This window comes from Bos grunniens, chromosome 7 (assembly GCF_055505025.1).
Source record: "Bos grunniens cultivar Pamir isolate PY7600 chromosome 7, Bosgru_T2T1.0, whole genome shotgun sequence".
In the NCBI taxonomy this organism is placed as follows: domain Eukaryota; kingdom Metazoa; phylum Chordata; class Mammalia; order Artiodactyla; family Bovidae; genus Bos; species Bos grunniens.
In genome coordinates this window covers 42,462,986-42,531,120 of record NC_141171.1, presented here as the reverse complement: position 1 = coordinate 42,531,120, position 68,135 = coordinate 42,462,986, and the positions used below count along the sequence as shown (strand labels likewise).

The following is a 68,135-nucleotide window of genomic DNA, read 5'->3' as shown; positions in this document are numbered from 1 at the left end:
ATCACAGACAACTAGCCAATCTGATCTCATGGGCCACAGCCTTGTCTAACTCAATGAAACAAAGCCATTCCATGTGGGGCTACCCAAGATGGATGGGTCATGGTGGAGAGGTCTGACAGAATGTGGTCCACTGGAGAAGGGAATGGCAAACCACTTCAGTATTCTTGCCTCGAGAACCCCATGAACAGTGTGAAAAGGCAATAAGATAGGATACTGAAAGAGGAACTCCTCAGGTTGGAAGGTACCCAATGTGCTACAGGATATCAGTGGAGAAATAACTCCAGAAAGAATGAAGGGATGGAGCCAAAGCAAGAACAATATCCAGTTGTGGATGGGACTGGTGATAGAAGCAAGGTCTGATGCTGTAAAGAGCAATATTGCATAGGAACCTGGAATGTCAGGTCCATGAATCAAGGCAAATTGGAAGTGGTCAAATAGGAGATGGCAAGAGTGAACATCGACATTCTAGGAATCAGCGAACTAAGATGGACTGGAATGGGTGAATTTAACTCAGATGACCATTATATCTACTACTGTGGGCAGGAATCCCTTAGAAGAAATGAAGTAGCCATCATAGTCAACAAAAGAGTCCGAAATGCAGTACTTGGATGCAATCTCAAAAATGACAGAATGATGTCTGTTCATTTCCAAGGCAAACCATTCAATATCACGGTAATCCAAGTCTATGCCCTGACCAGTAACGCTGAAGAAGCTGAAGTTGAACAGTTCTATGAAGACCTACAAGACCTTCTAGAACTAACACCCAAAAAAAAATGTCCTTTTCATTATAGGGGACTGGAATGCAAAAGTGGGAAGTCAAGAAACATCTGGAGTAACAGGCAAATTTGTTCTTGGAGTACAGAATGAAGCAGGACAAAGGCTAACAGAGTTCTGCCAAGAAAATGCACTTGTCATAGCAAACACCCTCTTCCAACAACACGAGAGAAGACTCTACACATGGACATCACCAGATGGTCAACACCAAAATCAGATTGATTATATTCTTTGCAGCCAAAGATGGAGTAGCTCTATACAGTCAGCAAAAACAAGACTGGGAGCTGACTGTGGCTCAGATTATGGACTCCTTATTGCCAAATTCAGACTTAAATTGAAGAAAGTGGGGAAAACCACTAGACCATTCAGGTATGACCTAAATCAAATCCCTTATGATTATACAGTGGAAGTGAGAAATAGATTTAAGGGACTTGATCTGGTAGACAGAGTGCCTGATGAACTGGAAAAGGTCAGTTTTCATTCCAATCCCAAAGAAAGGCAATGCCAAAGAATGCTCAAACTACTGCACAATTGCACTCATCTCACACACTAGTAAAGCAATGCTCAAAATTCTCCAAGCTAGGCTTCAACAGTATGTGAACTGTGAACTTCCAGATGTTCAAGCTGGTTTTAGAAAAGGCAGAGGAACCAGAGATCAAATTGCCAACATCTGCTGGATCATGGAAAAAGCAAGAGAGTTCCAGAAAAACATCTATTTCTGCTTTATTGACTATGCCAAAGCCTTTGACTGTGTGGATCACAAGAAACTGTGGAAAATTCTGAAAGAGATGGGAATACCAGAGCACCTGACCTGCCTCTTGAGAAACCTGTATGCAGGTCAGGAAGCAACAGTTAGAACTGGACATGGAACAACAGGCTGGTTCCAAATAGGAAAAGGAGTATGTCAAGGCTGTATATTGTCACCCTGCTTATTTAACTTATATGCAGAGTACCTCATGAGAAACGCTGGGCTGGAAGAAGCAAAAGCTGGAATCAAGATTTCCAGAAGAAATATCAATAACCTCAGATATGCAGATGACACCACCCTTATGGCAGAAAGTGAAAAGGAACTAAAAAGCCTCTTGATGAAACTGAAAGTGGAGAGTGAAAAAGTTGGCTTAGAGCTCGACATTTAGAAAACTAAGATCATGGCATCCGGTCCCATCATTTCATGGCAAATAGATGGGGAAACAGTGGAAACAGAGTCAGACTTTATTTTTTGGTGCTCCAAAATCACTGCAGATGGTGATTGCAGCCGTGAAATTAAAAGACACTTACTCCTTGGAAGGAAAGTTATGACCAACCTAGACAGCATATTAAAAAGCAGAGACATTACTTTGCCAATGAATGGCCGTCTAGTCAAGGCTATGGTTTTTCCTGTGGTCATGTATGGATGTGAGAGTTGGACTGTAAAGAAAGCTGAGTGCCAAAGAGTTGATGCTTTTGAACTGTGGTGTTGGAGAAGACTCTTGAGAGTCCCTTGGACTGCAAGGAGATCCAACAAGTCCATCCTAAAGGAGATCAGTCCTGGGTGTTCATTGGAGGGACTGATGTTGAAGCTGAAACTCCAATACTTTGGCCACCTGATGTGGAGAGCTGACTCATTTGAAAAGACCCGGATACTGGGAAAGATTGAGGGCAGGAGGAGAAGGGGACAACAGAGGATGAGATGGTTGGATGGCATCACTGACACAATATACATGGGTTTGGGTGGACCCTGGGAGTTGTTGATGGACAGGGAGGCCTAGCGTGCTGCGGTTCATGGGGTTGCAAAGAGTCAGACATGACTGAGCGACTGAACTGAACTGAACTGAATCTATTGGTTTTGCTTTGCTGGAGAACCCTGACTGACGTATATACAGGCAGTTTGTTACCTGCTTTTTCTTCAACGCATGGATCATACTTTTCTGTTTCTTCAAGTCTCATATTTCTTTTTGAAATTGCACATTTTAGATAATGTACAGTAGCAACTCTGAGCACTCACCCTCTGATCCCAGGGGTTTGCTATTTTTATTTGCCTGCTTACTTGTGTAGTGACTGGCTGGATTATTTTCATGACTTCTGCTGCCCCTCTTTTTTCCCCACCCCCACAGGGGGAAGCCTCTAAGGATGCTCCTCAGGGAGCATAAAGTATACCCCTTATGCATGGCCATAGTCTCCCTGGGATGATAGTGGTTTTTATGTGACTATCTTTTTTCATGACTATGCCCAGCTATTACACTCTGCAGGCTGATTACTCTATTATCTTGAATAATGTCTTGGGAATACATTGCCTCATGGATTGATCCAACCAAATTCAGGCTCCTTTTGTGAGAGAACAGAGAGTAGAGGTGGAGAGACAAGGGCCAAGATTTAGATACCTTCACTTGCTTAGAGAGGAGCTAGAGGATTTGTCTATGGCTAGTGGAAAGCTGTTTGTTGATTATTGTTGCAGTCAGATATAATTGAAAACCCAGCTAAAATATCAGTGTAACTATGTCAGAGGTAGTAGCAGTGAAAGGACCTACATTCTTATCTATTATAGTAGAAAAATAACCAATTCTAAAATTAATTAAAAATAGTGACTTAACCTAGCCAAAAGATATAGAAGTGACCATGAAAGAATTGAAATCAGAACCAGTTATAAGTGGCTACCTCCAAGGACAAGCCTAAAAGGTGGGAAAGATCTCTAGAGGCCCTCATTTCCTCTTCCTCCCGTCTCCCCCACCACTTCCTCCCTCTGTCCTTATACCCCTCCCTCTCTATCTTTTTAAAAAACTCTCTCTCTCATCAGACTTTCTGTACTATTTTTTTATGTTAAACATGTATATTTATTAGTTTCATTACAATTTAGAATCTTTAAAGATTTGCTAAGCAAATAATAGAAATTAGATTATTCAAGAGAACAAGAGGTTTTTCTCTGTTTTAGAGCACTCAAGGGCCACTCAGCTGTTAAATAATATTCAAGTTACACAGAGTTCTTGTTTATTTAATTAAGGCACGTCCCTATATACTTTAGGATACTCTTAATGTGAGTCATTATAGATCATTGTCCTTAGAAATAACCCTTAGAAATACTAAAATTCTTTGAGATGGTTCATGCCCCTAAAAAACCCAACCCCCCCAAAACATCTCTTCCTCCAAACCAAATTCTGTCTCCTTTGAAGAAACAGTTCTCAAAGTCTCAAATTTATTCTGACTCCAGAAGGGTTCTTCACAGTTTTCTCTTTTCCTGTTCTCTCTGTCAACTAGTGGATCTATAGTTTAACCTGTATCTCCAATGAATACATACATCAGTTGCTTTCCTGTTGCCTTTCGTCACAACCTTCACTGTTTGGAACATACTTAGGTTTAAACATTTCTCACTCTGTTGCAAACAAAGTCACTTCATCAGTTCTTTGGGGAGACGTTTGGAGATATCTGTTCTGTGGTCTGCTTCTTTCTTTGTTCTCTGATATGATTCTCCCCACTGGGAAAAATCTTTGAGCCATGACTCTGGTGCGTGGGATGGGGACAATGTCAAGCTTCTCTCTGAGTGACACTCCTGCATTAGGAGCTGAGCATTCAGTGAAGTGGTAGGCATCAGTCTCAGAACTTCTCAATTTACCCCTCTTGCCATGGAAACCTGCCCGACAAGTTGGGGAAGAAGTGATCAGAGCCCCAGTATTGGAGTATCCTCAAGGTAGGCCTCCATCACAGGAGTGTTGGTTGTGAAGAAGAAGCATCTACTTTTCCGCCACACTCTGCTAGAACTTTGTTGTTGTTCAGTTGCTCAGTAGTGTCTGGTTCTTTGCAACTCCATGGATTGCAGCACTCCAGGCTTCCTTGTCCTTCACTATCTCCTGGAGTTTGCTCAAACTCATTGTCCATTGAGTTGGTGATGTCATCCATCTCATCCTCTGTCACCACTTTCTCTTCCTGCCCTCAATCTTTCCCAGCATCAGGTTCTTTTCCAGTGAGTCAGCTCTTCACATTAGGTGGCCAAAGTATTGGAGCTTCAGCATCAGTCCTTCCAATGAATATTCAGGGTTGATTTCCTTTAGGATTGATTCATGCCATCTCCTTGCAGTCCAAGGGATTCTTAGGAGTCTTCTCCAGCACCACAATTCAAAAGCATCAATTCTTCAATGCTCAGCCAAAAATAGGCCAAGGGAGGATGAGAAATGCTGACTTCTGCCTCCTCCAGGAGGACAGTCCTCTGACTGAAGCAGGGGTGAGAAGGAGCTCTGTGTTCTTGGCTGTAACAGATGAATAAAATTTCCATCTCACTGAGCTGGGAGAGGGGACGAACATGGATTTTGATTCAAAAATGTTTCAACTGGTTTTACTGAATTTTAGTATATTTTCTAGAATAACTGTTTCTGCATTGACTCTATGCCCTTAGGACCATTTGCAGAGGCATTTAAAATTTTCAGTAGTTGACTGGTCTGCAGGGCTTTTTTTTTTTTTTTCACACTGTTGTGTTATTAGTGAAATTCTTACCCACATGCCACTTTAATTTGGTGTCAGGAATACCCAGAGCCTGTTGGACCCAGGGCATGCTGATTACATGTGAGTTCAGAATTAAACCACTATTTCCTGTTTGTGTTTACATATGTGGGAAAGGGTGGTGTAGGGAGAGTCTTCCAAATACTTACCGGACCCAGATACAGAAGGTGACTCAGACACACGTGCAACACATCCTCCTCCCTCCCTCCCGTCTTCCTTCTTCCCACTCACGTATTCACAATGACTCATCCAGCCATACCAACTCATGGCAATCCTACCTTACCCTGTCACCCAATCCATGCTTGTCATCCCAGACATCTGTTCTGTGTTGGCCATAGAGGATGGTCAAGTGTAAGAGGCTCCAGTGAGGAGCCTAACCTTGGACTGCAGGAGAGGCCTCAGTTGGCTGAGCCCCCTCATTCTCCACCCTGAACCTCTCCCACTGTTGGCCGGGTGGAGTTGTGGAAAGGGTTACAGGTCCCAGGGATACTTCTCTGGCTGTGGCCCATTTTACTGGCTGCTACCAGGGCAGAGAGGGACCTGGGTTCCCCATCTCCCAGTGGGGAGACGTATCTGGAGATAAGGATCCTTGAGTGATCAGGAATGGAGCATGTAGTTTCTTTGAACTCAGATATTCTTCTACTCTGGACACTTTAGAGGGTGAGCAGGGACCAAACCTCCTTTATTCATTTCTGTCCAGAGAATCCAGTCTGAGTCTTAGATCATCTGTCAGTACCAGTTGAGAATACTCCCCTTACAGTGCACAGACCCTGAGTCAGGAACACTCTCATCAGAGACTTTTACATCCTGTTCAGCTCTACATATAAACAGCTTTTGTGACAGGGATGTGTCCGGGCTTTATGGTGTGTCAGATAAAGACTGTGTCCAAGGTCAGAAGGTGGAGGGGTAAGCTCCTTCTCCTCAAAAGTGTGTGGTCCTCGACACCAAATAAAGTTACACAATGCCCTCAATGTCTACTCATGTCAACACAAATGCCAGGATTTCCTTCTTTTAATGGCTGAGTAGAATTATATATATATATATACATATAATTACATATTATAATATATATAACATATATATGTTATATAATATGTTATATAAATATATATCAATATATCATATATATTATATGAAAATATATGTTATATTATAACATATAATATGTTATATGATAATATATATAATTATATATCAGTACAGTCAGTTCAGTCGCTCAGTCATGTCCGACTCTTTGTGACCCCATGAATCGCAGCACACCAGGCCTCCCTGTTCATCACCAACTCCTGGAGTTCACCCAAACTCATGTGCATCGAGTCAGTGATGCCATCCAGCCGTCTCATCCTCTGTTGTCCCCTTCTCCTCCTGTCCCCAATCCCTCCCAGCATCAGAGTCTTTTCCAATGAGTCAACTCTTTGCATGAGGTGGCCAAAGTACTGGAGTTTGAGCTTCAGCATCATTCCTTCCAAAGAAATCCCAGGGCTGATCTCCTTCAGAATGGACTGGTTGGATCTCCTTGCAATCCAAGGGACTCTCAAGAGTCTTCTCCAACACCACAGTTCAAAAGCATCAATTCTTCAGTGCTCAGCTTTCTTCACACTCCAACTCTCACATCCATACATGACCACTGGAAAAACCATAGCCTTGACTAGATGGACCTTTGTTGGCAAAGTAATGTCTCTGCTTTTGAATATGCTATCTAGGTTGGTCACAACTTTCCTTCCAAAGAGTAAGCGTCTTTTAATTTCATGGCTGCAATCACCATCTGCAGTCATTTTGGAGCCCCCCAAAATAAAGTCTGACACTGTTTCCACTGTTTCCCCATCTATTTGCCATGAAGTGATGGGACTGGATGCCATGATCTTAATTTTCTGAATGTTGAGCTCTAAGCCAACTTTTTCCCTCTCCTCTTTCACTTTCATCAAGAGGCTTTTTAGTTCCTCTTCACTTTCTGGTATAAGGGTGGTGTCATCTGCATATCTGAGGTTATTGATATTTCTCCTGGCAATCTTGATTCCAGTTTGTGCTTCTTCCAGCCCAGCGTTTCTCATGATGTACTCTGCATATAAGTTAAATAAGCAGGGTGACAATATACAGCCTTGATGTACTCCTTTTCCTATTTGGAACCAGTCTGTTGTTCCATGTCCAGTTCTAACTGTTGCTTCCTGACCTGCATATAGGTTTCTCAAGAGGCAGGTCAGGTGCTCTGGTATTCCCATCTCTTCCAGAATTTTCCACAGTTTACTGTGATCCACACAGTCAAAGGCTTTGGCATAGTCAATAAAGTTTTTCTGGAACTCTCTTGTTTTTTCCATGATCCAGCAGATGTTGGCGATTTTATCTCTGGTTCCTCTGCCTTTTCTAAAACCAGCTTGAACATCTGGAAGTTCACAGTTCACGTTGCTGAAGCCTGGCTTGGAGAATTTTGAGCATCACTTTACTAGCATGTAAGATGAGTGAAATTGTGCAGTAGTTTGAGCATTCTTTGGCATTGCCTTTCTTTGGGATTGGAATGAAAACTGACCTTTTTCAGTCCTGGGGCCACTGCTGAGTTTTCCAAACTTGCTGGCATAGTGAGTGCAGTACTTTCACAGCATCATCTTTGAGGATTTGAAATAGCTCAGCTGGAATTCCATCACCTCCACTAGCTTTGTTCGTAGTGATGCTTTCTAAGGCCCACTTGACTTCACATTCCAGGATGTCTGGCTCTAGGTGAGTGATCACACCATCGTGATTATCTTGGTCATGAAGATCTTTTTTGTACCGTTCTTCTGTGTATTCATGCCACCTCTTCTTAATATCTTCTGCTTCTGTTAGGTCCATACCATTTCTGTCCTTTACTGAGCCCATCTTTGCATGAAATGTTCCCTTGGTATCTAATTTTCTTGAAGAGATCTCTAGTCTTTCCCATTTTGTTGTTTTCCTCTATTTCTTTCCATTGATCGCTGAGGAAGGCTTTCTTATATCTCCTTGCTAGTCTTTGGAACTCTGCATTCAAATGGGAATATCCTTCCTTTCCTCCTTTTGCTTTTGCTTCTCTTCTTTTCACAGCTATTTGTAAGGCTTCCTCAGACAGCCATTTTGCTTTTTTGCATTTCTTTTCCATGGGGATGGTCTTGATCCCTGTCTCCTGTACAATGTCACGAACCTCCGTCCATAGTTCATCAGATACTCTGTCTATCAGATCTAGTCCCTTAAATCTATTTCTCACTTCCACTGTGTAATCATAAGGGATTTGATTTAGGTCATACCTGGATGGTCTAGTGGTTTTCCCTACTTTCTTCAATTTAAGTCTGAATTTGGCAATAAGGAGTTCATAATCTGAGCCACAGTCAGCTCCTGGTCTTGTTTTTGCTGACTGTATAGAGCTTCTCCATCTTTGGCTGCAAAGGATATAATCAATCTGATTTCAGTATTGTCCATCTGGTGATGTCCATGTGTAGTCTTCTCTTATGTTGTTGGAAGAGGGTGTTTGCTATGACCAGTGCGTTCTCTTGGCAAAACTCTATTAGCATTTTCCCTGCTTCTTCTGTACTCCAAGGCCAAATTTGCCTGTTACTCCAGGTGTTTCTTGACTTCCTACTTTTGCATTCCAGTCCCCTATAATGAAAAGGACATCTTTTTTTGGGTGTTAGTTGTAGAAGGTCTTGTAGGTCTTCATAGAACTGTTCAGCTTCTTCAATGTTACTGGTTGGGGCATAGGCTTGAATCACCATGATATTGAATGGTTTGCCTTGGAAACAAACAGAGATCATTCTGTCGTTTTTGAGATTGCATCCAAGTACTGCATTTCGGACTCTTTTGTTGACTATGATGGCTACTCCATTTCTTCTAAGGGATTCCTGCCCACAGTAGTAGATACAATGGTCATTTGAGTTAAATTCACCCATTCCAGCCCATCTTAGTTCGCTGATTCCTAGAATGTCGACATTCACTCTTGCCATCTCCTGTTTGACCACTTCCAATTTGCCTTGATTCATGGACCTGACATTCCAGGTTCCTATGCAATATTGCTCTTTACAGCATCAGACCTTTCTTCTATCACCAGTCCCATCCACAACTGGGTATTGTTCTTGCTTTGGCTCCATCCCTTCTTCACTGATCTCCTGTACCATATTGGGCACCTACCAACCTGGGGAGTTCCTCTTTCAGTATCCTGTCATTTTGCCTTTTCATACTGTTCATGGGGTTCTCAAGGCAAGAATACTGAAGTGGTTTGCCATTCCCTTCTCCAGTGGACCACATTCTGTCAGACCTCTCCACCATGACCCATCCGTCTTGCGTGGCCCCACACAGAATGGCTTTGTTTCAAGGAATTAGACAAGGCTGTGGCCTGTGTGATCAGATTGGCTAGTTGTTTGTGATTATGGTTTCAGTCTGTCTGCCCTCTGATGACCTGTCTCAGCGCCTACCGTCTTACTTGGGTTTCTCTTACCTTGGACGTGGGTTATCTCTTTATGGCTGCTCCAGCAAGGCACAACCGCTGCTCCTTACCTGGGACAATGTCGTCCCTCCTGACCTTGGACTTGGAGTGGCTCCTCTCGGCCCTCCTATGCCCGTGCAGCTGCCACTCCTTGGATGTGGGTCAGCTCTTCTCGGCCAGATAGAGAGAACTGGTTGTTACCAGAGGGGAATTGGGTAGAGATTAGGCAAAATAGGTGAAGGGGATTGAGAGATAAAAGCTTCCAGTTATAAAATAAGTAAGTGATTGATATGTAATGTACAACATAAGGAGCATATTTGATAATACTGTAATAACTTTGTATGGTGAGAGATGGTTATTGGACTAGTGGTGGTGATCATTTCATACCATATTTGATTGCTGGATCACATTATTGTACAACTGAACCTAGCATAACATTGTACATCAACTACACTGCAATAAAATATGTGTCTCTTGATATACAATGTTATAATAAGTTCAGTTGTACAATATTGTGATCCAGCAATCAAATATGGTATGAAATGATCACCACCACTAGTCCAATAACCATCTCTCACCATACAAAATTATTACAGTATTATCAAATATGCTCCTTATGTTGTACTTCACATATCAATCACTTATTTATTTTATAACTGGAATCTTTTATCTCTCAATCCCCTTCACCTATTTTGCCTAATCTCTACCCAATTCCCCTCTGGTAACCACCAGTTTTCTCTCTCTCTTCCTGTTTCTGTTTTGTTTGTTTCATTTTAAGTGTGATCATATAGTATTTGCTTTCTCAATCTTACTCATTTAACTTAGTATACCTTGTAGGTCCAACCATGTTGTTACAAATGGCAAGATTTCATTCTTTTCATCAATAAGTAGTATTCCACTGTATATCTATGCACCACATCTTTTTTATCCATCCATATGTTGATGGAGATTCAAGTTGTTTCATATCTTGGCTATTATAAATAATGCTACTACAAACATTTTGGTGTATGTAGCTTTTAAAATTAGTGTCTTCATTTTTTTTTTGAGTAAATACACAGAAGTGGGATTGCTGGATTATATGGTAGTTTTATTTTTAATTTTTAAAAGAACTTTCATACTATTTTCACAGTGGCTTACTAATTTACATTCCTACCAATGCTACAGTGTTGAGAAGAGGATTCCCCTTTCTCCAGACCCTCATCAACACTTGTTATTTGTTCTTTTTGATGGTAGTCATTCTGACACTGAAGGTATGAAGTTATATCTCATTGTGGTTTCAATTTGCCTTTACCTGATAATGAGAGATACTGATCATCTTTTCATGTGTATGTTGGCCATCTGTAGGTTTTCTTTGCAGAAATGTCTATTCAGTTCCTCTGCCCAATTAAAATTTTTTTTCTTTGACTGTGCTATGTGTCTTATGGGATCACAGTTCCCTGACCAGGGATTGAACCTGGGTCACAGCAGCAAAAACCCAGAATCCCAACCACTGCTGCTGCTGCTGCTGCTAAGTTGCTTCAGTCGTGTCCAACTCTGTGTGACCCTATAGACGGCAGCCCACCAGGCTCTGCCATCCCTGGGATTCTCCAGGCAAGAACACTGGAGTGGGTTGCTATTTCCTTCTCCAGTGCAGGAAAGTGAAAAGTGAAAGTAAAGTCGCTCAGTCGTGTCCAACTCTTCGTGACCCCATGGACTGCAGCCTACCAGGCTCCTCTATCCATGGGATTTTCCAGGCAAGAGTACTGGAGTGGGGTGCCATCGCCTTCTCCTTCCCAACCACTAGCCTCTGCCCATTTTTAAATCAAGTTATTTGGCTTTTTGATATTATGTTGCATGCCTAATCTTCCTTATTCATTCATCCATCCATGGACACTTAGGTTGTTTTCGTGTCTTGGCTATTGTGAATCACGCTCCAGTGAACATGAGAGTGCACATATCTCTTTGAGATACTGATTTCATTTCCTTCACATATATACTCCAAAGTTGAATTGCTGGATCATATGGTAGTTATCTCTTTAATTTTTTTGAGGAGCCTCCATTCTGTTTTTCATAATAGCTCAACCAAGTTATATTCCCAGAGAGAGCACGTTCATACAGGAATGAATGTGTCCCCAGGGGAGCAGTGCTTTCTTCCTGAATCGGCACCAGAAAGGACAGAACTGGAGGAATCTGGGGAAGGGTCCTAGAGCACAGAGTGGAAAACCCAGGAACTTATGCTCCTGTTAAGGGTTGAATTATGCCTTACATGAAAGATATATTGATGTTCTAACCTTTGATACCTCAGAATGTGCTCTCATTTGGAAACAGGCTCATTGCTGATATTACTAGTTTAGCTAAGATGAGGTCATACTGGATTGGGGTGAACCACAATTAAATATGACTAGCATCCTTATAGGAGAAGGCAATGGCAACCCACTCCAGTGCTCTTGCCTGGAGAATCCCATGGATGGAGGAGCCTGGTGGGCTGTAGTCCATGGGGTCGCTAAGAGTTGGGCACGACTGAGCGACTTTACTTTCACTTTTCACTTTCATGCTTTGGAGAAGGAAATGGCAACCCACTCCAGTATTCTTGCCTGGAGAATCCCAGGGACAGAGGAGCCTGGTAGGCTGCTGTCTATGGGGTCGCACAGAGTTGGACACGACTGGAGTGACTTAGCAGCAGCAGCATCTTTATAAGAAGAGGAGAGAGACATACACAGGAAGAACTCCATGTGAAGATGAAGGTAAAGATTGGAGTGAGGCATCTACAAACCAAGGGCCGCTGCAGCCGCTAGATGTCAAGACATGCAGGGACAGACTCTTTCTCAGAGCCTCCAGAAGGAACCAACCCTGTTGATACCATGATTTCAGACTTCTTGTCTCCACAACTATGAGAGAATACATTTTTGTTGTTTAAGCCACAGAGTTGATGGAGCTTTCTTGTGGCAGCCAGAGGAAACCAAGGTGGTTACCTTCATAGTTTGAACCCAACATGCCTTCCTGCTGCCTGCCTTCACGTACCCACCACCTTGCCCAGACTAGTTCACTCCTAGCCCCCACATAGACCTTTTAGTTTTGACATCTAGGCTTACTCCACCATCTGGAAATCTGCATCGCCATCCTAACTCTCTTTCAAGTCACAATTCAAGTCCCCTACCAACCCCTTTCATGTTTATGATAGGAGCCAGAAAGCAGTTTCTGGTTCAGTGAATTAGTGATTGGGGGGAAAGTGCTTGGAAGTCAGTAGTGAGAAGCAGCAAAGGTGACATTTTTTCTCTTTTTTTTCATCTCCTCTCACGTCCCCATGGCAGCTGGGTCCAGAGTCTTAGCTTCCATTGAGGAATAGTCTCAGGGAAACAGCCTGATGTGGGGCACAGACTCCAGCCCGGACCTGCGCTGTAACCTTGACTTCCTTGGGTCTTCTTGCAGGGCTGCTGAGAGTGTTGCAGGATTGGGCACAATGCCCTGCACACCAGGCCCTGCAGCCCTGCTCCTTCCCACCAGATGCTCTGCATACATCCTTGCTTTGACTCACCCACTTCTCAGATGAGCAAGGTGGGCTTTGGGAATGACACCTCACTCTTGGCCCTCAAATTGTGGCTTTTGATGAATTTCCTCTCCACCTTTTGAACTAAACAAAAACGCTGAGACTCAGGGTTGGGATCTTCATGGTTGGCCCATTGGTCCCAGGAAGTGGGACTTCCACAGACAGAGGACCCATGGCCTGGTCTGACTCTCACTTATTCCAAGCCTCAGGCTCAGACTAGTCCTAGGCTCAGACTAGTCCTATGTATCTGTGCTCCTGGCTTAGAACTCCATGGGAAATAATGGTTGAGAGCACTGTGGCAGCAGGTAAAGCCAAACCTTATTCAGGCATAGTCTTGCAGGTGCTGTTCTGGCTGTTTTGAACTCAGGCGCACTGGCTCCAGACTCCAGGTAAGAAAACTGTAAACTTTTATAGTGTCTTTATGCTCAGGTTCTCAGAAAGGGCATAATAAATATTGGTGGGTCCACCAGGGCCCCAAAGATTAAGGGGAGCTGCGTGGTCACCTTAAGGTGGACAGTGCCTATGCTCAGCCTGACTCTTGTCATCTCTGGGCCTTTCCCTGGGTCTTTGAACTTTGACCCATGTCATTTTTCACCCTTGTACCTGCTCAGGAATAATGGGATTTTGATGACTTGGACAACTGCCAGGTATATAAATGGGTGCCATAAAGAGGGATTGAGTGTATTTGTGGAGTTTTATTTCCTCCTCCACCTTCACTTGACACATGTCTGTCCTTGAAAGAAGTACAAGCACCATCTGTCTCTTGTCAACAAGCAGCAGAGGTCTTGAGACCTCTTCTAAGACCCTGTTCTAAGACCCTGTTCTAAGACCTTGTTCTCCTGGGTGGTAGGCTTCCAGGGTTTGTGCAAGTGGTGAATGGTCTCAGGTAAGGAATGGACAAGTTGACATATCACATCTCTTTGCTATGTGTCTAACCACATGTTATCAAGGATAGATAGCAATAAAATCCCTTGCCTGAGATAATAGCCAGTCATTAAGAAACTTGCTTCCCCCTACCCTGGCTTTCCTCCTCCCCACCTTTCTCTTTAGATTGAGAAAATTGGATGTGACTCCCTATGTCAAAAGACTCCCTTCTGAAGAAAATCTGTCCTCAGCAGCCTTCTTTTTGAACATGGCCATGATAGTAAATGTTCTCGTTCAGTTGTATGCATTTGCCCTTGCTTTTCAGCTGTTTCCATTCCTGATCTACCAATCTCAAGATGCAGGGTACAGACCAGTAATGGAAACAGCTGAAAAGTATCTGCTACTTTTGTACAAGGTAGATGCTACGGTATGGAACTTTCATGGTCTTTAGCCAGCAGTGTGGAGAGCAAGTTGGAGATGACAGCGTTTTATACTGTATATCGGTCAGGAGAGGTTAGGTATTACTGGTGTGACAAGCAACCCCAAGGTGCTGGAGGTGTCAAAGACGTATTTCTTGCTCACACCATCTGAGTCAGTTACATTTCTCCTCATGTCATCTTAACCTGGGACACAGGCTGATGAAGAACATCCTATTTGAAGAATTGCTAGTTGTCACGTTGGAGGGAAAAGAGATGGTGATTAATACCACTGGACTGTACAATTAAAAATGGTTAAGATGATATATTTCATCTTATGTGTATTTTACTACAATAAAACATTAGAGAGAGAGAGAATGGAAAACGATTACATGCTAGCAAGTCATATGACCAAGCGTGCCATCAATGAGACAAGGGGGTATAATCTACTCCAGGGAGGGTCAGTGATCTCTGGAAATACTAGTACCTTCTCCCAGGCCCTGCTTGGATGTAAGAGCTAGCTCTTGTCTATTCCCCTCAGTACTGGGTAGGTGGGGCAGCTGCAAGGTAGAGTGAGCCTTCTTTGGCTCTCCTGATGTTGATGGCAATTAGTGGTGAGGACAATGGGCATTAGAGGGAATTAGAAGATCTAGATAGCTCTCTTTCAGATCAGCTAAGTTTTGTATTTTCTCTGAGCCTCAGATTCCTCATCTGAAAAAGAGGAGACAAGTGCTGTAGCTGGTGCCAGCTAGAGCTGATTACAACTATGTGAAGAGCCAAGATGGGCCAGGGAAATGACTCATGGTTTGTCTTGAGATAGCAGAGTACAATATGAAACAACAACAATGTGAAACTCTCCTTCATGCCCTCACTAGCAAATGACCCTAAAGTCTCCACCTGCTTTCATATCTTGGCTTCCCCCATCTTCCTCCAGTTCCCTCTTCTTTATTCTTTGCTTCCTCAAAAATCTATCTGTATTCCTCCTTGGAGAAATTCTACTCTCCCATGGGAGGGAGAGTGTTTCAGTTTTCTGGTTCATGCACTTATGACTTACTTCCCAATTGTCTATAATCTTCTTGAAGGTTACATCTAAGTCTTGTACTTCTTTTCTTTGAGCACCTCCTATTCTGCCTCTTCTCCACCTCCTACCATATCTTTCACAGAGCATGCATGCTCAGTCACTCAGTCGTGTCCGACTCTTTGTGATGCCATGGATTGTAGCCCACCAGGCTTCTCTGTCCATGGAATTTCCCAGGCAAGAAATACTGGAGTGGACTGCCATTTTCCATTCCAGGGGACCCTCCCAACCCGGGGATTGAAGTCGAATTTCCTGTGTCTCCTGCATTGGCAGGTGGATTCTTTACCACTGTGCTATCTATGAAGCCCTGTCTTTTACAGGACTGGATTTAGTTGCAGTTTTTAAAGCACCAACTATGGTTTGCTTCTGTAATTGCATTTGGTTCTCATTACCATAAGAAAGATATTATTTCCCTAGTGATAGCTTCCACCTCATATCTCTTTTGTCAATCCAATAAGATGTAAAATATTTAGTGTCGTGTTTGGTATGTAGTAAATGATCAATAAATAGCAGCTACTGCTATTATTGCCACTGTACTGATGAAAACACTGAGGTTTAGAAAGGCCAAATCATGAGCACCTATTGTATGGATAGTAACTAGGAACTTAGTTTGAATTCAGGTTGTTTTATTTTTAAATATCAAAGCCCAGTGCCTTTATTTCTGCTTATGGCCCTCCTGGGTATAGGTTGGATTGTCCTTTCCCACACTGTGTGCAGTAATATGACCATGATGTTTTCATTGTTAAGAGATGACATTTGTCACACTCTCCTGCCCCTATGAAGCAAGGACATTGCAGTTCTGAGACTCAAAGGAGGCAGCACTAGTGATATTAGTGATGGGCTCACGGCAGGGCTCAAGTAACGTGAACACTGTGATGTCTGTGTGTTTATCATTTCAGGAAGTTTTCCCATACCCTTGACAATAGCAGTATCATTATCACCACAGGGTAGACCATTCATGGCTCTGGTTCTCCACAGTTTACAAAGGACTATGCTGGGCATGCGGTGTCTCTTTTTTCTGCATAAGGGTGTGCTGTTCCCTGCACAGTGTCGCTGGGTGCTGCTGCCTGGCCAGGTGAGCAGTTTGTCTCAGGCTGTGATCAGGGAGTAGGGCCAAGACCAAGCCCGTACCTCTGCTTCTCAGGGCCTGGGCCACCTGCTATGTCCTAGCTGTATTCACCTCATTGAGTATGCTGACCTGGAACAGTCTCTGTTGAAGGCAGGAGAGAGGAGCTCCTCTCTCATAGAAACTTCCAAGGTGGAAGTCCACAGTGATAGGTGAAGCCTCACTTGTGCAAGTCCCTGGGGCTGGGAGGTACTCAGTGGCTCTGATTCAGAGTGGTGTGAATGCATGCTTACCTGGCAGGGGAGATACCATGATCGTAGAGTGGTGTGAATGCAGATCTCAAGTTGCTCCCAAGAACAATTTTGGTGGGAAGAGAGAGGGTAGAGAGCTTCCATGGATGGGTGCTTATGTAGGTGCAGCAAATTGGAAGGACCATATTTGGGTGTTGGCTATGGGAAGCATGAGCTAGAGGCCCTAGAGACAGGTTGTTTGACTCTATGGTGATACCCCTTCTGGTGGAGCCTTCTCTTATGGATGGTGCATGGATTTGCCTTCCTCTGTTAGACTGTAAGAGGTGCTCACTGTGAACATTGCTGGTCTCACCTTAGTCTTCCAGACTGAAAGCCTTGGCAGGTGACACAGGCACCCTCTCCCCAGTGGCGGTGATTTGAGTAACTGGCCAGCATGGAGATTGTCATTATTCAACTAAGCCTGAGCTCATTCAGAAGTGTGAGGCCAAGGAGGAGGTGGAGGGAGTGGGGTGGAGAGTAGAGAGGCCACCACAGGTTGGTTACAGAAGCCAAGGAAAGAACAGGCATGTGCTAACCCCCTTTGGTTCTAGAGAGCTCTTTGATCTTCTTCCCTCATAAAAAAGATAAACCTCAACAAAAATGAAAACTGTGGGCTGGGGAACTAGCTTGGGACTTTGTATGCCCCAGTTAAGAGGCCAGAAAGATTAGCAGGAGATGGAATAATTTAAGACAAATATCTGGTTTCTGGCTTGGCTGACTGGCTGGATTATGGTACCACTGCCTACAGTGGGAGAGGGAACAGGAGAATAAACAGGTTTGAGAAGCCAAATATTGTCAGGGTTGAGCTTAGCTCGAGTGGTAAACTTAGCTGGATGGGACTGGATATCATGATCTTAGCTTTTTGAATGTCCCATTACTTCATAGCAAGTAGAAGGGGAAAAAGTGGAAACAGTGACAGATTTTCTTTTCTTCACTTCCAAAATCATTGCAGATGGTGACAGAAACCATTAAATTAAAAGATACTTGCTCCTTGGAAGAAAAGCTACAGCAAACCTTGACAGTGTATTAAAAGCAGAGATATCACTTTGCCAACAAAGATCCATTTGGTCAAAGCTATGGTTTTTCCAGTAGTCATATACAGATATGAGAATTGGACCATAAGAAGGCTGAGGGCCAAAGAATTGATGCTTTGGAATTGTGGTGCTAGAGAAGATTCTTGAGAGTCCTTTGGATAGCAAGGAGATCAAACCAGTCAATCCTAAAGGAAATCAATCCTGAATATTCATTGGAAGGACTGATTCCAAAGCTACAATACTTTGGCCACCTAATGCAAAGAGCCAACTCATTGGAAAAGACCCTGATGTGGGGAGAGATTGAGGGCAAGAGGAGAAGGGGGAAACAGAGGATGAGATGGTTAGATAGCATTACTGACACAATAGATACGAATTTGAGCAAACTCAGAGAGATAGTGACAGACAGGGAAGCCTGGTATGCTGCAGTACATAGGGCTGCAAAAAGTTAGACATGAATTATTGACTGAACAGCAGCAACAACAAATTATCAAGTATATCACGGTTGCAGGATTCAAGACTACATACAAAATCAGTTTCTTTTCTATATGTTAGCAATGAACAATTGTAATTCGAAATTAAAAATTGATAATATTTACCAACAATCAGTATCCTGCTTGAGAGGAGAGCGAGAGCTCTGGGCCTAAGGAACGGGTGACTTTGAGTCTTGTCAATGAGTGTCTGGGTGGGGATTTTCTTCAGTTGTTATTTATTAATGTTTGCTTTGAACAACACTTGAAGCTCATTGGAAACCTGTGGAAAACACCAGGTTTGAGAGGGAATGCCCAAGGGAAGGCTTAGTTCTCTGGGCTGAATATGTGTGTGTGATGTTAACTTTTTTCCCAGCTTATAGATGTCAAACCTAGCTGAGAGCAACCTTATCTCAAAGAATAGTTGAAAGGATTGGCACTCCCCACACTTCTCACCACTGCCACTGAGGAAGCTGTGTGTCAACCTGGGCTCCATAACCTGATCGCAGGGAGGTTGCCAGGAATTCTCCGGAGATGGTCTTTGTATTCTGGGGCCTATGCTTTTCACAGTAATCCCATCATAAATGTACAGGGAATTGCTATTAATGATTAAACTGCTCCTTTCCTGCCCTTGGATTTTACTGTAGGCAGATGCCACCTACATAGAAATGGTGGCGGGAGGGGATGGAAGGGCTGGTGTACTTCCTGAGATCTCGAGAGTGGCCTGAGATCTATGCTAAGGGTGGATAAAGCATGTGTTGGGACTGTTGTACAATGTTCTGGGGATCGAAGCTGGGTCTGCAAGAAGTGTGCAGGAGTGGGAGGGGTGAAAAGGGTAGCTGTGGTCTAGGGGGTAGTTTGGAGTCAGAAGCCTTGTTGCTGAGTCCTATTTCTGCCCTTTCACAATTGCAGTGGGCTTCAGAGCCCCAAGCTGCTGTATATAGGTAAGATGAGATATGATGCCTTGGATTTGCTACCCTCACTCTGCCGCCTTGCTCTTCAAACTCAGATGGAGCTCTGGGAAGAGTACATCTTTGAAAAGTTGCTGATTGGGCATTAGTGTTAGGGGCAAGGAGGAGAGCCAGTATCTGGGACACGTGAACCTCTCCACACCTGATCTACCTAGAGAGAGAAACAAAAACAAAAACCAGTGTTCAACCCTCTTATCTACCCCAACCCAGGGAAGGATCAATCCTGGTTATCGACTCTCTCTTCCACCCAGTCACATTGGCCATTGCCTGGGTATGGGGCTGAACACAGTTAAACCTTTCATTCTTCCTTTCCCCTCAGCACTCTGGAAACTCCCTTCCACATCTCAGTCTCTACCTTCTCAAGAAGGAAAAAGTAAAGTTGTACGTTACACCTCACACCTCCTGGAATTCATCAGCAGAGAGGATTCTTTACTGCCCGAGGCCCTGCACTTGCCATTTAATACCCATGTCACTGGGAAAGGAGTACCTCAAAGTTGTATATTGTCACCCTGCTTATTTAACTTATATACAGACTGCATCATGTGAAATGCTGGACTGGATGAATCACAAGGTGGAATCAAAATTGCCAGGAGAAATACCAATAACCTCAAATATGCAGGTGATATCACTCTAATGGCAGGAAGTAAAGAGGAACTGAAGAGCCGTCTTGAGGGTGAAAGAGGAGATTGAAAAAGCTGGCTTAAAACACAACATTGAAAAAACTAAGATCATGGCATCCAGTCCCATCACTTCATGGCAAATAGATGGGGAAAAAGTGGAAACAGTGACAGATTTTCTTTTCTTGGGCTCCAAAATCACTGCAGATGGTGACTAAAGCCATGCAATTAAAAGATGCTTACTCCTTGTAGGAAAAGCTATGACACACCTAGACAGCATATTAAAAAGCAGAGATATCACTTTGCTGACAAAAGTCCATAGAAGTCAAAGCTATGTTTTTTCCAGTAGTCATGTACGGATGTGAGAATTAGACCATAAGAAGGCTGAGTGCCAAAGAATTGATGCCTTTGAATTGTGGTGCTGGAGAAGACTTGAGAATCCCTTGGACAGCAAGGAGATCAAACCAGTCAATCCTAGAGAAAATCAACCCTGAGTATTCATTGGAAGGACTGATGCTGAAGCTCCAATACTTGGCCACCTGACGCGAAGAACTGACTCATTGGAAAAGACTCTGATGCCGGAGAAGATAGAGGGTAGTAGGAGAAGGAGAAGACAGAGGATGAGATGGTTAAGTGACATCACCAACTCAATTTACACAAGTTTGAGCAAACTCAGAGAGGTAGTGAAGGACAGGGAAGCCTGCCGTGCTGCAGTTCATGGGGTCACAGAGAGTTGGACACAACTTAGTGACTGAACAACAGCAACAACCCATGTCACTAATATTATGCTATCGATTAGACATTTTTTAAACATAGCAAAGAATCAACAATCATCTAAATATCTGTACTTGAGTTTAACATATTGCATTTCCCCAAATGCATCAACATTAATTGTAAAATTAGCAAAACACCTCTGTGTGTTGAATTAGTCATGGCCTGATATGTCAGCTTCTTATGGAACATTTAAATTCTTTTCAGTGCAGGGGTCTCCCCAAACCCCGGGCCATAGACTGGTACTGGTCCTTACCTGTTAGGGACTGGGCTGCAGAGCAGAAGGTGAGAGAGCAAAGCTTCATCTGTATTTATGGCCACTTCCCATCACTCACATTACCACCTGAGGTTTTCCTCCTGTCAGATTAGCTGCCGCATTATAGTCTCATGGGAACATGAGCCCTACTGTGAACTGAGCATGCGAGGGATCTAGGTTTCACACTCCTTATGAGAATCATCCCCAAACCATCCCCCCAACCTGGCCATGGAAAAACTGTCTTCCATGAAACTGGCCCCTGGTGCCAAAAATGTTGAGGACCATGGATTAAGTGCACTGAGAAGGTTATTCTTGTTCAGTCTCTAAGTTGCATCCCACTCTTTGCAACCCCATGGACTATAGCATGCCAGGATCCTCTGTGCTCCACTATCTCAGAGTTTGCTCAGATTCATGCCCATTGAGTCACTGATGCTGTCTAATCGTCTCGTCCTCTGCTGCCTCCTCCTCCTGTGCTCAATCTTCCCCAGCATCAGGGACTTTCCCAACAAGTCAGTTCTTTGCATCAGGTGGCTGAAGTATTGGAACTTCAGCTTCAGCATTAGTCCTTCCAATGAATATTCAGGGTTGATTTTCTTTAGGATTGACTGGTTTGATCTCCGTGCTACCCAACGGACTCTCAGGAGTCTTTTCCAGCACCACAATTCTGAAACATCAATTCTTTGGCGTATCACTTCCCGATAGAATGTAAAGGCAAAAAGAAGGAACTGAGAAGACACCCACAGCTTTATAGGATTACAGAGGCCACAAGCATGGGGACACCAGCAGCAGTGCTTCTAACTGCTCTAATGCCAGGAATTGATTGATAATCATTTACCTTCTTTTGTTTTCCTTTCCTTTCTTAGGTTTGCTTCCTTCAGGTCTCAGAAATGTTACTATTCTTACTCCTCCCTGTCATGCTGTAATCTTACCAGAACTTTAAAGCAGAAATGACACCCTGCCAGCTATAGTCCTAGGGCTGAGTAACTGAGCAAGTAGCTCTCATTGGGTCCTCACATATATTATGTAGTTCCAGGTGGTTCAAAATTACCTTTCCTTAGGTGATTTCCATTTAAACACATCAGTAAGACTTTAAAATCCACACTGTTCTCATACATATTTTTTCTCTTATCTTGTTTTGTTTTTATAATGTGGTTTTTCTACAGTTGTTTTCTCTTGGTGTTGACTTGGCCAGCACTGTGTATCTAACAGTCTGATCAGTATGATATGGAGACTTGACCTGCTGGCAGGGTTAAACACCCTGGAACCCTCCTCAGATTTTGTTATGTCAGGTTGGTTTATTTCTCTCTCTCTGTTCTTGTCTCATTGTAGCAAAGATTTGGAATGATGGACCACTTAGCTCAAACAGGCAGAGTGTTATTAAGCAGGCAGCAGGCAGGATTCTTAATAATAGACTAGTTTCAGCTCTGTTACATCTCAGTTACAACTTAAACAGGCAGAAGGCAGTAGGCAGTGCACTCTTGAGACTTGAGTGTGGGTTGACCCTTGAAGGAGTGCCCCATCCTCCCTGGCTTCTCTTTTTGTATTTTTTATCACTTCCCCCTGAAGCCTGATTGATTCAGTTCTATGTAAAACAGGGCTTGTGCCCACCACCAAAATGGGCATATGCTCAACGCCAGTTGAGGAAGTGGACGCGTTTTCTTGCTGAAGTTCTCACTCTGGTTCTTGACCTCCTCTTTCATGGGCTTTTGTTTGTTTGTTTGTTTGCTCTCCACATGGTTCTGCTATCTTAGGCTACTTTTTCTATTCTAACAGTTATAATCAGTGGGCCCTGGAGGATCCAATTTCCAGGTGGGGGCGTCAGAGATAAAGAAAGCTAGACACTAGCTAAAGTGATAAGGATAGATTTTAATCAGTAATATACAATTGCAGTAGGGAAAGAGTCCAGCAAGAATTAAGTTCAACTTTGATTTGTAGAGATGTGACAGGATGTTTTAAAGAGAGAATGAGGGACTATGAGGGGAGAATTGAGGAGTATGGGTGTTTGAGCAGAAACAGGGAAGTGAAAAATTACAAAAATAGTGAAGACAGGGTTGGTTCATGTGAAACCTGTATGGGTTTGCTAACTGGTTCTTATAGAAGTTAGGCTCCTACCCGCCTACACAGGTTGGGACACAGGGACCCTGTCTTCAAGCGCTGGCTGGAACAGTCAATTCTTTTGGCAGCCTTGAGCTTTCTCAGGCAGGTATTTTAAGTTTGGGCTATACTATGAATGCGATCTTGAGCTGTTAGAAACTATGTTGGTATTTTGTGCAAGTCTTTATAGGCTGGGGTGAAGTCCAGTGGAGAAAAGGAGTCTGGCTAGAGTTTGGTCAGGGAGAGAATCTTTGTCAGGGCATCGAGTCTAGGTGATGAGGTTTCCTTTAGGAACTTGGCTCCTTCTTCCCTGTGGGACACACTCTTGAAACTCCTCCTTCTGGTTCATCTTGTTTTATCTGCTTATATTTGGTACATTTTGAGTTAGATCCTAATCTTTTCCTCTCCTACTCACACAGAGTGTGATCTCCTACTCACACAAAGATGATCTTATTTGCAAAGTATAATTAGAGACACAGACATAGAGAACATGCATTTACTACATCTGACCTACCAAACATAGCTTAGCCTAATCTACCTTGAAAGTTCTCAGAACACTTTTATTAGCCTAAAGTTAGGTAAAATACATGCTCAGATTTTCCTCAGCTTGCAATGGGGTAAATTTCAATAAACTCACTATAAGCTGAAAATGTCATAAGTAGAACATGCATTTAAAAAATTAAATTTAATTTCTAAAATTAATTTTTATTGGAGTATAGTAGCTTTATCGGAGAAGGCAATGGCACCCCACTCCGGTACTCTTGCCTGGAGAATCCCATGGATGGAGGAGTCTGGTGGGCTACAGTCCATGGGGTCGCTAAGAGTTGGACATGACTGAGCGACTTCACTTTCACTTTTCACTTTCATGCATTGGAGAAGGAAATGGCAACCCACTCCAGTGTTCTTGCCTGGAGAATCCCAGGGGCGGGGGAGCCTGATGGGCTGATGTCTATGGGGTCGCACAGAGTCGGACACGACTGAAGTGACTTAGCAGCAGTAGCTTTATACGTGTGTTAGTTTCTGTTGTATAGCAAAATGAATTAGCCATACATGTACATATATCCTGTCTCTTTTGGATTTACTTTTCATTCAGATCACCACAGAGCATTAAGTAGAGTTCCCTGTGCTGTTCAATATGTTCTCATTAGTTATCTATTTTATACATAGTATCAGTAAGTATATATGTATCAATCCCAATCTCCCAATTCCTTCCACCTCCCTTTCTCCCTTATCCATTTGTGAAGTCATTCATAAAGAGAAAACAAACACATATATGTGGAATCTATAAAAATGGTATAGATGATCTTATTTGCAAAGTATAATTAGAGACACAGACATAGAGAACATGCATTTACTACACCTGACCTACCAAACATAGCTTAGCCTAATCTACCTTGAAAGTTCTCAGAACACTTTTATTAGCCTAGAGTTCAGATCAGATTAGATCAGTCGCTCAGTCGTGTCCGACTCTTTGTGACCCCATGAATTGCAGCACGCCAGGCCTCCCTGTCCATCACCAGCTCCCGGAGTTCACTGAGACTCACGTCCATCGAGTCAGTGATGTCATCCAGCCATCTCATCCTCTGTCGTCCCCTTCTCCTCCTGTCCCCAATCCCTCCCAGCATCAGAGTCTTTTCCAATGAGTCAACTCTTTGCATGAGGTGGCCAGAGTACTGGAGTTTCAGCTTCAGCATCATTCCTTCCAAAGAAATCCCAGGGCTGATCTCCTTCAGAATGGACTGGTTGGATCTCCTTGCAGTCCAAGGGACTCTCAAGAGTCTTCTCCAACACCACAGTTCAAAAGCATCAATTCTTCGGTGCTCAGCCTTCTTCATAGTCCAACTCTCACATGCATACAAGACCACAGGAAAAACCATAGCCTTGACTAGACGGACCTTTGTTGGCAAAGTAATGTCTCTGCTTTTCAATATGCTATCTAGGTTGGTCATAACTTTCCTTCCAAGGAGTAAGCGTCTTTTAATTTCATGGCTGCAGTCATCATCTGTAGTGATTTTTGAGCCCAGAAAAATAAAGTCGGACACTGTTTCCACTGTTTCCCCATCTATTTCCCATGAAGTGGTGGGACCGGATGCCATGATCTTCGTTTTCTGAATGTTGAGCTTTAAGCCAACTTTTTCCCTCTCCTCTTTTACTTTCATCAAGAGGCTTTTGAGTTCCTCTCCACTTTCTGCCATAAGGGTGGTGTCATCTGCATATCTGAGGTTATTGATATTTCTCCCAGCAATCTTGATTCCAGCTTGTGTTTCTTCCAGTCCAGCGTTTCTCATGATGTACTCTGCATATAAGTTAAATAAACAGGGTGACAATATACAGCCTTGACGAACTCCTTTTCCTATTTGGAACCAGTCTGTTGTTCCATGTCCAGTTCTAACTGTTGCTTCCTGACCTGCATACAAATTTCTCAAGAGGGAGATCAGGTGGTGTGGTATTCCCATCTCTTTCAAAATTTTCCACAGTTTATTGTGATCCACACAATCAAAGGCTTTGGCATAGTTAGGTAAAATCAAATAACACAAGACCTATTTTATAATAAAATGTTGAATGTCTCATGTAACTTATTAAATATAGTACTGAAAGTGAAAAACAGAATGATTGTATGGGTACAGAATGATTCTAAGTGTATTCGTTGTTTACCTTCATGACTGCGTGGCTAAGTAGGAGCTGTGGCTTGCTGTACTGCCCAGCAGCAAAAGAGTCTAGAATTGCTAGTTCAGGAAAAGATAAAAATTCGAAGTATGGTTTCTACTGAATGCATATTGCCTTTGCACCATTGTAGTGTCAAAAAATCATGAGTCAAACCATTGTAAGTCTGCACTTAGCAGAAGAAACAAAAACCCATCTCCTATGAACACTTCCTGTATCAGCTTTCTGTGGCTGCTGTAACAAATCACCATACACTTGTGGCTCAAAACAACATAGTTTTTGAAATCAGTTTCAGTGAGCTGAAATCAAAGTGTTGGCAGGGTCATAACCCATCCAGAGGCTCTAGGGGAGACCCAGTCTCTTGCTTCTTTCAGATTCTCTTGGCTGCTGGCATCCCTTGGCTTGTGGCTGCATCCCTCCAGTTTCTGCCTCCATATCACACAAATCTCAACCTGCCTATATCTTTTTAAAAAATTTTATTTATTTCAATTGGAATTACTTTACATTAGTAATTACATTAGTGAGTCTTAGTGAAGTCGCTCAGTCGTGTCTGACTTTTTGTGACCCCATGGACTGTAGCCTACCAGGCTCCTCTGTCCATGGGATTTTCCAGGCAATAGTCCTGGAGTGGATTGCCATTTCCTTCTCCAGGAGATCTTCCCAACCCAGGGATCGAACCTGGGTCTCCCACATTGTAGACAGACACTTTACCATCTGAGCCACCAGGGAAGTCTAGTAATTACATTAGTAATTACTAATTACTTTACAATATTGTAGTGGTTTTTGCCATACATTGACATGAATCAGCCATGGGTGTACATGTGTTCCCCATCCTGAACCCCTCTCCTACCTCCCTCCCCATCCCATCCCTCAGGGTCATCCCAGTGCACCAGCCCTGAACACTCTGTCTCATGCACTGAACCTGGATTGGGGATCTATTTCACACATGATAATATACATGATTCAATGCTATTCTCTCAAATCATCCCACCCTCGCCTTCTCCCACAGAGTCCAAAAGTCTGTTCTTACATCTGTGTCTCTTTTGCTATCTCACATATAGGGTCATCATTACCGTCTTTCTAAATTCCATATATATGTGTTAATATACTGTATTAGTGTTTTTATTTCTGACCTACTTCACTCTGTATAATAAGCTCTAGTTTCATCCACCTCATTAGAACTGATTCAAATGCATTCTTGTTAATAGCTGAGTAATATTCCATTGTGTATATGTATCACAGCTTTATTATCCATTTGTCTGCCGATGGACATCTAGGTTGCTTCCATGTCCTGGCTATTGTAAACTGTGCTGCGATGAACATTGGGGTACATGTGTCTCTTTTAATTCTGGTTTCCTCAGTATGTATGCCCAGCAATGGGATTGCTGGGTTGTATGGCAGTTCTATTTCCAGTTTTTTTTTTTTTTTTTTTTATTCTTCCAATTTTATTTTATTTTTAAACTTTACATAATTGTATTAGTTTTGCCAAATATCAAAATGAATCCGCCACAGGTATACATGTGTTCCCCATCCCGAACCCTCCTCCCTCCTCCCTCCCCATACCATCCCTCTGGGCCGTCCCAGTGCACCAGCCCCAAGCATCCAGCATCATGCATCGAACCTGGACTGGCAACTCGTTTCCTACATGATATTTTACATGTTTCATTGCCATTCTCCCAAATCTTCCCACCCTCTCCCTCTCCCACAGAGTCCATAAGACTGTTCTATACATCAGTGTCTCTTTTGCTGTCTCGTACACCGGGTTATTGTTACCATCTTTCTAAATTCCATATATGTGCGTTAGTATACTGTATTTATGTTTTTCCTTCTGGCTTACTTCACTCTGTATAATAGGCTCCAGTTTCATCCACCTCATTAGAACTGATTCAAATGTATTCTTTTTAATGGCTGAGTAATACTCCATTGTGTATATGTACCACAGCTTTCTTATCCATTCATCTGCTGATGGACATCTAGGTTGCTTCCATGTCTTGGCTATTATAAACAGTGCTTCGATGAACATTGGGGTACACGTGTCTCTTTCCCTTCTGGTTTCCTCAGTGTGTATGCCCAGCAGTGGGGTTGCTGGATCATAAGGCAGTTCTATTTCCAGTTTTTTAAGGAATCTCCACACTGTTCTCCATAGTGGCTGTACTAGTTTGCATTCCCACCAACAGTGTAAGAGGGTTCCATTTTCTACACACCCTTTCCAGCATTTATTGTTTGTAGACTTTTTGATAGCAGCCATTCTGACTGGAGTGAGATGGTACCTCACTGTGGTTCTGATTTGCATTTCTCTGATAATGAGTGATGTTGAGCATCTTTTCATGTGTTTGTTAGCCATCTGTATGTCTTCTTTGGAGAAATGTCTGTTTAGTTCTTTGGCCCATTTTTTGATTGGGTTGTTTATTTTTCTGGAATTGAGCTACAGGAGCTGCTTGTATATTTTTGAGATTAGTTGTTTGTCAGTTGCTTCATTTGCTATTATTTTCTCCCATTCTGAAGGCTGTTTTTTTCACCTTGCTTATAGTTTCCTTTGTTGTGCAAAAGCTTTTAAGTTTAATTAGGTCCCATATGTTTATTTTTGCTTATATTTCCATTACTCTGGGAGGTGGGTCATAGAAGATCTTGCTGTGATTTATGTCAGAGAGTGTTTTGACTATGTTTTCCTCTAGTTGTATAGTTTCTGGTCTTGCATTTAGATCTTTAATCCATTTTGAGTTTATTTTTGTGTATGGGGTTAGAAAATGTTCTAGTTTCATTCTTTTACAAGTGGTTTACCAGTTTTCCCAGCACCACTTGATAAATAGATGTCTTTCCTCTATTGTATATTTTTGCCTCCTTTGTCAAAGATAAGGTGTCCATAGGTGTGTGGATTTATCTCTGGACTTTCTATTTTGTTCCATTGATCTATTTTTCTGTCTTTGTGCCAGTACCATACTGTCCTGATGACTGTAGCTTTGTATTATAGTCTGAAGTCAGGTAGTCAACCAGCCTATATCTTATAAGGACATTCATGATGGCATTTAGGGCCCACCTATGTAACCCAGGATTCCAAAGCAGGATCTTTAACTTGATCACATTTGTAAAGTCTTTGCTATCTAAAGTTACATCCACAGGTTCCAAAGATTAGGAACTAATATCTTTGGGGCCCATTTTCCAGGCTAGTACCCTTTTCTTCTTGGCAAAATTCATAGAAATGGAACATATTACCTTACACTGGCTGAACTGTTTTCTTTGAGGGTCAGAGTGAACTCATGGTCTTTCAGAGCCTTGCTTATGTATTAATATTTGCTGCTCAGGTAGTCATATTGTCAGGTAAGTTTGTATCTTTTCTTCATTTCTTGTCTCATTGTAACAAAGATTTGGAATGATGGACTAATTACAGCTCAAGAAGTCAGGATTTCTTGGCTCGTCTCATTGTAGCAAGGACTTGAAACAAGAGACTAGTTAAAGCTCAAGCAGAGAGATCATTTATTAAAGAGAAAACAGATAGTACACTCCTGAGATGGGGAAGTGGGCCAACCCTGAAGGAAAGGTGATGATCCCTCTTTGCTTCCCTTTTTATACTTCCTGTCTCCTCTTGGTTCCGCCTGTGCAAAATAGGTGCCTGTGCCTGCCACCAATCAAGAAAGGCAATGCAAGTGGGTGTATGCTCAAGGCCAGTCAGGGAAGGGGGCATGTTTTGGGAATGTTTTCCTGCAAGAGGTTCTCCATTCTGGTCCTCAACATCCTCTTTTGTGGACTTCCCCCCACTTCCGTGTAGTTCCACCATTTTGGATTCCTTTTTGTATTTTAACTGCCTAACAGTATCATGGCCAGAGGGCCCTTGTAGGTTAGCTTTTTGACCCTTTGTATGTGACACTGACATTTGTGGAAAAACTGCTTTCTGAACTGTAGAAAGGCCATTAACTTTCCAGACTGACACATGGAATGACTGCCGTCCATGGACCCCTGCTTCCTCTGGATTGAGTCAACAGATTCTAAAGCCTCGGCACTGGGGATGGTGTCTGCATCAGAGGTGTGCCAAGTACTGCTGCTGGGGCCAAGGTAGGTCAATTTCAGGAGTGTTAAAGATGGAAAAGATGTTGACAATAACCCTGTATGCGAGACAGCAAAAGAGACACAGATGTATAGAACAGTCTTTTGGACTCCGTGGGAGAGGGAGAGGGTGGGATGATTTGGGAGAATGGCATTGAAACATGTATAATATCATATATGAAATGAGTCGCCAGTCCAGGTTCGATGCAGGATACAGGATGCTTGGGGCTGGTGCACTGGGATGACCCAGAGGGATGGTATGGGGAGGGAGGTGGGAGGGGGGTTCAAAATGGGGAACACATGTACACCCATGGCAGATTCATGTCAGTGTGTGGCAAAACCAATACAATATTGTAAAGTAATTAGCCTCCAATTAAATAAATTTATATTAAAAAAGATGGAAAAGATGTGACTTTTTAAGGTTCTACATTCCTACCAGTTTGTCTACTGTCAAACACAGTGTCACTAACATCTTACTTTTCTCATTGTGGAAGGCTTCATCAACTGCTGCCTTCTCTGAGCTGATGTCAGCAGTAGTCTTTGGCAGGGGCCCCATAGAATGAGTCTTTGGTCCCTGATGTTAATTCTTTCGTAAACATGGTGAAATTCGCCAGTGAAGCCATCTTTTCCTAGTCATGCTGTCAGGTCAGTTTGTTTCTCTTCTTCAGTCCTTATCTCATTGTAACAAAGATTTGGAATGATGGATTAATTATAGCTCAAGAAGTCAGGATTTCTTGGCTCTTGTCTCATTGTAGCAAGGACTTGAAATAAGAGACTAGTTATAGCTCAAGCAGACAGATCTTTTATTAAACAGACAACAGATAGAACAATCCTAGGACATGGGAGTGGGTTTTTCTTTGATTTTTATTTTTGGAAAATTTTGACTTCTGACTCAATCTCATTACATGTTGTAGGTCTATTCATATTTTCCATATCTTCTTGCATTAATGTTGATAGTTTGTGTGTTTCTAGGAACATATACATTTTATCTTGCTCAACAAATTTGTTATTATACAACTGTTCATAGTAGTCTATCTCTCTTTCTGTGAGAGAAAGAGTTACACAATTGGGTTACATAATTGTGGAGGCTGGTAAGTCCAGTATTGGGTAATCCAGCAGTCTGTAGACCAGGGAAGATTTGATGCTGGCAGCTCAAGTCCAAAGGCTGTTGGTAGAGTTATCTCTTCTTCAGGGGATCAGTCTTTTTCTGTTAGGCCATCAATTAAAATCCACATTGTGGAGGGTAATCTGCTTTACTCAAATTCTGATGATTTAAATGTTAACTTCATCTAAAATATACTTTCACAGAAATATCTAGAATAATATTTAGTGAAATTCTGGTACCATGGCCTACCTAAGTTGACATATGAGAAAATCCACAGCTATTTAGAAGTATATTATTTAAATTCCACACATTTATGAGTGTTCCAAATTTCTTTGTTATTGATTTTTGAATTCATCCATTGTTGTTGGAGAACACACCCTATATTATTTCTAGCATTTAAAATATATTGAGGTTTGTTATGTGGCCTGGCACATGCTCTATCTTGGAGAATGTTCTACATGCACTTAAGCAGAATGTATATCCTGTTGTTGTGGGGTGGAGTGTTCTATAGATGGCTAGTTGGTTTCCAGCATTGTTAAGTCTTCTGCTTCCTTATTGACCTTCTGTCTAGTTTTTCTATCCATTATTGAAAGTGGGGTATTGGGGTTTTGCATTATTATTATTAAATCATTATTTCTCTCTTTACTTTGTCAGTTTTTGCTTCATGTATTTTTTGAAATTATGTTTAAAATTTTTTAAGTTGTTGGAGTAGTTTCATGTAATTTAAAAAGCTTTTTTTTTTTTTTGCTACAGATAACATTTATATGCATTTTGACATCCTGGAAAAAACATTTTTGACCCACTGCTGGGCATATATCCTGAGGAAACCAGAATTGAAAGAGACACATGTACCCCGATATTCACTGCAGCACTATTTACAATAGCTGGGACATGGAAGCCACCTAGATATCCAGCCACAGATGAATGGATAAGGAAGTTGTGTACATATACACAATGGAATATAACTAAGCTATAAGAAGGAATGGATTTGAATCAGTTCTAATGAGGTGGGTGGACCTGAAGCCTATTGTGGAGAGTGAAGTAAGTCAGAAAGAGAAACTCCAATACAGTATGTTAACATATATATATGTAATTTAGCAAGATGGTACTGACAATCCTACATGCAGGGCAGTAAAGGAGAAACAGATGTAAATAACAGACTTTCAGACTCAGTGGGAAAAGGTGAAGGTAGGATGATTTGAGAGAATAACATTGACACATATACATTACCACATGTAAATAGATGACCAGTGTGAATTTGATTCGTGAAGCAGGGCACCCAAAGCTAGTGTTCTGGGACAACCTAGAGGGATAGGGGAGGGAGGGAGGTGGGAGGGGGGCACTGGGTGGGGGGGCACATGTATACCTATGGCTGATTTATGTTGATGTATGGCAAAAATCATCACACTATTGTAAAGTAATTATCCTCCAATTGAAAAAAATGAATTAGTTTAAAAAAATAAAAGGAAGACAGAGAAACCAAAAAAGAATCCAGCTTGCAATGCAAGAGATGTGGGTTCAACCCCGGTCAGGGAACTAAGATCCCACATACTATGGAGCAACTAAGCCCACACACGACAAGTACTTTGGCCTCACTCTGGAGCCCTCATGCTGCGACTTCTGAGCCTGCACACCACAACTAGAGTCTGTGTGCTGCAACAAACAGTCCTGGGTGCTGCAACTAAGACCAGACACAATCAAGTTAAAAGAGAAAAAAAAAAAAAAGATTTGTGTGGATTAGAAGTGTCTCCCACCAAAGTGGGCTTCCTAGTGAGGGACTGACAACTTTGTTAAAATGCCATTTCTCCCTATTATTCCTGGTTGTTTCTGGTCCTTTACTGACCATACCCATCCATTCTCCCTCCATTCCCATGAGGGTAAGAATTGCTCCAGGCTGGATCAGACTCTGATTACTGTAAGACAGGTGAAAGTAAAACAAAAAAGAACAGAGAAAGAGAGTTAGAGGGGAAATTTTCATTACTTCCGAGATCAGTCTTTCATATATCACTTAATGGATCTTTATTTTATTTAGGAATTTAAACCCTAACATTTTAAAATTATCTTCATTATATTTGTTATTTTCACAATATGTGTTGTCTTTAAAAATTTTTAAATTTTCCCTAACAGTTTTTTTCTTTTTTTTAAATTATTTTTTTATTTTATTTTTTAACTTTACAATATTGTATTGGTTTTGCCATATATCAATATAAAATAATGTGCATGCATTTTTGGCCACATTTAGAGTCAGTGCTTATTTTCTGGAGGCTGACTTGGAATATCGGATGATAATGATGTATTTTGTTTTCTTCAGACCATTGGGTACTTGCTGCTTGATGCTGCAACCAAAGATCCCAGGTGGCAACAGGAGAGGCTTTGGATGCCTTCTTTAATGTTTTTGGAGAAGGCAATGGCACCCCACTCCACTACTCTTGCCTGGAGGATCCCGTGGACTGAGGAGCCTGGTGGGCTGCAGTCCATGGGGTCACGAAGAGTCGGACACGACTGAGCGACTTCCCTTTCCCCTTTTGATGTTTTTGCCGATGATAAAGAAGCTGAAAGGGCCTCAATTCAAATTAATCATCTGCTCTGGCAGAATTCCAGATAGTGTTCAAATGAATGTTCTTTTTATTTTTTTACTTTATTTTATTTTTTAACTTTACAATATTGTATTGGTTTTGCCATATATCAACATGAATCCGTCACAGGTATACATGTGTTCCCCATCCTGAACCCTCCTCCCTCCTCCCTCCCTGTACCATCCCTCTGGGTCATCCCAGTGCACCAGCCCCAATCATCCAGTATCGTGCATTGAACCTGGACTGGCTACTCGTTTCATATATGATATTATACATGTTTCAATGCCATTTTCCCAAATCATTCCACCCTCTCCCTCTCCCACAGTGTCTCTTTTGCTGGCTCGTATACAGGGTTATTGTTACCATCTTTCTAAATTCCATATATATGCGTTAGTATACTGTATTGGTGTTTTTCTTTCTGGCTTACTTTACTCTGTATAATAGGCTCCAGTTTCATCCACCTCATTAGAACTGATTCAAATGTATTCTTTTTAATGGCTGAGGAACACTCCATTGTGTATATGTACCACAGCTTTCTTATCTATTCATTGGCTGATGGACATCTAGGTTGCTTCCATGTCCTGGCTATTATAAACAGTGCTGTGATGAACATTGGGGTACACGTGTCTCTTTCCCTTCTGGTTTCCTCAGTGTATATGCCCAGCAGTGGGATTGCTGGGTCATAAGGCAGTTCTATTTCCAGTTTTTTAAGGAATCTCCACACTGTTCTCTATAGTGGCTGTACTAGTTTGCATTCCCACCAACAGTGTAAGAAGGTTCCCTTTTCTCCACACCCTCTCCAGCATTTACTGCTTGTAGAATTTTTGATAGCAGCCATTCTGACTGGCGTGAAATGGTACCTCATAGTGGTTTTGATTTGCATTTCTCTATTAATGAGTGATGTTGAGCATCTTTTCATGTGTTTGTTAGCCATCTGTATGTCTTCTTTGGAGAAATGTCTATTTAGTTCTTTGGCCCATATTTTGATTGGGTCATTTATTTTTCTGGAATTGAGCTGTAGGAGTTGCTTGTATATTTTTGTGATTAGTTGTTTGTCAGTTGCTTCATTTGCTATTATTTTCTCCCATTCTGAAGGCTGTCTTTTCACCTTGCTGATAGTTTCCTTTGTTGTGCAGAAGCTTTTAAGTTTAATTAGGTCACATTTGTTTATTTTTGCTTTTATTTCCAGTATTCTGGGAGGTGGGTCGTAGAGGATCCTGCTATGATGTATGTCGGAGAGTGTTTTGCCTATGTTTGCCTCTAGGAGTTTTATAGTTTTGGGTCTTACACTTAGATCTTTAATCCATTTTGAGTTTATTTTTGTGTATAGTGTTGGAAAGTGTTCTAGTTTCATTCTGTTACAAGTGGTTGACCAGTTTTCCCAGCACCACTTGTTAAAGAGATTGTCTTTAATCCATTGTATATTCTTGCCTCCTTTGTCAAAGATAAGGTGTCCACAGGTGCGTGGATTTATCTCTGGGCTTTCTATTTTGTTCCATTGATCGGCATTTTATTTAGAAATGCTGGAGTCTCAACAGTCCATGGGAGGGGAGTGTATGTGATTTCTTCCATAAAATCTTAATGATTTATATAGCACTTCATCCCCAGTTTTGTGTAAATGCTTGAATCAGTTGCCTGAATCAGAGCTTTCACTCTTTCTGTTGAATCACTGTGACTTGAGCCAAAATGGTGTTGACAAGTTCCTCCTTTTGCAGCAGTTTAGTAATATTGACAGTGCTTATGTGTAAGCACTACAGTTTAGGCTAAAAAGCATTTTCATAGACATATTAAATTTATTTTATATCATGTAATGCATCATAGGCTGATTTCACTGTTATGAATATTTCCCCTTGGTGCTCAAAAAAGGTGCTTAAGCAAACCTCAGGCTGGTCTGTAATGGAAAAGATAGCTATCTTTAATTTTGAGTCAAAAAGTATTTTTCAAAAACTGTTTTGGTGGTTGGAAGAAAACAACCAGAAATTTTAAAAACAGCCTTGAGGGATGGTATGGGGAGGGAGGTGGGAGGGGGGTTCAGGATGGGGAACACATGTACACCCGTGGTGGATTCATGTTGATGTATGGCAAAACCAATACAGTACTGTAAAGTAATTAACCTCCAATTAAAATAAATAAATTTATATTAAAAAAAAACAGCCTTGAATTATATGTCCACAAATCTCTTATCTAAATCCCCATTTCAAGAAACAACAATATACTCTTGAAACTAGACTGAATTCTGGACTTCCCCCCTTTGTATCCCAGTGTCTTTCCTAGGGTACAAATGGGGGAAGGACTTTGGCCAAAATCACACAGCCTATGAAAACCAGAAATATAAACCAGCCCTGTATTCCATACTTCCTTATTGCCACCAACATCAATATAGGCCTTTTACTGTTTCACCTTTTAATAACTCATTTCTTTTTTCTGAAACAGCATGATATTCCCTAAAGGAGTATGTTATTTGCATGAGTCACAGAGGCTTGGAGTTTGTCCCTGTACCAGTAAGCAAATAGACAGAGGCTTGGAAGCAAGATGCAAGAAATAGCCTTGCGTGTTATCTTCAGCCGCCCATGTACTTGTTTTTAATTGCTTTAGTCCTGCCAGTCCTTCTTAGCTCTTCACTGTTCTAGCTTCTGGGTTTAGGACAAACTGAATAAAAGGATGAAGTGTCTGCTGCATGGATTCCCAAACACTATTTGGAGCTGCTATAGGTTTCCTAGATTTTATGTTGAAAAGTAACAAAGAAAAATAACACTGCCATCTGTTATCAGAGTGATGAGAAAGTGGATGTCAATAGCTCTCAGAAGGAGGGCAGGCAGTGTTTCCCACCAGTGGAGGTGCATTCAGTAACAGGTTGGTCAATGGAATAGACTGACATGCCTAGAAGGAGCCTGAGTCAACTCACTTCTGTCTTGGGTCTCACAGAGGTGGCAGAAGGTGGAAAGGATAGTCCTGGATGATTCCTCTTTCTTCTGGGTCTCTTTTCACTCGTCCTCAATTTTCCTCCCTCTGTTTCCTATGAACCCTCAAGTATTGTCTTTGTTCTCTCTTCTTCCCAGGGAAACTCAACTCCACTGCATCCCAAGAGACACAGAATCCCAATCCTTGCTCCCTTCTGGAATCTCACCAATGCTATCACCTTTGGCTCGGCCGGCTGCTAATGGAAGCTGTCCTCTGCCTGGAGCTGCTGGTTCTGAGATGAGGAAGAATGAGCTAGGGGCTAGAGGAGGGAGTTACCTGGGGCCAGTTCAGACTTCTCAACAATGAGAACAGGTTGCCTAACTCATTGCCTAGAAAGGAAAATTGAGTCTTCATATTCTTCTCAAGGCAATGCAATTCAGTCCTATGGACATGAATTTGAGCAAACTCCAGGAGAAAAATGAAGGACAGGGAAGCCTGGTGTACTGCAGTCCATGGGGTTGCAAAGAGTCAGATACAAATTAGTGACTCAAGAAGAAGAACAACAACAACCACAGAGTCTCCCTATCAGCTTTATTTTGCTCCAAATGGACACAATAACTTTGGCATGATCTGTAAGGGATATCACCTACCATGTTCATTAGGAATGATAAAACCAGTGATGAATTAACTATCTCCCATTGTATGTCATAGATGAAGGTAGTCACTATTCATTTTCTCTCAGGTAGGTATTACTAATTTTACCATTTTATCTAAGGAAATTGGGACTCATGGATAAAAGTTAACACCCAGTTACTGAATTACAAAACTAGGTTTTGAACTCTCATTTTCCGTCAATAAGCCTGGTGCTCTTTGCACTCCATCTAAGCTGTTTGGTTGAAGAACCAACATAAAATGTTGAAATGAGCTCAGTAAGGTGTGGATATAACCATGTGGTTCTTCAATACACTGGTGTGCCTTTTTGCTAGTTCCTTCAGCAAGGCATGCTCTTGACTAAGAAACCTTTTTTTTGCTCATGTTTTTTGTCCTGTTCTGGGAACCATCTGACTTCCCTCTTCCCTTGACTGTTTCCTTCTTACCTCTTGGAGATGCCTTCAAACCCCAGCCTTATTCTTTCCTAACTCAGTTACCATTTTGTTTCCATCACAAATCTTCAGTTTGCAATTATCTTTGTCTGTTTATTTAAAAAATGTTTGTTTGTTTGTAGTTGTTGTTATTAGCTTAAATTCTTTGGGATGACAAGGAACTCATCTGTCTCATTAACTTTGTAAATCCACTATCCAGGGTTTGGCACAGAGTAAATGCCCAAACACATATTTATGGAATAAATGAGGGCTTTGAAGGTTCAATTGTCAGAAAAAAGATGAGGGAAAGGCAGCTGCTATTCTTTGTGTGTCAGCAGCCACTATGTGAGTGAGCCTCCAAGAAAATTTATGTCCCTTTGTTTTAATGGAGACACTAAGAATCTTAACCAAGTTTACACAGCTGATAACTGGCATAGGCAGGTGTCAAACCAGGCCTGTCTGCTGTTTTTTGTCCTTTGTCCCCAACCCAGTGGAGGTTCACATTATAGATCAGGCAGACAAACTGTTTTTATAATGTTGGATGCAATAATTCTTCAAATATATTTACAGCCTGGTTTTCTTTTTTCTTTTTTTAGAAATGGTCATATTGAAAATGTCCTGGAATGATTACTTGTTTGGTCCTGGACATGTTGCATGACACAAAGGAAGCCCAGGAAAACTGCCAGTGACTGAACTGATGGTATGTATCATAGCGAAATTTCTTTGAGCTAAATTTATAACACTGTGTGCCCCGTCTAAAGAGTGTTTCCTCTTAATCTTTATGAAAAGTTGGATATTATGGATGTCCCGTTCTCTCAGGCGAGGAAACAGACTTAGAGAACATGGAACTAAATGTCCAAGCCCAATTGGTAGGTGGCAGAAGTGTGCTCTGAGGTTGGGTCCTGCTTTAGCTCCTGCCCTGTGTGACCTGATGTGCCCCCTGGACTGTGGTGTCACTAGTGCAGACCCTAGGAGCAGAGTCTATAATGGGAGGAATGGTTTTCTGGAGGCCCTCAGAACGACTCTTCAGAGGTGAATGGCAATGCTTTTCCCATTTGACAAAAGGAGAACTCAAGAGTCAGAGGATTATCATTTTATCCAGAGCATGGACCATTTGGGAGGCTTATCTCTCAGGGCTCGTACATTTCTCCTGCATGGTGCTGCAGTTAGGGATAATAATTTCATTATTTTACCTGTTCTCACATTTCCAGGCTGGAGGAACAAGCCAGTCAATGAAAGCTCCCTGAAGCAAACCCAGACAGAGAATGGATGAAGCAGGGGACCCTTTTCCTAGTTCTCAGCTTGGACACTGGTTGGAGTTCCTGCTCTGGCCATCCTGTTCCGATCCCAGCCGCCTCTGCATGTTTATTCCCAAACTGAGTGGTCTCCTCAAAGAACTCACTTCCAAGCTTTGATCATTCCTTCTGCTAATGATCAAGGGAAATGGGAGAAATTGAGGGAAATGGGAGAAGCCCATTTCCCACAGTGGTTACAGGTTCACACCCCAGGATGACTCTCCAGGATCCAAGTGAGTCCCAGTTTGTCTCATGGAGAGGTCATAAGGACAGAGCCTTGCCCTGTTCTAAGGGGATAATGGAACCAGCGTGGTTGGGCTATGCCCCCTGTCTTTACTTTAAGACTAAAAGTTGGGCTCTGTATTGAGACCCTGTTTCTCTTGGGTCCCTGGATTTCTTGGTTAGTCAGGAGGGCTTGTTTTGTGGGGGTGATTTCTTATAAAACCTTGGAGCAATCCTGGCAGTTGGATCCTGATAGCCCCACAGTGATGACAGAGACTGGAACAGCGAGATGGGAAAGCTGGGTTGATGTTTTCAGCCCCATGGGCAGAGGCTGGTTCCACATAGGCTGTGTTGGAATGGAAAGGTTGTTGGTCCTGGTGCCTGAAGGCCTGGAGGCAAGTCCTCTCTGTGGCTTAGTCTCTTCATCTTTCAAGGGGTTAATGATACTTCTTGCCCAGGGCCTTGGGAGGGGCAGACCCAGGGCTGCCATGAATGGTTGTGCACAGCCCACTTCAGAGGCTGTTACTGCATCACACTTGATCAAATGCGTTCATGGCATTACAATTAGATGACACTGGCAAAAACACAGTGGAACGGGATAAGAATCACAGGGGGAGGGACTACTCTGGTGGGCCAGTGGGTATGAATCTGCCTTCCAATGCAGAGGATGTGGGTTCAATCTCTGGTCAGGGAACTGAGATCCCACATGTTGGGCCACAGCTAGAGAGCTGTGCCACAACTAAGACCTGACACAGCCAAAAATAAAGAAATAAATGTTAAAAAAAAAAAAAAGAATTCCAGGAGGAAATAATCAGTAGGTGTTTCTTCAGGGTCTGGTGTTCCCCTTTTATGGATGGAGAACTTGGGCCCAGCAAGCCAGGTTAGTACATAATTTAGGGGACATGAGGAGCAAAGTCTAGATTCAGATCCAGACATTCCTGGGTGTCTAGTGCCTTCTAAGAAGAATTAACATTGGCCAGATTGGTTTTCCTGTGTGTCCTCAGCTTGATCCTGGTGGACAACCTGTCCCCCGGCCTCTCCCCCACCCCCTCACCCCCACCCCTGGTTACTGCCCCTCCCTGGGCTATTATCTCAAAGGCAGCATACGGGGCTCTTCAACTCTTCTGTCCTCAGACCCTCTTCCACCCACATCCCATTGGCTGCTCCTGCTCCCACCTCTCCCACTGGGCCCTGGCACAGTCTTCCACTGGGCCCTGCCACGAGGCTGGAATTAGGACTGAGTAGGATCATCGAAGGCAGTGGTAATCCACTCCAGTGCTCTTGCCTGGAAAATCCCATGGGTGGGGGAGCCTCTTAGGCTGCAGTCCATGGGCTTGCGGAGAGTTGGACACTACTGAGCGACTTCACTTTCACTTTTCACTTTCATACATTGGAGAAGGAAATGGCAACCCACTCCAGTGTTCTTGCCTGGAGAATCCCAGGGATGGGGGAGCCTGGTGGGCTGCCGTCTCTGGGGTCGCACAGAGTCGGACACGACTGAAGCGACAGGAGCAGCAGCAGCAGCAGCAGGATCATTGAAAAAGCAAGAGAGTTCCAGAAAAACATCTATTTCTGCTTTACTGACTATGCCAAAGCCTTTGACTGTGTGGATCACAATAAACTGTGGAAAATTCTGAAAGAGATGGGAATACCAGACCACCTGACCTGCCTCTTGAGAAACCTATATGCAGGTCAAGAAGCAACAGTTAGAACTGGACATGGAACAACAGACTGGTTCCAAATAGGAAAAGGAGTACGTCAAGGCTGTATATTGTCACCCTGCTTATTTAACTTCTTTTTTTTTAATTTTATTTTTAAACTTTACAATATTGTATTAGTTTTGCCAAATATCAAAATGAATCCGCCACAGGTATACATGTGTTCCCCATCCTGAACCCTCCTCCCTCCTCTCTCCCCATACCATCCCTCTGGGTCGTCCCAGTGCACCAGCCCCAAGCATCCAGTATCGTGCATCGAACCTGGACTGGCGACTCGTTTTATACATTGCCTTATGATCCAGCAATCCCACTGCTGGGCATACACACTGAGGAAACCAGAAGGGAAAGAGACACGTGTACCCCAATGCTCATCGCAGCACTGTTTATAATAGCCAGGACATGGAAGCAACCTAGATGTCCATCAGCCAATGAATGGATAAGAAAGCTGTGGTACATATACACAATGGAGTGTTCCTCAGCCATTAAAAAGAATACATTTGAATCAGTTCTAATGAGGTGGATGAAACTGGAGCCTATTATACAGAGTGAAGTAAGCCAGAAAGAAAAACACCAATACAGTATACTAACGCATATATATGGAATTTAGAAAGATGGTAACAATAACCCTGTGTATGAGACAGCAAAAGAGACACTGATGTATAGAACAGTCATATGGACTCTGTGGGAGAGGGAGAGGGTGGGAAGATTTGGGAGAATGGCATTGCTTATTTAACTTCTATGCAGAGTACACTGTGAGAAACGCTGGGCTGCAAGCAGCACAAGCTGGAATCAAGATTGTCGGGAGAAATATCAATAACCTCAGATATGCAGATGACACCACCCTTATGGCAGAAAGTGAAGAGGAGCTAAAAAGCCTCTTGATGAAAGTGAAAGTAGAGAGTGAAAAAGTTGGCTTAAAGCTCAACATTCAGAAAACGAAGATCATGGCATCTGGTCCCATTGCTTCATGGCAAATAGATGGGGAAACAGTGGAAGCAGTGGCTGACTTTATTTTTCTGGGCTCCAAAATCACTGCAGATGGTGGCTGCAGCCATGAAATTAAAAGACACTTACTCCTTGGAAGGAAAGTTATGACTAACCTAGATAGCATATTCAAAAGCAGAGACATTACTTTGCCAACAAAGGTCTGTCTAGTCAAGGCTATGGTTTTTCCTGTGGTCATGTATGGATGTGAGAGTTGGACTGTGAAGAAGGCTGAGCGCTGAAGAATTGATGCTTTTGAACTGTGGTGTTGGAGAAGACTCTTGAGAGTCCCTTGGATTGCAAGGAGATCCAACCAGTACATTCTAAAGGAGACCAATCCTGGGTGTTCTTTGGAAGGAATGATGCTAAAGCTGAAACTCCAGTACTTTGGCCACCTCATGCGAAGAGTTGACTCATTGGAAAAGACTCTGATGCTGGGTGGGATTGGGAGAAGGAGGAGAAGGGGATGACAGAGGATGAGATGGCTGGACGGCATCACCGACTCGATGGCTGTGAGTCTGAGTGAACTCCAGGAGTTAGTGATGGACAGGGAGGCCTGGCGTGCTGCAATTCATGGGGTCACAAAGAGTCGGAGATGACTGAGCTCCTGAACTGAACTGAACTGAGGATTCTATCAAGGAGGGAGCTACCTTTGTTTTGGAAAATGCTGTTGTAGTCAGACTGATGGCAGAAGGGTAAGAAAGGAGAAAACAGGAGATGGCCAGAGGATCTGCATATAGAAATAACTCAGATTTTGCCTTCTCCTTGAGACCAATGCCTCTCTATTTAAAATTGAATCATGTGTCCCCTCCCCCAGCACGGTTGATCCCTCACTACTCCTTTTTCGCCAGTGCAGTCACCATATCCTAATCTACCCTGTAATTTGCTTATTTATTACTTTATCTGTGTCATGTCCCTCCCTCTAGACTATACTCCTACAGAAGGCAAAGTCTCTGTTTGCCCAAATACCTCCCAAATTCCTAGAGTGGGCATGGGATGCCCCATTTGTTGATTAAATGCATGAATTTAAGGAAAAGAAGGAGACCTGAGCCACAGTCCAGGCAAAGAGGTCAGCAGATGGACAAGGAGTATATTCAAGAGAGAGAACTCTTAAGATTTAACTGCCCACTGGGAAGTGTTGGTGAGATGCCTACCTGAAACCTCTGTGTGTGTGGTATGTCTGTGTGTGAGAGTGTAAGTGTCTGAAGGGGTAGGAACAGCAGGAGGGAAGGGAACTCAGATCCACAGTCAAAGCCAGAAGCACACACACACCACGATGGGAAGGTGCTGGGAGGAGGCTGGCCTGCCTCTGCTCTCACCAACAGAGGCTGCCCAGACCGTGCTGCCAGACGAAATGCCTAGGGTGTGGGGGGGCAGCAGCAGCAGGGGCTGTGGGCCCCTCACTGAGGTGCATAGTGTATTCTGCAAGCAGGGGCTTCATGGCCCCTCTACCCTGTGAGATTGTACAATGAGTTTATCCTCATCTTGGCTGGAGGACCCTAAGAATTAGTGAAGTTCAGACACTTGCCCAAGGAGACCTGAGCTTCTTCCCTGAGCTGCACAACCCCCATGTGACCTGATTCTGAGTTTTGAGTCTTTCCCAGCTGTGTAATCTTGGGAGAGTCTGTTATCGTTCTCTCTCTTTTAAAACAATCATTTATTTATTTATTTTTTGGCTGTGCTGGGTCTTCATTGCTGTGTGGACTTTTTCTCTAGTTGCAGCAAGCAGGGGCTACTCTAGTTGTGGTGCCCGGGCCCGGGCTTCTCATTGTGATGGCTTTGCGGAGCACCGGCTCCAGGCACACAGGCTTCAGTAGTTTTGGTTCCCAGGCTTAGCTGCTCCGAGGTATGTGGGATCTTCCTGGACCATGGATTGAACCTGTCTCCTGCAGTGGCAGGCAGATTCTTCATCACTGAGCCACCAGGGAAGCCCTATTAGGTTTCTCTTATGTACCTTTGTTTCCTCATCTGTAGATGGGCTAATCAAGGTGACTGCTTTGCGAGGTCAGGATAAGGTGATACTTGTGATCCATCTACTGGTCATGGAATCCATCTGGTGGGTGGTGGCCCACATGAGACAATGCCAGGGACATATCTGGCTCCTTTGTATCTTTTGCCAAAGGCAGGCCCTGACCAAAGTTTTTCTCAATTCCTGGAGGCTTCAGAGACTTGACCAGCATCATAGCTGCCAAGGGTTAAGCCGTGTATGGCTCTGCAGTTGGGCAGGGCCCAGTCTGGCCCAGAAGCCCCTCCCTGTAGGCGGTTGTGCTTTCTGATTGTGCAGCCACCTGCTATATAAGGCCCCTCACACACCTTCTCCAGCCTTCTGCTGGGATCCACCTTCTGCAGGGCAGTCTCTGGGCCAGACAGAGAAGGTAAAGGAGTGGGGCTGAGCTTTGAAGCGGGGCCCAGCCTGGGAGCAGCTGAGAGCAGGGGAAAGGTGTTCAGAGCTGTCTGGGGTCCAGGGCGTTCTCTTGGTTCTCGCTGCTTCAGCAGTGCCCAGGAGGGGAAGGCTGGAGTCAAGAGGTACTGGACTTTGCTCCGTGTGTTCGTGGTGTCCTTCTCGCAGTTTCTGTGAGCTTGTGCTCCTCTGTGTAACACGAGAGCGATTGTGATAGGACCCTCTCAGACTGCTGAAAATGTCCAATGATAAAATGAGGGGGAAGGACTTTGCAAAGGGGTATACAGATGCGCTTGCTCTCATTTTCCCTATGGGGCCCTCTGCCCTGGCCCCCAGCTTGCTGGCCCCTTGGTCTCACCACCTTCAGTCTCTGTCTCTCTGCTGTGTGTTCCTGGGCAGAGTCCTGACCACTCTGGGCCTCCATTATGTCCCTCTGAAAATGAGGCTAATCATCAGGTCGGTACCTGGGCTGAGGTGATTTGTGCACTTAATTGATGTGGCTTCTGTGGCCTCTTTCTCATTTTTCACCCTAGCTCCTCTTCCTTTACACCCACAAGGCTTGAGATGCCCTTCCTAGGAAGCCCAGTCCCTGAACCTCTCTGCACTGGGGTTCTGTGCCTGGAGCGGTGACGGCAGGGGAGGATGTAGGGGACAATGCATAGAACATCTGCCACAGCCTCCAAACCAAACGTACTTTTTCTCCTTGGATCTCTAAATATTGGGGCCATTAGATAATTGATGGGCCATCTGTCTTCCCTGACTGTGACTAGTTTCTCTTTCTTTTCACTGACCCCTAATAAGTTAACTAGGTGATCATAGTGTTGTGCGTGTGTGTGTGTATGTTGGGGGGGTACATGTATGTGTGGTTGGTGAAGTGGGATGCAGGCGGTGGGTTGCAGCGCCCAGTAGAAGGTTTGCTGCTCTTTAATAAGTGGCAGTTTTCATGGTACAACTCGATTTTGGACCTGGAAGGACCCCGAATGGAGTCCCACTTTTGGTCTTACAAGCTGAATGAGTTTGGGCAATTTTCATTATCCCTCCTTCTGCAGGTTTTTCAGCTGGGGAGTAGGCAAAAATCTTTATAGCAGCACTGTGCCCTGGGGCTTGTTTCATACCTGTACTGGCCAGTACAGCAGCCACCAGCCACAGGTGGCCACTGGGCACTGCAATATGGCCAGTCTGAGAAATAATGTTTCTTTTTTATTCCTTCGATGAATCCAAATGTAAGTGGCCACATGTGGCTCCTGCCTCCTGTTCACAGGATAAATGAGCTAATGATAAAGAAGGACTCAGTGCAGAGCCAGACAGTTCCCTTTCATGCTGCTTTGATACATGGGCAAATTTAAATTTTAGGAGCTCTGATTCAGGATATTTATTTATTTAATTTAAAGTATAGCTGATATACAATGTTGTGCTAATCTGCTGTAGGGCAAAGTGACTCAGTTTTACACATATAGGCATTCTTTTTTAAAAAATATTCTTTTACATTATGGATTATCACAAGATATTGAATATAGTCCCTTGTGCTGTACAGTAGGAACTGTCTGTTTATCCATCCTATATATAGTAGTTTACATTTTCTAGTCTCCAGCTCTCAGGATCTTAATAAATACAGCTAAACCTTACTATTAGACAACTTACAGGTTCAGAGAGGTTGATGACGGACCTGTCAGAGGTGCGCTGGGACCTTTGGGTCTGGGGCTTTGGGAGTCATGTCTGTTGGAGGCAGTGTGGAGTGAGGATTAGGGATCTGGGCCAAATCCAGCTTTTATTCCTCTCCGGAGTGTGACCTCGACTTTGAGTGCTTACCTAACTTCTCAGGGGCTTAATTCCCCCCTTTGAAGTAAAGGTGATCCTAATAATAGTACCTGCCTACAGAGATGGAGGAATTACATGAATCAATGCAAGTAAATGTTCAGAACAGAGTAAGTGCTCAGTAGGTATCTGCTTATTGGAGTGGTGATGGCAGAGACAGAGCCCCTAACGGCATTATGTGAAAGTGGCAAGATTCCAACTAGAGGATGGACACTGTGCTCTGGGAGAGCACAGTCCAGCTTTCTTCTTGGACGCCCATCCTCAGTGGAGCTGGCAATCATCTGCCTGCCCATTTTGTATCTGTAGTGGCTCTGTAGGAAATGCCCCAGGCTTTCGTACCTGTGTATGTAGATACCTTTGTAGGCAAAGGGAAAACTCAGATTCTTGTGGGTCTAAAGGCAGGTTTGAATCTGTATCGTGGCTCTGTGCTTCCAGTTGACGATGTTGATTCCTTCCGTCACAAGGTTGGGCTAGGTTTGTTGAAGTGTGATTGCAACCCTAGGGGATATCACGCTCTAGCAATCTTCTGAATCCCCGGACTGTCTTCTTTGTGCCTCTCTCTTCAGGCTTGAGGCTCTGCAGCCACAGTTCTCGTCTTCAGGAGGCATATGTCCAGAACCATGAAGAGCTTCCTCTTTGCTGGTATCGTCGTCGTGCTCACGGTTGCAGCTGTAGGTGAGGGAAACCACGTTGCTCCCTTTTGGAATGAAGACCCCATTTTTCATCTCACCAGACTCTTGTCAGTCTTGGTGCTCTGGAATCCCCTCAAGTGACCTCTTGTCAAGATGTGGGCAGTGAAGACTGTGAGACCCCTTCTTGCACACTGCACCCTGTGATACCACTCTGTGCTGTGGGTCAAGGTTGGGTCTTCCAACCGGAGAATGGTAGACATCTCACAGCTTAAAGTTTGGGGGACCCCAGAGGGAAGGGATGCTATCTTGACTATTCTTTTAACGTGAGGTAAGTGTGGTGCTTTTTCCAAAGCAAACTCTATTAGTGTCTCCTGAATGTTGACGATGCCAAATATTTTGTCTCCCCAGATACACTGCGCTGTATACAGTGTAATTCATTGAAAGACAGCTGTGTTGCAAAAAATGCCACGGAGTGTCCCTCAAATGCCACCACCAGCTGTACAAGTTTCTCAACCAACTTTTATCATGGTGAGCCTCAGGCACTGATCATTCTCATTTCTGGAACTTGCACAGGGCAGGTGCTGGAGGGGTTGGCCAGGAAAAGGAAGGCTAAGGCTGGGCTGTGCACGGAGAGAGGGAGTCATGAAGGCACCTCCCAGGAGAAGCAACATGCAAGTGTCCAGCCAAGCAAGCGGACAAGCCCCTGTGGCTCCTTGGAATTGCTTCCTCTGGCTGAAACCTCATTGTAGGCCCATCCTAATGGACATGAGAAGCAGGGACAGCTCTTAGCTAAAGTATAAGCAGTCAACTCTCTCTAGGTGCTTTCACTTTTCCATTTTCTGCTCCCCTTTCCTTCTTCTCAGTGTTCCTTCCTGTTTCAGATTCAACATACTTTCACTCTGACTTCCTTCCAGGGTATTTTGCTTGTATGATTGTTACAGCTCTCTCAGAGCATTTTGATTTATTTTTAACTTTTTATTATGACCATTTCAAACATACACAAAAGCAGGAAGAGGAGTATAGTGAACTGTGGTCCTGTGTCAACAATTAACATTTTGCTATTTTTTTCCCATAGCATTTTTATTCTTTAAATTTTTACTGAAATATATTTGATTTACAATACTGTGTTAGTTTCAGGTGTACAGCAAAGTGAGTCTCATACACACACACACACACACACACACAAATTCTTTTCCATTTTAGGAAAATGGATTCTTTTCCATTATAGGTTATTACAAGTTATTGAGTATGGTTCCCTGGGCTATTCAGTAGGTCCTTGTTGGTGATTTATTTTATATATAGTGACATGTATATTTTAATCCTTAACTCCTAATTTACTCCCCATAGTATTTTAAAGAAATTTAGATAACATATTATTTCCCTTATAAACACTTCATTGTTCATCTCTGGTAAGAACTCTCCCCTGCTTTTTACATAACTACCATACAAGGATCACACCTAAGAAAATTAGCTATACTTTTAAATTTTAAAATTAAGGTGACCTTAAAAATGTTCACTATATTTCAAAGATATTGAAATATAATTGATGCATTGGAATTTGGACCCAAACAAAATTACATTTTGCTGTTAGGTCTATCGTGCCTAGTTTGTTTAGTAAGATCTTTTCTTTTTTTGCTCAATTCCATTGAATGGTTGGAGAAATAGGGGCATTTGTCCTGTAGCTGTCTCATATTCTGGCTTTGCTTGATTGCTTCTCTGTGATGTCATTTCACTTGTTCCGCTCGTCCTGGTATTTCCTGTAAACTGTACTCATGCTGTTCAGTAGAAGTTTTTTTCAGTGATGTTAATGTGTATATCAATGCTGTCTTATATGTACATTCAGGTATTGATCTCTTGAAATATAAGGAAGTGATTTGTAACTGACCACATAGAGCTTTATAAATGACCACCATATTGCACAGCTTTGGTCTATAAGCTTTGCTAGTTTCAGGTTCAATATCATGTTGTATATAGACCCACCACATCTGCTTGGCTATATTTAGAGATGTTAAGACTGATCATTGGCTTTGGGGGTGTCAGTGTGAACCATCCACTTCACCCATCAGCCTTTCACCTGCACTTTAAGCTGCAAGATCTCCCGTTGAAGCCAGAAACTACTTTTTGGGGAAGGATTTTTTCTTTTTGCAGGAAACTCTCTTCAGTGTCCCCTAAATTGCACTGAGCTGAGAGTGTATTTTCTGTCCTTGCCTAAAGCAGTTGCTCCCTGAATGCTTTGTACCCAGGACTGATAGTCTGTGTTTGCCTTTGTGTAGGAGAACACACCACATGGTATGAGGATCATGCCTGCTCTGAAGAGAACTGCAGTAACACCACGGTTGAGTCTTTCACGGTCTATGTATCTGAAAATGAAACCTTCCACTTTGAAAGCCAGTGTTGCCTAGGAGAGCCATGCAATCAAACCAGTAATACCACCGGTGGGTGCTGGCCAAATCTTCCCTCTGTCCTCCCATATCCATCCCTTCTTTCACGACTTGTGATTGTCAAGCTTAGATGGATACATTAAGCCTAGGCACTTCAGTGCATAGTTGGGTAACATTAACAGCTGACATACAACAATTACTTGAGAAACAAATGAAGAAAACCAGCACTAACATTATGCTTTCCGTTTCTCAGTAAAGACAGAAATCACAGCTCTTCAACCTGTGTGGGAGGGCAGTCGCTGCTAATTAGTAGCTTTCAAATTTTGCGGCCTCACATCCTCTTTCCAGATGCTAAGTCTTGAAAATTATGGAGGGACCCCAAATAATTTCTGTTTCTGTGGACTATATCTATCAATATTTACTGTATTAAAAATAAGGCTAAGAAATTTTAAAAATATTTGTTAGTTACTGCTGCTGCTGCTGCTGCTAAGTCGCTTCAGTCGTGTCCGACTCTGTGCGACCCCATAGACGGCAGCCCACCAGGCTCCCCCGTCCCTGGGATTCTCCAGGCAAGAACACTGGAGTGGGTTGCCATTTCCTTCTCCAAAGCATGAAAGTGAAAAGTGAAAGTGAAGACGCTCAGTCGTATCCAACTCTTAGCGACCCCATGGACTGCAGCCCACCAGGCTCCTCTGTCCATGGGATTTTCCAGGCAAGAGTACTGGAGTGGGTTGCCATTACTAAAAAATAATAAAACCCATTACATGTTAACATTAATAACATTTTTATGTTATTAGAATAGAAATAATTATTTTCCAAAACAAAATATATTTAGTGGAAAGAATGGCATTGTTTCATGTTTTTTCAAAGCACTTTAATTTCTGGTTTAATAGAATACAGCTGGTTCTCAGATTTGCTTGTTCATTTATTCTGTTTCAATCTCACATGTCATGTTGCCACTGGAAAACTCCATTGTATTTCCCTGAAGGAAAGACAAAGAGGCAAAGAACATCTTAGTATCATCATGAAAATAATTTTGACCTAGTGGACTCCCTGGAAGGATCTCAGGGATCCCCAGGAGTTCCTGGACCGTCATTTGAGAACCACTGGCTTAGATCAAAACCTTTGTTTTGAAGAGGAGAAAATGTGGCCATAGTCATAGAGCATGGTTCATTAATAGCAGAGCTGGGTCTCATATAATTTTTAAAAAAATCAAAGTCACGATGATAAATAATTACTTGATTTCATTTGTTCAGAGCAAGATTTAGTAATAGTCACACACTTGTTGGCTAAATCCAGAATAGCTGGCTAATGTTAGTTTTAGCTCAAAATCTTACCTTTCCCTTCTCATCCCAACACACTCATCAACCACAGTTCTTGAAGAGTGGATGGTCTGTATGGGCAGATCTATGAGGTTAAGTGCTGCAAATACTTTGGTGAGACATGGGAACAGGATGACTGGTATTTTTATGGCAGGATCGGAGATTCCTGAGCATGCAGAGAGACCCTGAGAGGTCTCTCTGGCTAGCATCTTTGTCTGCATTTCCCCTTCCACTCCAGGCAATACCATGATCTTTGTGATAACATTGTTCTGAGTTAATGATTCTTACTCTACCCAGCTTCTCCACATCAAGCGGGGTCCAGAAACATGGAGTGCCCTGCGTGTTATGGAAATAATGAAACTTCCTGTAATGAAACCCGGAAATGTTATGGAGAAAGATGTGTCAGTATAATTGCAGAATTTACAAATGGTATGTGAATTCCTTTTTATGGGACTTGAATTTAAAACACAGGTTACACCTTGGATCATAAATTCTGGATTCACAAAAAAGGCCTGGTGGAGATAGGATGAGGAAATACATTTGGCCAGGGTACCTTTGAGACAGTGAGGCTGTTAATGTAGACTTGAGTTGCTTGCTATTTTTGGCTCCTCAGTCCAGTGTCATTCCTCCTGGGCTGTCCATATTTTGAATTCTATTCTCTTTATGACTTGTAATCAAACCAGGCTCATTTAAGGGCATCATGTCACTCCTGGCATTTATTTCTTTACTAGGTTGAGCTGTTCTGTAGGTGTGGGTGGGTTTGACTTTTATTACTTTTCATATGTAACTTCCCTTCTCTACCTGTCACTGAGAGGTGTTGGCTTCTGAAAACCAGAGTTGCCTAGAAGGGAGACTCAAATTGGGCTTTAATACCCAACCAATTGGAAAAAGAAGAAAAACAACATTGAAATTAAAAAGCTATTTTACATTTTAGCTATGATCTATTCCCCTTGGTCATGGTGTAAATCAACACAGTGTTTCCTACTTAAAAAAGTCACTGAATATTTGAAAATGAACAATAATGATGATTTCTCTAAAAAAAATCCAACCAACTGTTCTTTTCTACAGGAGTAATTTGATAGTAACTGTTATGAGATACAAATGAACCATCATACAATATAAAACTAATAAATATTATTCTTTAAATATTCAGACAAATGTTATGCATGATTATTTAAATAATAATACATTTATTAACTATTACTATTAGCCAATTACTAATGCTAATATTACTGATATAACACTATTAGTGTTAGTTAATTACTGTTAAAGGGCAACTTCCATGTCCTATGGCTCAATGCAATATAGTTTATTTCTTGCTCATGGAGCAGTTCATTGCAGAGTCCAGGGCCCTGGATACTTTTCATCTTGAGGCTCCAGCCCCTACTCACTCAGGACTTGGCAGCTCTTTTCTGTATTCTTTGCATCTCACCAGCAGGTGGGGTAAGAGGGGGAGTGGAGGAAGGCAGGAAGGTTATTACAGGCAATGCCTAGAAGCGAGTTCCTCACTCCCTTCCACCTTCTGTTGTCTGGGACTCAGACTGCCCTGGAAGGTGGAAATTTAATCCAGTGGTGACACAGCAGGAAAGGAAGAGGCATAAAACTAAAATGAACAGTCAGTCAGTCTCTGCCACAGTATGCCTTACAATAATAAGAGTTTAAAGAGCACCAATATCCAAGTACAATTTGATTTCAACTTTTGTTAAATGGCAGTTATGGTTTTGGAAATTGATGCATAATTGTAATTGCAGATTTCTTAGTGGGGCCAAACTTCATACTTCTCCTGAACTTCTTTTTACTTAAAAAAAAAAAGATAGACTTAATTTTTTAGAGAAGTTTTAGATTCATAGGAAAATTGAGAGGAAGATATATTTTTTCTACAATTTTTTCCCCTACACATATATAGCCTTCCCCACTATCAACATCATCCACCAAAAAGGTACATTGTTATCATCCATGAGCCTACACTGACACATCGCTATCATTTAGAGTCCATTAGGGTCACTGTTTGTGCTGCATATTATATGGCTTTTGACAAATGTATGATGACATGTATCTACTGTCATAGTATCGTGCACAGTAGTGTCACTGACCTGAAAATCCTCTGTGCTCTATCTAACCCTAACCCCTGGCAACCTCTGATTTTTCTTTACTCTTTCTATAGTTTTGCCTTTATCAGAATATATATGGTTGAAATCGTATAGTTTGTAGCCTTTTCAGAGTGATTTATGTCAGGTAATAATATGCATTTAAGGGTCTTGATGTCTACACAGCTCTGATGTCTAATTCTAAAGCTTTGCCTGAAGGCAGCAATGGCATAAGAAGGACTTGCTGTTTCTGCTTACCTTATTTGAAGGTGTCTGCAAAGTCCCAGGCCTTGACTTAATCTGAAAGCCAGACAGATCAAAGTCATCATAAATGTAGGATTTTGTTTTTGTTTTTGCCCAAGGTCACTTAAAAAAATACTGCAGACATGTGCCAAGCAACATATCTTCCTCACAGACTCTAATTCAACCTTCAACACTGATATTTGATCTAAAACAGCAATGAATTTCTTTCTTTACTGGTATTTGGAAGTTTCTCCTTCCTTCTCAGAGCAAGGATGGAGTCAGCCTTGAACTCAAATTGTAGCCCTGACTCTAACAAATAGCCAGTCACTTCCTCCAGCCCCTTCCTCCTCTGTGAACTGCCTGTCCTTCAGGACAATTTGGCTTGCAGCCTTCAAAGCAATCACAAAGTGTTGGACATGATTTAACGACTGAATAATACACATACACTACTATAGAGCAATACTGGCACATAATTGGTACTCCATAAAAGGTAGCTGAAATCACAATCACATCTTCTTTGCAAATTCCCTTGGTCTTTTCCTAGGACCTTACCTTAAAATAGAGTTCAACACATCATAACACAGATTAGGAGCAAAGACGTGGTAGTCTCTTCGTATCCCCTCTGACTGTTTTTCCTCTTCTCAAGGAAAACTCAGGTAGAGAGAACTCAGGTCCAGAGAGGAATGGGGATGGAAAGCAGAGCCTAGAGGAGTGGAGGCTAGGAGCAGTCTGAAGTGCTGACTTCTTCTTGGATTGAGAACAGAGGATTTATGGAGGGTCTGAACCTGTTCCTGCATTTCACCCCTTGCCAGCAACTCAGGAAAAAACTGAAGATTTGAGTCTTAGGTCCAGCTCAGGCTCACATCCAACTTCAGGAGCCTCAGTTTCCTCTGGGACTGGGTCAAGGAAGGGATCTAGACCCTCACCTCCATGGTCACTCTGCCATTACCATTACCCTTCAGTCATTGTTCTTGATCCTGGGCTCCTTTCTCCAAGCTCCTGTTTCAGGAACAGACCTGTTTCAGCTCTTGCAGGTCACTTGGGGAGGGAGGGTGAAGGGACTGTAAAGTCCTTACTGTCTCGTTTGCATTCACAGAGACGAAAACGCTCGTGCTGAAAGGTTGCTCCAATGTCAGCATCTCCACCTGTAAGTTCCTGGGTGCTGAAAATCAGACGTTCAGAGGAGTCACTTTCCGAAAGTTTGAGTGTGAAGACAACTCCTCAACCACCATTCCCCCTACGCAGGCCATGACCACTAACGCTGGCTCTCAAGCCTCCTTCACACCCTTGGCCCTAGCCAGCATCATCCTGCTAAGCCTGCTGCTCTGAGATCTGCATCCTCAAACACTCCCCTCCCCTGTTTAAATGCTCAGTGAGTAGCAGTAGCAGTCATAGCCATCCAGGCAATGTCCTGTGATAGCCACGTTATTCTTTATTATTAAAGCATTGGTTCACTCTCTGATCAAATCTGTCCTGATATGTTCTGGGCCAGGCTTCCTTCAAGCCACTGTCCACCATCACTTCCCAGCTCCTTGCCTTTGAAATCTTTGCACCTTTGTGTGTGGGCTCCCAGGACCGCCCTAATCCCTGCCCAGTTTGCTTCTGAGAAGCAGACCCTTCTGCTGTGCTGGCATCTTTTGCCTGCAATCCTGCATTTTTGGGGACTGACATGCCACTCTCCCCATCCTCACACTCAGGGAGTGTCCCAGCCATAATGCGCTGTGTTGATGCCAGCAGTTGTATTGGCTGTAGTCAGAGATCACAGTGACATTGTCTAGAGCCCTGTCACCATGAGACCCAAAGTGGGTGCACAGTGGTTGCTGAAGGCTGGCAATTCCCCTGCCTAGCCTCCCAGGCAGGGGCATAACGCTGTCAGTACCTTGCTGACCAGGTGTCACGGAATGGAACACGGCTACAGAGTCCCAGCCCCTCCTCTCGGAGAGCCTACAATCAGTGGCAGAGTCCTCGACTCCATAGCAGATACCTGAGGAGCAAGAAAACCATTTGATCCAATATGTACAGAAGCCTAGATTTAGTAAAAAAAAAAAAAAAAAAACTGGGGCAGGCAGGGGGCGCTTTGAGCTGGACTTGGAAGAATGGGGTTTTCTGTAATAAAAACTTATAAAGGTATAAACCAGTTTGGGTCTTTATTGTCCAGGCTTGCCAATGATGATTAAGACCAAAGCCCCCAGAAGGGCCGTCTGGTGGTAACTCATCACCACATTCATTCTTATTTACTTATTTGTTTTTTTTTTTTTTTTTAATTTTGAAGTAATTTTAGATTTCTCAAAGTTTCAAAAACAGTTCAGAGTTCTAGTACCCCCTCACCCACCTTCCTCTTATGTTCACATCTTAGATAACCACAGTACAATTACTGAAATCGGGAAATGAGCATTGAAACAATACTGTTAACTAATAGACCTCATCTGACTTTTGCCACTTTTCACTAATGTCCTTTCTCTGGTACAGGATTTAGTTGTTTATGTCTCCTCAGTCTCCCATACTCTGTTACAGTTTTGGAGTCTTTATTTCACTGACCAATTATTTTTTTAGAAATTTGAGGTTGTTTGAAGTTTTCTCATGATAAAATTGAAGCCATGTTTTTTGGCAAGTACCCCACAGAAATGGTATGTCTCATACCCTTGCATGAAATGGGACATGGGTATAGAACTCCAGTGCATCTTATCAGGAGCTACATAGTTAAAAAACATTATTTATTTGCTTGCACTGGGTCTTAGCTGCAACACATATGATCTTCAATCTTCACTGTGACATGTGGATTCTTTAGTTGTGGCATACAAACTCTCAGTTGCAGCATGTGGGATCTAGTTCCTGACCAGGGATCAAACTCAGCACCCCCTGCACTGGGAGCATGGAGTCTTAGCTATTGTACCACCAAGGAAGTCCCAGAAGTTACATGATGTTGACGTCATATCAACTGGTGATGCTAATCTTGATTGCTTTTTTAAGGTGACATCAGCCAGGTTTCTCCAACATAAAGTTATCATTTTTGTCCTTTGCAATTAATAACAAATTGTAAAACCATGCTGTTGTAACAAATGGATATCAGTAAAAAACAAAAACAAAACAAAACCAAAAAACTTAGGGGTTTAATACAAGAAAAGTTCATTTCTAAGTTATTTAAACTCATACAGATGTTCCTGACTAGGCAGCTCCCCTCTAAGAGTGAGGAAGTGGCCAGACTCTTTCTATCCTACAGTTTGGTTCTCCCATTTTCTGGGATTCTTGGGATCTTGGTTAAGTGTTCTGCATCCAGCTTATTGACAAGAAGAGAGTCTGGAGGATTATGCAGCCTGCCCCAGGGGTCAGGCCTCAATTACATGGCTTGTGAAGAAGTAGTTTATTTAAATGCAGCTTGCAGGATCAAGGTATCAGGTTTAGAGCCAGTATGGCTTGGTAGTGGGCTTCCCCAGTGGCTCTGAGGCAAAGAATCCACCTGCAATGCAGGAGACACAGGCGATGCAGCTCTGATCCCTGGGTTGGGAAGATCCCCTGGGGGAGGGCATGGCAACCCACTCCAGTATTCTTTCCTGGAAAATTCCATGAACAGAAGAGCCTTGGCATGACCTCTAGCATCAGAGGCATAGCTTCAAATTCCAGCCTAGAAACTTGGGCAACATATGTCATCTTTCCAGGCCTCAGTTTCCCACTTGTACTAAAGGGATAGTGTTATCACTATGACTAATGAATGGGGTTGTAAGAGCTGCCAATGTAGCTCCCTGGCAAGAAGCAAATACTAGTCATCAGCAAATGACTCCAGTTTGAAAGTAGCTCCCTCCATGCTCTAGGGAGAGAGAGGACTACCAGAAAGAGTGATGTGGAAGGCACAGCCCTGGCCCACTGCCTTCAGACCATGCTGACCTCACTGAGGTTATAGCTGCTTCTGTGTCTCAGGATCCCCCCTCCCTTTCCATTTCCTCCCCAGATCTCCATAGTTACTGTCACCATGACTGCACAGGCCACAGCACAGCTTGCTTACATCTTCATTTTCATGTGGCTGGTGACTCCAGCCGCCAAGGGCACCACCAGAGCTGACATGCTCTTAGAATCTCCTGGAAGTTCCTCACTCAGGCTTGATTCGAGGAAGAAGCAGTACTTTAGGGGAATAGCAAAGAGTCACACAGGAATGGGAATCAGGGTCCTGAGGTTTGGGAAGGCAGATGGCGGGTGAGCAGGGCTAGATTCTGGGAGGTTCCACATGGTGGAAGGACTCAGGCTTTAGATGGAGGGCTGAAGAGGGCCATGGCAGAGGTAAGTACAGAAGTAGGAATAGGATTGGGTTTTCATACTAGGAAGCTCTCTCAGATTGTAGGGTGCAGGTAGAAAGAACAGGAAGACAGTACAGGGAGGGAGTTTATTTACTTTTTAAACATCTTACTTTGTATTGGAATAAAGCTGATTAACAGTGTTGTGATAGTTTCAGGTGAACAGCAAAGGGCCTCAGCCATATATATACCTGTATCCATTCTGCCTCCCCAACTCCCCTCCCATCCAGGCTGCCACACAACATTGGGCAGAGTTCCACGTGTTATCCAGTAGGTCTCCATTGGTTATCTATTTTAAACAGAACAGCGTATTACATGTCTATCCCCAACTCCCCTAACTATCCCTTCCCTCCATCCTTCCCCCTGGCAACTGTAAGTGTGTTCTCTTGTCTGTGAGTCTCCTTTTTTAAATAAGTAAGTTCATTTTTATAGTAAGTTCATTTGTATCATTTCTTTTTAGATTCCACATATAGGGATGTCATATGATATTTAAGGGAGGGAGTTTAAACAGAGAAGTATTAGGGACCTGCCCAGGGCAAGCACTCTTACATGTTGCTATAACTGAGAGTAATTGATACCATTCTATGCACTTCTATTTGCACTGCTGCCTCTTGCCTCCTCACCCAGAGTAGAGAAAAGGGCAAAGCACCACTCCTGTTCAATGTCTACATTCCTTTCCTTGGCTATGCATAGTTAGCTCTGCATTCCTGTCTTCTAGGCTGGGTTTAGGACTTCCCACCTGGATAAAGCCCTTTGCTGCCAATTCCTCCTTAGTCCCTGCCAGAGCTCTGGGATAAGCCCTATGTCTGAGGAGCTCCACAGAATTCTGTATTTACATTGTACAGTTGGACAAATCATGAATCACTGAGTTTTATAGCTCTTTACAATTTACAAATTTGTCCAGGTAATTTTATTTAGAATTAGCTTTATTCATATATTGTAGGATTTGTGTGTGTGTGCTCAGTTATGTATGACTATAGCCTGCCAGGCTCCTCTGTCCATGGGAATTTTCCAGCAAGAATACAGCAATGGGTTGCCATATCCTTCTCCAGGATTGTAGGATTTACATACAGTAAAATGTAAATGTGTTGACTAATGAGTTTTGACAAATGTGCCCAGGTAACCACTCCTCCAGGCAAGATATAGACGCCCTCTCCCCCTGTATCCTCAAGGTCCCCCAGTCTCCTTGAAGTCCACCTGACTCTGGCCCCAGGCTTCCCCCTGCATCTTCACTGTCCCACCCTGGAAAAGTCAGGCAGCTCTTCTGCTCATAAAGCAAGTCCTCTACATATGAATCTCCAAATCGTAAACTTTCAAAGATGTGAATGTGCATTTGTGTGTCCAGTCACATAAGTTAGTTCATGTGTCTGGCAGACATTGTCACATGCATGGATCCTCTACAAGTGGCTGTGCTTTTGTGTACTGTACAGAGTACAGTAGTATAGCATCTTTATTTGAAGCTAGATCTGCTATAGAATGACTTCACTGAACTCCTTGCTGTCCAGCATGAGGAGCTTATTAATGAAGAGCTGATGGAATTGGAGGCCCAGAGAAAGCATGAAGAGAGACAAGAGGAAGAAATAACTGAATGTATCGCTGATTCTGATCATGACGCCAGTTGTCTTGCTGTTCACACTGTTTGCTGAACCCAGGGTAGGCAAGGCACAAGCTAAGAGGCTGGAAGAAGATGTGAGGAGCCGTAGGAAATGCAGACACATTTATTCTCTCCTGGCTGGCATGGCAGCCATAACATGGTCTCCCTCCTTGCTGATGCAGCAGCCATAGCAGCAGCCACAACACAGCCATAACATAACCTATATAATGTAATCATGATGCCGCTCCGTTGTGGCCCCAGTGAAGCAGCAGCCAGGGCTTTCATAGTGAAGTTCATACAGGCATACCACACACAGCCCCCAGGGCTTTTCCAGTGGAGCTTATATAACAAAAGTAGCCCCTGTCCAAGCGAGTACCTCCTGTCACACATGAGCAGTGCTATAAATGATCTCAGCTGTTACATAATCATTATTTACAAAATGTGGGGCAGGAGCAAGAGGCTGTGGGGTGAGAGAGACCGACCACGTCGTCTTGGCTAATTTGCTCTTTCCCTACACTGAAGAATCCAAGAAGATTAGTGATGCGGGGAATGGCAAGGGGCTTCTCTTTGTTTTTGGGGCCCAGGACCTGAAAGTAGACTGGTACACAGAGACTGCAGCAGCTGTTCGGCATGCAATCCACTGTTATGTCTCATCTACGAAAAGAAAGAGAGCTACTAACTAGACACCACTGGATCGTTTTTTCAAGAGAGCAGATAGAATTGAATTCAGTAGGAACCAGAACCTGTGCCATCAGTATCAGGCGTGAGTGAAATTGAAGATTGCCTTTCGTCTCCTACTGCTCACAGTCCTTCACCTCTATCATGTCCCTCGTCCTCTCCTTCCTCCAGGCAGTGACTGGAGGTTACTTGGCAGACAGGTTCTAGTCCGTTTACATGATGCCAGCCCCTGTATGCCAGCTGTTCTACTGGACTACTGTATTTTTCAAGGCGCAGTACTGGAAGATTATGTTGACTAAAAAATATTAGTCACAGTCTGTAAATAGTTATTTCATTTGTTGGAAATGTTTTGGACCCCCAGCCTGGGAGACAGTATCTCAATAGCTCTGAGGAGGCAGAAGTGCGAGTCAGGTTATACACAAGTTTGCAACAAAGCAGGGGGTGGGCAGGCAGTCTAAACATCAAAGATTATTGGTAAGTAAGGAAACTCAGATATCAAGTTAAGGCATTTAGCATTCTCCTATGTATGCTAAGACGTCAGCCTTTGGGCTCACTGGATTTACTCCTTTCATGTGTCCCTCAGCTATCTGGGAGCCAAATCCTGCTTCCTGACTGCTTATATCCTTAATTCCTTGTTCACTGTAAGGGGTGGCAGGTGAGGCAGATGGCTGCTTCTTGCATTTCCCCAGCTCTTCAGGATTCACTGTGGAGGGTGTCGGCAACTGCTGGATCCCAGGCATTGTGTTCCCTTTCCCACATTCACATTTGGAGGGCCGGAATCACAGATAGCTGTGACATATTTTTGCCCACCAATGTGTAGGAAATATTTCATTTCACAATTAAAAACATTTTTTTGTGTGTGGTTTTTTTTTTTCATGTATTGTGTGAAAACATTATAAAACCTTTTACAGTACGGTACTATATAGCCAGTTGTGTTAGTTGGGTACCTAGGCTAACTTTGTTGGACTTAACGAACAAACTGAACTTACAAATGTGCTCTCAGAATGGAACTCATTTGCAAGTAGGGCGCTTACTCTACTTGAATGAACTGAGGTGCTATTTGGCACCATCTAGACACAAGGCTGGAGAAGGCAATGGCACTCCACTCCAGTACTCTTGCCTGGAAAATCCCATGGACAGAGGAGCCTGGTGGGCTGCAGTCCATGGGGTCGCTAAGAGTCGGACACAACTGAGCGACTTCACTTTCACTTTTCACTTTCCTGCATTGGAGAAGGAAATGGCAACCCACTCCAGTGTTCTTGCCTGGAGAATCCCAGGGACGGGGGAGCCTGGTGGGCTGCCGTCTATGGGGTCGCACAGAGTCGGACACGACTGAAGTGACGTAGCAGCAGCAGACACAAGGCTATGGGCAACATAGGTTCTTGGGGGCTAGCTCTTCCCAGCAACAACTCTCCCCCATGGAAAGAGGAGGTCAGGGCACTGTTTCCACCAGGTTTCAAGACCTTTCACCCTGCCTTCCTCCCCGACACTCACTTTCTGGGTTCGGAAGACAGAAGGAGGGTGTGGGATTCTCTTCCTTGTAGACTGAAAATAGCATCTGTTGATTGAAAAAAAAATGACAACCTAAAAGTTGTCACCCTGCTCACTTAACTTATATGCAGAGTGTGTGTTAGTCGCTCAGTCATGTCCGACTCTTTGAGACCCCATGGACTATAGTCTGCCAGGCTCCTCTGTCCATGGGATTCTCCAGTCAAGAATACTGGAGTGGGTTGCCATTCCCTTCTCCAGGGGATCTTCCCCACCCAGGGACTGAACCCAGGTCTCCCGCACTGCAGGCAGATTCTTTTCTGTCTGAGCCACCAGGGAAGTCCAAGCTTGTCATATGGAAGTCAAATTCTACAAACTTTAAAATAGTTTTAATCTTGGGATCTGGCATCGGAAGAGTCCTTTTCTCTCTTATTGTTTTGTTGTTGAACTCAAGTTCATGTGCCTGATGTACAGTGAGGTCAAACAAACTAAAATATCACAGTTTGGAGCAGAGAAAGATTTACTGCAAGGGCCATGCAAGAAGAATGGGTGGCTTGACCTCAGAAAACCTGAACTCCCCAATGATTTTGGGGGAAGAGTTTTTATAGGAAAAATTTAGCCGGAGGTCTGCAGACTGTTGGCTTCCCCGGTGGCTCAGATGGTAGAGAATATGCCTGCAATGTAGAAGACCTGGTTTTGATTCCCTGGGTCCGGAAGATTCCCTGGAGAACTTTCCTCTGATTGGATGGGGTGTGGTAACAGGGTGGTGTTACAGGAATCTCAGTCATCAGTCCTTTTGTTCCAACCAGTCTCAGGTCTATGTGCTTGTGTTCAGTTTAAAGTTACCATCTTCTACCTGGGTGGGTATTCAAGGGATTAGATCTGATAGAGTGCCTGAAGAACTGTGGACGGTTTGTGACACTGTACAGGAGGCAGTGATCAAGACCATCCCCAAGAAAAAGAAATGGAAAAAGGCAGAATGGTTGTCTGAGGAGGTCTTACAAATAGCTGAGAAAAGAAGAGAAATGAAAGGCAAAGGAGAAGAGGAAAGATATTACCCATCTGAATGCAGAGTTCCAAAGAATAGCAAGGAGAGATAAGAAAGCCTTTCTCAGCGATCAGTGCAAAGAAATAGAGGAAAACAATAGGATGGGAAAGACTAGAGATCTCTTCAAGAAAATTAGAGATACCAAGGGAACATTTCATGCAAAGATGGGCACAATAAAGGACAGAAATGGTATGGATCTAACAGAAGCAGAAGATATTAAGAAGAGGTGGCAAGAATACACAGAAGAACTGTACAAAAAAGATCTTCATGACCAAGATAATCACAATGGTGTGATCACTGGCCTAGAGCCAGACATCCTGGAATGTGAAGTCAAGTGGGCCTTAGAAAGCATCACTACGAACAAAGCTAGTGGAGGCGATGAAATTCCAGTTGAGCTATTTCAAATCCTAAAAGCTGATGCTGTGAAAGTGCTGCACTCAATATGCCAGCAAATTTGGAAAATTCAGCAGTGGCCACAGGACTGGAAAAGGTCAGTTTTCATGCCAATCCCAAAGAAAGTCAATGCCAAAGAGTATTCAAACTACCACACAATTTCACTCATCTCACACGCTAGCAAAGTAATGCTCAAAATTCTCCAAGCCAGGATTCAACAGTACATGAACCATGAACTTTCAGATTTCAAGTTGGATTTAGAAAAGGCAGAGGAGTCAGAGATCAAATTGCCAACATCCTGTTGGATCATCAAAAAAGCAAGAGAGTTCCAGAAACATCTACTTCTGCTTTATTGATGATGCCAAAGCCTTTGACTCTGTGGATCACAACAAACTGTAGAAAATTCATAAAGAGATGGGAATACCAGACCACCCGACCTGCCTCTTGATAAATCTGTATGCAGGTCAAGAAGCAACAGTTAGAAATGGACATGGAACAACAGACTGGTTCCAAATAGGGAAAGGAGTACATCAAGGTTGTATACTGTCACCCTGTTTATTTAACTTAAATGTAGAATATATCATGCAAAATGCTGGGCTGGATAAAGTACAAGCTGGACTCAAGTTTGCCGGGAGAAATATCAATAACCTCAGACACGTAGATGACACCACCCTTATGGCAGAAAGAGAAGAACTAAAGAGCCTCTTGATGAAAATGAAAGAGGAGAGTGAAAAACTTGGCTTAAAACTCGATATTCAGAAAACTAAGATCATGGCATCCAGTTCCATCACTTCATAGCAAATACATGGGGAAACAATGGAAACAGGGACAGACTTTATTTTTTTGGGGCTCCAAAATCAATGAAGATGGTGACTGCAGCCATGAAATTAAAAGATGCTTGCTCCTTGGAAGAAAAGTTATGACCAACCTAGACAGCATATTAAAAAGCAGAGATATTACTTTGCCAACAAAGGTCCATCTAGTCAAACCTATGGTTTTTCCAGTAGTCATGTATGGATGTGAGAGTTGGACTATAAAGAAAGCTGAGCACTGAAGAATTGATGCTTTTGAACTGTGGTGTTGGAGAAGACTCTTGAGAGTCCCTTGGACTGCAAGGAGATCCAACCAGTCCATCCTAAAGGAAATCAGTCCTGACTATCCATTGGAAGGACTGATGCTGAAGCTGAAACTCCAATACTTTGGCCACCTGATATGAAGAACTGACTCACTGGAAAAAGACCTTGATTCTGGGAAAGACTGAAGGTAGGAGAAGGGGATGACAGAGGATGAGATGGTTGGATGGCATCACCGACACGATGGATGTACATTTGAGCAAGCTTGGGGAGTTGGTGATGGTAGAGAAGCCTGGCGTGCTGCAGTCCACGAGGTCGCAAAGAGTGGAACACGACTGAGTGACTAAACTGAACTGAACCTGGGTGGGGATCTTAATTCCTATATAAGAACTCAGAGATACATTGTTATGTATATCCCTTGAAGAAGAACCAAGACCCTGCCTTATTATTGCACTATTGTTTCTTGATTGCTCCTCCTTGGCTTCTGTTTTCCCTCTCTCCCCTAATTAGTAACTGAATCTGCTTTTTGGAACTTGGAAGGTCTTGGAGGCTGAAGAGTTTTTCCTACAAACAAGAAAAGGCAAACACAGAAAGGCTTTCATACCCAGGAGGGCCCCACAGAGTCCTTCTTAGTTTCAATCCCTCCTTTTCTTCGATAGTTCTGAATTTTGAGGGGAATAGGTATTGGACAAGAAAGGGGATAATGTTTTCACAGATCTTACATAGCACTGTTGATTACAATTAAAATCTTCGGTATGTTGACTCATGTTAAAAGTATGTAAAATCATTATGGGTTTGTCCTATGAAAGATTTCATTTTCAACATAAAATCTTATGTCTATATAGTAATATCACAAATTAGCTTTTCTTTTTATCGGAGATTAAAATTTAGCTCATGCATACAAAGGAGAACTTGTACTGATCCTTCTCAAGCTCTTCCAAGAGACTTAAGAGGTGTGAACACTTCCAAAGACATTCTATGAAGCCACTGTCACCCTGATACTAAGACCAGAAAAACATACCACCAAGAAAGAAAATTATAGGCTAATATCTTTGAATATAGATTTTCAACAAAATATTAGCAAACCAGATCTGGCAACACTTAAAAAAGATCATATACCACAACCAAGTTTGATATATCCCAAGTTTACAAGGATGGTACACAAATCAATGAATGTGATACAACACATCACCAAAAGACAAAAGTTACATGATCATCTCAATAGATTCAGAAAAAACATTTTATAAAATTCAATATCCATTCATTATAAAAACTCTCATGAAAGTGAGTATAGAGGGAACTTATCTGATCATAATAAAAGCTACTTATGACAAACTTATATCCAATATAATATTCAATGGTGAAAAGCTGAACACTTTCTTACTAAAATCTGGATCAAGGCAAGGTGCTCACTCACAACACTTATATTCAACATGGTATTGGAAATGATCAGATAAGAAAAATAAATAAAGGTATCCAAATTGGAAGGGAAGGGGTAAAGTTGTCATTATATACTGATGACACGATCCTACATATAGAAAACTCTAAAGAATCTACACAAAAACTTCTAGAATTGATAAACAAATTCAACAAGGTAGCAGGATACAAGATCAACATAGAAATCTGCATTTATTTACACTAACAAGGAAATATCAGAAAGGGAATGTAAAATTATGTCTCAAAAAGAAATGCTTAGGAATAAATCTGACTAAGGATATAAAAGACTTACATGTTGAGAACTATAAAACATTAATAAAAGAAACTGAAGGTGATTCGAAGAAATGGAAAGACATTCCATTGTAGATTCCAAGCAATCTACAAGTTTAATGCAATTTCTATCAAATGACCCATGACATTTTTCACAGAACTAGAACAAATAATCCTAAAATTTACATGGAACCGTAAAATTCAGAACTGCAGCAATTCTGAGAAAAAAGAACACAGTAGGAGGCATTACCCTCCCAGACATCAGACAATACAACCAAGCTACAGTAATCAAAGCAGTTGGGGTACTGGCACAAAAACAGATGGATCAATGGAACAGAATGGAGAGCTCAGAAATAAACCCACACCTCTGATCAATTTATCTTTGACAAAGGGGGCAATGGGAAAGTCTCTTCAGCAAGTGGTGTTGGGGAAGTTTGACAGCCTCAATGACGTTAGAACACATCATCACACCACACACAAGAATAAACTTAAAATGGCTCAAAGACTTAAATATAAGACATGACACCATAAAACTCCTAGAAGAGAACATAAGAAAAACATTCTTTGCCTATAACAAAACAAAAAGACAACCTGCAGACAGGAGAAAATACTTATAAATGATATGACTGACAAGGGCTTAATTTCCAAAATATACAAATAGCTCATATAACTCAACAACAAAAAATCAAACAATCCAATCAAAAAATGGGAAGAACTAAAACAGACATTTCTCCAAAGAAGACATAGATGGCCACCAGAGACATGAAAAGGTGTTCAACATTGTTAATTATTAGAGAAATGCAAATCAAAACTATGTTCTCACATTGGTCAGAATGGCCATAATTAAAAAGTCTATGAATAACCAATGCTGGAAAGGATATGGAGAAAAGGGAAGTCTCCTATACTGTTAGTAAGAATGTAAGTTATGCAGCCACTATGGAAAGAGTATGGAGGTTCCTCAGAAAACTAAAACTAGAGTTGCTATATGATCCAGCAGTCCCACTCCTGGGCATACGTCCAGACAAAACTACAATTCAAAAACATACATCCACTCCTCTGTTTATAGCAGCACTGTTCACAATAGCCAAACCATGGAAACAACCTACATGTCCATCAACAGATGAATGGATAAAGATGTGGTGTGTGCTTGCTAAGTCACTTCAGTCAAGTCCGACTCTTTGAAACCCTATGGACTGTAGCCCACCAGGCTCCTGTCAATGGGATTCTCCAGGCCAGAACACTGGAGTGGGTTGTCATGTCCTCCTCCAGGGGATCTTCCTGACCCAGGGATTGAACCTGCATCTCCTGCGGCTCCTGCAATGCAGGCAGATTCTTTACTGCTGAGCCACGTGGGAAGCCTAAAGATGTGGTACATATATACAATGGAATATTACTCATAAAAAATAATGAAACAATGCCATTTGCAGCAACATGGCTGGAACTAGAGATTATTATAGTAAATTAGGTAAGTCAGAAAGAGAAAACCAAACACCGTATGACATCACATATATGTGGAATCTAAAGTATAATACAAGTGAACTTATCCATGAAACATACACACAGACAGAGAATAGACTTGCAGTTGCCAAAGGGGTGCAGAAGGGATGGAGTGGGAGTTTGAGTTGGCAGATAGAAATTGTTATATATGGAATGGATAAACAAGGTCCTACTGTATAGCATAGGGAACTTTCAATATCCTGTGATAAACCATAATAGAAAAATATGAAAAAGAATGTATATAACTGAGTCACTTGTAAATCAATTATACTTCAATTAAAAAAATATCTCTTTAAAAAGTTAAAAAAAAAATCTCATGTTTGTGCAGTGTAATATCAATGGGAAAATGTAAATTACCTTCCTGGTCCCTAATTATTAAACACTTGGTAAGTATTCCTTTTTTTCCAAGGAAATCTTGAATTGGAGCAGACAACGATAATTGTAAAATTCTTCTATGATTCATTTAACAAGAGCTGGCAAACAACATAAGATTATTAAATTCACTATATTCTATTTCACGGCTCCATAAACTGATGATCATTTTTAACACTGCACACTCAATGACTTTTAAATCTATCTGTGACCCTTTTCTTTTTTTCTTCTATGGTATTTATTTTCCTTTTCTTTTTTATTTACTTATTTTATTTTTAAAATTTATTATTTTAAATTAATTTTTATCTTATCCTTAATTTTTTAACTTAAATCATTTTTATTTAAAAATATTTTTAAATTTATTTTTATTAGAGTTGTGACACTTTTCATAGAGGCTGCTTTGGAAAACTTGAGCAAAAACACTTCCAGTGGAATAAAACAATAAGAAAAACATCTGTCTCTTGTTTGTTTTCTCAGGTTAATCTCCCAAGGCAAAAATAAATAAATAGATAAAAGCAAAAATAAACAAGTGGGACCTAGTCAAACTTACAAGCTTTTGCACAGCAAAGGACACCATAAACAAAACAAAAAGACAACCTAAGGACTAGGAAAAAATATTTGAAAATGATGGCCCAAGTGAGCTTTGTAATTTGAAACTGCCAGGTGATTCTAAGAGCAATCAGGAGTGAGAACCACAGAGATCTCAGTCTTGAGATGGTATCTCTAGCAGACTGAGGGGAACTGCTTTCCAACCTGCAGGGAGGAGGCCTGAGCTCAGTTCACTGTGTTCACCAATTGGTGGCACCTCCCATCACGCACAGATAGAGGCTTCTAGACATGTCCATATATTCACTGACACCTTCTTCTCCGACTTTCCCTACTATTAGTCTTAGCTGCTGCACTGCAGCCTCTGCCCACTTTCCCATCTCTCTTTGTGCCCTAATGAACACTATCCCTGGTGCCAAATAGTACAGATCTCCTCAAAGTTCGTGTAAATTCTTCAGTTCAGTTCAGTTCAGTTGCTCAGTCATGTCCGACTCTTTGCAACCCCATGAATTGCGGCATGCCAGGCCTCCCTGTCCATCACCAACTCCTGGAGTTTACCCAAACTCATGTCCATCGAGTTGGTGATGCCATCCAGCCATCTCATCCTCTGTTGTCCCCTTCTCCTCCTGCCCCCAATCCCTCCCAGCATCAGGGTCTTTTCCAATGAGTCAACTCTTCGCATGAGGTGGCCAAAGTACTGGAGTTACAGCTTCAGCATCAGTCCTTCCAATGAACACCCAGGACTGATCTCCTTTAGGATGGACTGGCTGGATCTCCTTGCAGTCCAAGGGACTCTCAAGAGTCTTCTACAACACCACAGTGTAAATTCTTAACCTTTCCCTAATCAAATTCATATTCTCCCACTTCTAT

The 68,135-nt window shown here is 42.6% G+C and overlaps 1 protein-coding gene across 2 annotated transcripts; it reads left to right on the top strand.

The window, feature by feature from the left end:
* The first annotated feature begins 43,992 nt into the window (after positions 1 to 43,992).
* Positions 43,993 to 54,717, top strand: LYPD8 (LY6/PLAUR domain containing 8). Of its 2 annotated transcripts, none has more exons than XM_086413615.1 (6): positions 43,993 to 44,077; positions 46,485 to 46,593; positions 46,959 to 47,078; positions 48,824 to 48,985; positions 50,551 to 50,682; positions 53,680 to 54,717. In XM_086413615.1, the coding sequence occupies exons 2-6, from the start codon at positions 46,527 to 46,529 to the stop codon at positions 53,910 to 53,912; spliced, it is 714 nt and encodes a 237-aa protein (XP_086269741.1). In that variant the 5' UTR covers positions 43,993 to 44,077; positions 46,485 to 46,526; the 3' UTR covers positions 53,913 to 54,717. The 2 variants fall into 2 exon arrangements, with proteins under 2 accessions (XP_086269741.1, XP_086269742.1); XM_086413616.1 differs by having other exon boundaries at positions 44,023 to 44,228.
* The last annotated feature ends 13,418 nt before the right edge of the window (positions 54,718 to 68,135 follow it).

Coding starts and splice junctions, on each gene's coding strand:
- LYPD8 (XM_086413615.1), top strand. CDS start 46,527: ATGTCCAGAACCATGAAGAGCTTCCTCTTTGCTGGTATCGTCGTCGTG. Junction 46,594..46,958: donor GCTCACGGTTGCAGCTGTAG/GTGAGGGAAACC, acceptor TTGTCTCCCCAG/ATACACTGCGCTGTATACAG. Junction 48,986..50,550: donor TCAAACCAGTAATACCACCG/GTGGGTGCTGGC, acceptor TACTCTACCCAG/CTTCTCCACATCAAGCGGGG.